Raw genomic sequence first — 72,089 nt, forward strand, 5'->3', positions numbered from 1 at the left:
TAATATCTTACGAGGCTAAAGTAAGGTGATTTCGTATCCGTGTTGAAGGATTATCACTCTCTATAGCCTCTATCTTTGCTGACTTGGTTCTCTCAGATCTCATTCCAGCTTATGAGCTCCGTTATCATTTCTCTCTGGAGATTTTAGTGTTTATGTTTCAAGGTTGTTTGTGCGTTTTACTAAGTTTTTGTTTTGGTTTTTATTTCCCCAACCCTAAGTATTCTTCAGTTCTAGAAAAACCTAGACTCTCTGTGGCTTCTATGATTACTCCAACCTGCATCTTGACAGATTATCCCATTGATTCAGTTTATCTCTGAGCTAATCTAAAATGTTTGTGTTGAAATTCTAAAGTTTGCTTTCGGATTTTTAGAAAACATGGTGCATTGTAGAACTTGAAATGCCAAAACCTGTACCAAACCTAAATTTTAGAAATTTTTGATGTATACTTCTGACAACAATATAGGTTTTCTACCTTACCTTATCAAAAAGAAGAAAAAACACAAAGCAAGTTTTCTCTTTGTATAAATTAATAACAAATTGTTTTCAAGTGTCACACTCTTATCGCCTGTCCAGAAACTAGCAGCTTAAGAAGCAAACACCTACTGGTTAGTGGTTCAACATATTTATACTATAAGATAACCAAAATTCGAAGAAGCTCTTGTGAACTCTTGATACAGAAATATGTTGTTGCTTTCTAGTTCATTTATTTGCTACGATGGGATGTTTGTTGCTGATTGTCTTGTTTTTTCTGTAAATTATTCAAAAGCCGCTCTATATACATAAGAACACTCTGGTAACAACTGTGATTAGCAACCTTTATCCAAACCCGTTGCTTTTAACGAGTAGTGCTAGTTTTCATATTTATTCTCTGAAGCAGCTATCATGTTACAACATATAGTCTGCAAGCAACGGCGGATCTGCATACTAATTTTGGGTGCTTCAGCACCCATTGACCTGGACACAAGTATGTATGTTGTTGATAGAATATTTAAGAAAATGTATATAACGTGTGAGTTGTTGGTAAAGTGAAGGGTGCTGAACGTTTTACGAAAGAGAGAGTTCAATTCTCGAAACAATGCGCATTTTGTAACCAGTCAAACTAATCCTTTTTTCTTATATTATTGTCAAGCTTAGTATTTTCTTTCTTTTGCCCAATTAGGTCTTTTTAAAAATTCTTTTTGTTACAACTTTTTGTTCCAAGAGCACTTCCATTTTTTTTCAGATTATTTTTTCATTGGCTTTCGTTTTGCCTTCTTTAAATTTTTACTTCCTTTTTTACTTTAACTAATTCTCTATAGCAAAGAAAGAAAGAAAGAAAAATCTACTTAAAAGAAGAAGATTTCGATGTTTGACCACTTCTGAAGACGGACACTTGTAGTGATCACCTTCGTGAATAAATAGTTGTACACTTGTAGCATGTGACTGGTAATAATTTCACGTCAAAGAAAAGTTAAGCACCCACGAACTCAAAATCCTGGATCGTAGCATATGCATCTGTCTGTTTCTTGTAATGCCACATAATACCATTTGACACTTGTTTTATGCCTTGCGCAGGGATATATCTGCTTCTGTGGAATAGATTGTTAGAGAAATTGGATTGAGTCACAGAGGCCTGGATCTCAATATATTTTAGTTCCAAGAGTGTTACTCTACTAACTCAGATCACTGTGATAGAAGGAGAGTTGTTGAAATAGACTTCCATTTGTGATTTGTATATGCAGCTTGGTTCCTTCTCACCAAACCTTCATTCACATCTCAGTTGAGTTTAGAAGATCCGAGTAACTATTTAATAGGATATTTTACATCTAAATGTTCCAATTGTTTACCCAGATTTCGGTAACAATTAAATTTGTAAGTGAGGTATAGGATATGTGGATGAATTTTAATCTATTTTGGTTGGTATGAAATGTATATGGATTTGTTTGTTGTAATATTATATATATATATTATGAGTAAGTGTGTTGAGATTGATGATTTAAGCTAAATATATATACTAGGCAACGTATTATGTTGAATGGATAAGTAAAACTAAAGAACACCACAAATCCGGACCAATATCAGAGAGAGTGAGAGAGAGCTTTTAGATATTTGGCTATTACAATGTTCTAGATCTGAAGAAGCTAACCCCAAAAATTGGGAAAATGTCCTCTATTTATAGGTATGCCTCATGGGCTTTGAATACAAAACAAAAGCCCTTATGAATAAAGAAACCCTAAAAGGATAAGGTAGGACCATACGGTCTGACACCCGTACGTTCGTCAGTACAAAATGGCAGAACGGTTTCTGACGCGTGGCAACACTGCAACCAGCTATTCGGACCAACGGACATGATGATCTTGGACCGGCTAACCGGGCCAACGGGCACGATGATCTTGGATCGGCGTATCGTACGCGGACAAACGGACACGCTGTCCTTGTCTCAGGTCAATTGCATCCGACGCGACCCCCTGGTGTGAAGAAAAAACCGAACATACTTGTGCTCATTTGGTCATACCCTCGGCTCCGGGTTAACGAGTCGAACATAGACTCGATTTTTACCATATACAGATAGTCCCCACACTTTCCGGATCGTAGTTTAACTGGAGTAAGGGGAAGTGGATAAGTCCCAAAACTGGTGGTTCTAAGCTCCGTTCTTATCTTCAAATTTGGCGGGAACTGTTATGTCACGTCCTTCTGACATCGGCCACGTGTCTCGTCCCGAGTGGTCGACCTCGGGAACCGCCTTAAACCACGTCTCTTCATATCACGTCGCATTAAATATGGGACAGGTGTCGCTTCTCGATTGGCCGTTGTTTGTAACTGTTACAGTTTAACGCCTATATAAGGCTCATAGCAGATTCATTTTTTCATTTCCACTCTCATTTCCACTTCACATTCTCTTCACATTCTCTTCTTGATCGTGAAAGCCTCTTTGCTATCTTCTTGTTTGCTAACTGAATCTTCAAAAGTTTCTTGCATCAAAGATCGAATTGGGTCTCCACTCCTAATATTTCTTCTTTCCTTGTTTTGCTCTTGTCCTGAAATTTTCATCTGCCACTTCAAATTCCCAAATCTTCATATCCATCTTCAAAATGTCTGCCAACACCGAATCTACTTCCCAGGTCGTTCCCTCGGTTTCTTCTCCGGAGCGAGCACATTTCCACGCCCAAAGGTAAAACTTTCGTGGAACCGACTGCCCTGGACATAATACCGTCCAAGCCCAATTACAACCATGAATTTGACGTCGAGAAGCCATCTCCAATCGCGGATAGGGGTTACGACGTAAGGCGATACCCTTCGTCTATTACAGATGATCTTCTACCTCGGGTCCGAACCGAATATGGATGGGATAAGCATCTGGTGCAAGTGTTCGCCCCCGGGCCCGACGAGTCCATTACCGATCACAGAGAAGGTTTCATATATGTTTACACGTATCCGTTCACGCTCAAATTCGATCCTCCAATTGATCCGGTTATTTTTGAGATGTGCCGGATGTACAACGTGACCTTGCCTAAATTGGGCCGATTATCTGGAGGATCGTGGCCTGCCTCCGCTTATTGGCCAATAACGCCAACAGGGAATTCACGTTGGCGCACTTCATCCGGTTGTATTCTCCGAGAATCTTCCAAGGGGGCGTGATAAAGATCGCCAAACGAGGTCGGAACCCGATCTTTTCCAAACTTGACGAGGATAGAGATCGAGGATGGTTGGAACGTTATGTCCGGGTAAGGACCGCGGACATTATTCCGGCTGATCACATGCCCTTTCCGGAGAAGTGGAACGATAGACGTAAGTTTCTCAGTTCTCCCTTCTATAATTATCCTTCCTCCACGCTTTGTCAAAATTTGCTCCCTTACATACATCTTTTTTTTTTAGCCGAGGCATGGATACCTTCAGCTGTCCGGAACCTTACCGAGTAGGTTGGAGCAATCATTATCCAACACCCTCATGAAAAACGGATATGGGGGGACCTGTCGCGTGGCCGATGGGTTGCCCAAAATCACGGTAATTTTCTCCTTGATTCGGTATTTACTGCATTCTCCCCTTTTTTTTCTTTCTATAACTCCTTTGGTATTCGGGCTTGCCCAAGGGTTCGGTGGAGCCAAGACTCGAGTCAACGGCCGAGCCTGCTGCGCCAGCTCCTGAATTTGATACGGCAAGGTCATCCCGGTTCATTGCTGCAGCCGGTAAGAGATAGAGAAAACCCTCGGCCACAGGGCAGAAATAAAAGAAAAGGGCGAGGAGTGTTGTTCGGACCCTGAGGGACGAACTAGAGTCCGACATTCTTATTCGAAAGGTTGGTGAGGGCCCCTTCGTCGCTTCTGTTCCGGAAGAGGAAACTACCATTCCTCCCTTACCTACAACTGGGGAAGGACCTTCCATTTCTACCCCGCACACAGGTGGGGAAGAAGATGTTCTTTTCCCAATTCCTCTAAGTTCAATTGAATTTATCGACATTTTAGGTGATGCTTCGCCCAAAGAGGCTCCCTTGAAGAGGCCTAGAAGATCCGGACCATCTTCGGATATTGAGGCCGAACAAAGAGCAGAGTCGGCCCCCGATACCGAGGCTACAATGGCTACCAGCCCACTGCCCGATGGTGACCAAGCTACTACATCCGAGGCACCTGCTTATACCGAGGCTGCTGGAGCTGTTCCGGCTTCTCCTAATCCTGCACCGAAGTCCGATAACCTGGACGAGATATCCGTCCTGCAACCGGGGAAGCAGCTGGGTTCGGACATCTTCCTATTCCTCGAGCCACGAGGGTAGCTAGCCAGGCCACCGAAATGGGTGCAAGAGATTCCCTTGTAGGTATCTTCCCGGCCCCCAGTGTGGAACCGAGAAGGACGAGGTCGGCCGTGATCACCGTTCCCGAGGATTGCAGCTTTTTATCCCGTCCTGTGGAAGTAGCAAGTTATCTGAAGCCTTTTATTTGGGACTCGAATAAGAGAAAGATGGTCGGAGTCCCTTGGCAGTGCCTTATTAACGAAGGCATGCATGCAGGCAACCGAGTAAGCTTTACACCCAATCTTTTCGTAATTCAATGTGATTTTCGACTCTCACTTATCCAACTTATCTTGATTTGTTTCTTCTGCAGAGTGTTGTGCTCGTTAATAAGGGCTTTGTCCGTGCCCAACACGAGGTTGACGACTTAAAGGGCCAACTGGATGCCCAGGGTCGAGAAACGGAGAAGTTCCAACACCTCCTGCAAGAAAAAAAAGACCAATTGAGCCGGGCCGCTGCTCTTTCTAACCTTCAACCCGAGCTCGAGGCGGCAAAGGCCGAAAATCTTCGCTTGAAGGCCGAGCTGGCCGATATGGTTGAAAAGAACCGGCTCCTTGAAGCGGATAATGCCGGCCTCAACCAAGACAATGCCCGTTTCATTTTGAGGCTTGGTGAACTCGAGGCCAGGCCACTATTTCCCAACTTCGAAGTGAACTTGATTCGGTCAAGGCTGATGCCGTGAGGGTGGCAGAAAGGCATCGGCAGCTTGAATCCGAGAGTGCTAATGACAAGGAGAAGTTGAGGGTAGTCGAACAAAAGGCCGAGGCTCGAGCCCGGATTAGTGACGAGCTCAAGAGCAAGTTCGAGGAGGCAGCCGAGGCCAATAACGTGCTTCAGGCTGAGCTTGAGTCGGCTAACCAAATTTAAACAGTTCTTCTCGAAGAGAGATTCGAACTAGCAGCTAAATTGGAAAAAGTCGAGGCCGACTTAGAAGAGTCTGTTAAGGCTGCCGAGGCTCGTTCTACGATTTTGATCGAGTATGAGCGGTGGAAATCCCGGAGGGTTACCCTCGAACAGGCCCAAAATGGATTAGGGGACCTCCAGGCTCGGATACTCGAAGCCGAAGAAATCGAGGAGAAGGCCAAGAAATCTCTTGACGCTGAGTCTGATGATTCCGAGCAAACGGTTTTCGAGAACTTCGGTTCTAACCATACCGGGTAGATCAGGGCCTGTACGAGCCTTTATTTTGTTTTTGCTTTTTGACTTGTGGAAAGTCCAAATGTAAAGACTTTGCTTTATATATGAAATGCGTATTTCCCTTTTAGTTGTTGTTTTCTTCATTCTTTTATCCGAATGCATGTTATGACATTTGCCTTAATCACTTATCTCGTTAGGAATAATCAAAGGTTCGGAGTCACCTCTTTTTATCGAATTGTGCGTATCTTAAGTGTTGGCTTTTCTCTTCGTTCGGTACGTTTTTTATCGAGGATTTGATCGAGTGATTTGCCTACGGGGCTTATTTATGCTTCTTGAATTCAGACGTCTCCGAATCACATTGGGCATTTTAGGCCGAGGTTTTTAAATTGCTTGAACCTTTTTCGACCGCTTACTTATAATAAATTAGGTTCGGATACCTGAATCCCTGCCTTGTCAAATTTTGAGATGGTAATCTGTCACACCCCAATTTCCGATAGGGTGTGATGGGCACCCGACCCTTATCCAGGGCCGAGCGAACCCTCGGACTATCGTAACACACGTACTCACATTGGGCCCATGGCCAAATCGTAAATACATAATTTCAAATCAAATACAAACTTGCGAACGTACAAAACGTAATATCACATATCGCAAAATGACGGCTTATAGAGCCGCTCGCCACAAATGCACATCCGATGCATATGACTCTGTCCGCAAAGTCTCTAACATGACTCGGATATCATGATACGCACGAACTCGACTTGGCGCTTCCGAACAAGTGGAGCTCGCCAACGCCGCCGGAACGTTCCCCTCGCTAGTGTCTTTAGCTCACTCGGGAGTACCGCGCGGCATGAAAGTCCCCCGAAGAAAGGGGGTCGCACGGGAATATGTACCGAGTATGTAAAGCGAGAAATACGAACCATAGGAACAAAATACGTAAGGTAGACATAATATGCAAAGTATCAAAATATGCAATTAAAATGCAAATCATGCACAAAGCCTTAGAACGGTGGTCGCCCGCCCCGTCGTTGGCGCCACGCCACGCATCACACCGAAGATTTCGATCTCCGTAACCCGACAAATCCCCGTAACACATCATAGCCGACCGTACACACCATATCACAAAGATCACACCAAACGGAACCCGCCCTCCGGAGAGGAGCTCGGCGAACCGTAACACAAGATCACACCGAGTTTATCATATAACGCACGAGCATAACCGGCCCGGGACTCGGTGAACGAGGTGCAATCATGAGCACGAGCGGAATCGTGAGCATACATATGCATAAAATCGTATTCATAAACCATTAAGTAAGTAAGAAAATTCATATGCAAAAGTCCAAATGAAACGAAACTTACATTTTTCCGAAGGTCGTCCCGGTAATAGCATAAAGAGGTCGCGGGCCCCACGGACGGGTGTCGACCCCCGTCCGAGCCCGACTAGGGTAAGAAGGGGAAAGTTATGTCTTATAAACATACATACTATGTTTGGGGGCGATCCGAGCTCGTATGCAAAAGTTACGACGTTTGAAGTTCGGGACCACTTTTAACCAAAATTCTTTTTAAAACCTTTGAAAATTCAATCTTTTAAAAACATAAAAATCTTATTTTGGTCCCATTAAAGAAGAGATCTTAAGGAACGAACAAAGTACATACCTAAGCTCGGATTCTAAGAGTGGAGTAACCCCAAGGCTCGGGTCATTGTCATAGCCTAATAGAACTAAGACATGCCAAAGAAAGAAAGGTGAGCTTTACATACCTTGGCCGCCCTTTAAGCTAATCCAAACTTGCGTCTCAGCTTCTCGCGATCTACAAAATGTCATTGAACATCCAACATTAGCCGTAAGCATCGAAGAATCTCATTCCAAGCCATTACTCTTCTACGGAAATTTCGACAGCACCTCCCCTATACATTCACCAACCCCGAGAATTCAACTCGGTTAATGTCAACAACAACCAACCCAATAATCATAATAACAACATTCATAACCAATTCATAACACATTCTAAACAAGTCACACCATATTTCAAAACAACCTATGCAATACACAATGCACCCGAAACCTTCCAACTTCATTTGGAACGTTCATAACATATTTTCTACTTTCCAAACCCATAACCACACCAACAATTCCATATGCTACAACATTATTTTAGTAAATTCAAGAACTACATTAGGATCACATTACCTTCTCAAATCAGCCCGCACAATTACGACTTCAACATAAGTCATTAAACCTTCATTTTTATTACATAATCCGCAACAAACAACTACCAAAATACAACATAAAGTTTATTCATCCAACTCCCCTCCAAATCAGCCCCTCACGGCCGCACCTTCAACATACAACATTCCATGCATTTCATTCATTTCTTCATTATATAACTTATAACAACAACAACCAACATACAAAATAACATTTGTGCATCATTCCTACATCAACACACACATACACGGCTATACTTCAACTTCCATGTTTTCATGATTTTAATCCATTTCCACACTTTACAACATACACAAATCACCATAACATAAGAAGAATAAGATTGAATCATACCTTCTCCTCCCAATTCTTTCTCTCGGCTAGGAATAGCTATAACATCAACGAATGATTTTCTTGTCCTAACAACCACTCCACGTCGACGAGAGCCTTTCAATTAGTAAGAGAACATGAAGGAGATATTTTTCCCATGAACAAAACAAGGCGTGTTCGGCCACCATGGCAAACCGAACTCTCTCTCTCTCTTCCTTTTCTTTTTCTTGATTTTTCTAGACTCCAAATGATGAATTGTCTTGTTTCTTCTTCACATATATATATATATATATATATATATTTATGGGCACATGCCTAGTCATGTGCCCTTGGACGTTTTTCTCCTCCTTATTTGTCTCCAATTTTCTTCCATTTTCTAGAAATTTCTTTTAATAAAAAGACAACTAATTCCTTGACAATAAATGATGAAAATCTTACCTTGACTTGTCATCCTTATACATATATACACATATAGCCTCTACAAATATAAGTTGAGCACATAGGTCCCCTTTATGGCTTCTCCAATAAGTCATGCAAAAGAATAATTTCCTTTCCTCCAAATTTATTCAAACTTCTAGAATTTTCTTCCAATAATAAAAGATGACTAATATGATTAACATGTCATCTAATTCCATATGTATATATTTCAAGCATCCATGTGGCCATGGCCCACCTCATTCTTATTTCATGAAACCTTTAGATTTTTCCATAATGCATTCTTCGTCCCAAATTCTTCCTTAATGCTTCCTTCCAAACAAATCATAAACCATTTGTCGTAAAACTACGTCGAGAGATAACCTCGTCCATAATTCTTCGCAACCGACTTAAAAATATTCCGACGTGCGAAATGCGAGGTATAACATTCTTCCCCCCTTTAGAACATTCGTCCTCGAATGTTCGACTAGTCATACGGGGTCTCATAAACGTCTCGGGGAGCTCCCTTTTATAGCTATGCTATCCTTCACACTATCCTTTAGGCTATCCAATACCATTCTCATGTCATACTCTTTTCTTCATGCCCGTCCGTTTTCTAGTGTCCCATCATTCGAGGTTTTTGTAAGACTTCTCACACAAATTTCAAACGCCATTCTAACTCTTATACACTTATTGTTGGTTTTCCGATCTCACTAGCTTACTTGGGGGGGGGCCTCGTTGGTAGTCCGTACGTCCATACCAAATACACTATCGTATCAACCGTCCTCATTCTCTCTCGCATTTCTCTTACCCGCTTCCCCTTTTTTGGGGTATACTTATACCATTATCCATTCATGCTTGTTTCTTTTTCTCGCACACGGGGAATCTTATACCGCCTCCCGATCGTACGTAAACATACCTCCTTTACATAGTCCTTTTCTCATTTCCAAAATGTGTTCTATGCGTTCGCATTTTATCCGTGTCACCTCCGTCATTTTCTAACGTCCATTCTCGCTTTTGCTTCTTGCTTTTTTTTTTTTTTACAACTTAGTCTCTCACAATCCTCCGCCGATGGTACTCGTATCCTCGTCTCATACATCATAGCCTATTACTACACTATTGTCTCGCTTCCTTTTTATTCCTTTCTTTCCGCTGACTCCTTCTCTTTGCCGACCTAATTCACACCGTCCTACGTGTCCTTTCAAGGTTTCGGTCGCTCCACATACTCTAATCTCTCTTAGACTACCTTGACTTCTTATTCGCTCCTTACCTCTGAATTCGTAAGATTTTCAGAAAACTTCCCAGGGGGTCACCCATCCCGGAATTGTTCTCACGCTCAAAGACGCTTAACTTCGGAACTCTAATGAAATCGGGTGCGTTAACGCCGATATACTCGCGTCCACCTCACCGCACAACCTTCATCGCATATCCTAGAGTACGCGGAGCCTTACCGATTTCAAAACGTCCCCACCGCATATTTTACCAACTATCGATCGATACATTCCTATTCATCACAGTTCTTTTTCCTCATACACTTATCTTAATCAAATCACCTTGTCCAAACCTGCCGGTCCTTTCCAAATCATCTCCTAGTAGCAGAAGTCCTTCCAAACTTCCTTACTACCATATTTCCACCGACGCCTTATTTACTACTTCACCACTCATTCCAGCTAACTTATTCCTGCAGGGCAGCCGTACTTTACACTCGGCCGACTTTATCGCTACTATTAACCCAACTTTTTCAAAATATTCTTCCCACTCGTTTCTCCTTTTTGTATTATCTCTAGAAAAATTTCTACAGTTCCTCTCGTATTTCTTACCATTCCAAAACTCGCACGCAGAAATACCAACAAGGTTTCTGTGGCCATCATCATATATACATACCACATCATATTGTATCGCATCATAGCCACACAGGCTCTCAATATTCACAAAGGTCCGAAGATATTAGATTTACCTCATAGGCTCCACACGACCTCACCTATCATATTTTTTGCTTACCTTCCTTTTCGCCCAACTTCACCTTTAATCGCATGCCCTTACTTAACATATATACCTTTCGTATCTTTACTTACCCGCGTGCTTTGCAACCTTCCATACCACTAGTTGCTTCCGCCTCGTCAACGCTGGCCCTTCCGTCGGATCAAAGGCCAAGGTCGGGAATTTCCTATAACTTGGCTCTACAAAGACGATCTAAGATGCCAAAGAAGAGTAACCATCCTAGATGCCCCGTAGCCTCCTCGTTTATAAACGTGGCGCGCTTCACACCATAAATGTGACTCTACCGGACACGACTTTGCGTACAACCCCTAGGACGGACCGCTCGATACCACTTTGTCACACCCCATTTCCGATAGGGTGTGATGGGCACCCGACCCTTATCCGGGCCGAGCGAACCTCTGACTATCGTAACACACGTACTCACATTGGGCCCATGGCCAAATCATAAATACATAATTTCAAATCAAATACAAACTTGCGAACGTACAAAAATCGTAATATCACATATCACAAAATGACGGCTTATAGAGCCGCTCACAAATGTACATCCGATGCATATGACTCGTCGTCGCAAAGTCTCTAACATGACTCGGATATCATGATATGCACGAACTCGACTGGCAAAGACTCCGAACAAGTGGAGCTCGCCAACGCCGCCGGAACGTTCCCGCTAAGTGTCTTTAGCTCACTCCGGGAGCACCGCGCGGCATGAAACGCAAGCCCCCGAAGAGTGGGGTCGTGACGGAATATGTACCGAGTATGTAAAGTAAATGCGAAACCATAGGAACAAAATACGTAAAGGTAGACATAATATGCAAAGTATCAAAATATGCAATTAAAATGCAAATCATGCATGCTCTTAGAACGGTGGTCGCCCGCTCGTCGTTGGCGCCACGCCACAGCATCACACCGAAGATTTCGGATCTCCGTAACCCGACAAATCCCCGTAACACATCATAGCCGACCGTACACACCATATCACAAAGATCACACCAAACGGAACCCCCTCCTCCGGAGAGGAGCTCGGCGAACCGTAACACAAGATCACACCGAGTTTATCATATTGCGCACGAGCATAACCGGCCCGGACTCGGTGAACGAGGTACAACCATGAGCACGAGCGGAGTCGTGAGCATACATATGCATAAAATCATAATCATAAACCATTAAGTAAGTAAGAAAATTCATATGCAAAAGTCCAAATGAAACGAAACTTACATTTTTCCGAAGGTCGTCCGAATAAGCATAAAGAGGTCGCGGGCCCCACGGACGGGTGTCGACCCCGCCCGAGCCCGACTAGGGTAAGAAGGGGAAAGTTATGTCTTATGGACATACATATTATGTTTGGGGGCGATCCGAGCTCGTATGCAAAAGTTACTGACGTTTGAAGTTCGGGACCCTTTTAGCCGTAAAATTCTTTTTAAAACCTTTGAAAATTCAATCTTTTAAAAACATAAAAATCTTATTTTGGTCCCATTAAAGAAGAGATCTTACGGAACGAACAAAGTACATACCTAAGCTCGGATTCTAAGAGTGGAATAACCCAAGGCTCGGGTCATTGTCATAGCCTAATAGAACTAAGACATGCCAAAGAAAGAAAGGTGAGCTTTACATACCTTGGCCGCCCTTAAGCTAATCCAAACTTGCGTCTCGCTTCTCGCGATCTACAAAATGTCATTGAACATCCAACATTAGCCGTAAGCATCGAAGAATCTCATTCCAAGCCATTACTCTTCTACGGAAATTTCGACAAAGACCTCCCCTATATATTCACCAACCCCGAGAATTCAACCTCGGTTAATGTCAACAACAACCAACCCAATAATCATAATAACAACATTCATAACCAATTCATAACACATTCTAAACAAGTCACACCATATTTCAAAACAACCTATGCAATACACAATGCACCCGAAACCTTCCAACTTCATTTGGAACGTTCATAACATATTTTCTACTTTCCAAACCCATAACCACACCAACAATTCCATATGCTACAACATTATTTTAGTAAATTCAAGAACTACATTAGGATCACATTACCTTCTCAAATCAGCCCGCACAATTACGACTTCAACATAAGTCATTAAACCTTCATTTTTATTACATAATCCGCAACAAACAACTACCAAAATACAACATAAAGTTTATTCATCCAACTCCCCTCCAAATCAGCCCCTCACGGCTGCACCTTCAACATACAACATTCCATGCATTTCATTCATTTCTTCATTATATAACTTATAACAACAACAACCAACATACAAAATAACATTTGTACATCATTCCTACATCAACACACACATACACGGCTATACTTCAACTTCCATGTTTTCATGATTTTAATCCATTTCCACACTTTACAACATACACAAATCACTCATAACATAAGAAGAATAAGATTGAATCATACCTTCTCCTCCCAATTCTTTCTCTCGGCTAGGAATAGCTATAACATCAACGAATGATTTTCTTGTCCTAACAACCACTCCACGTCGACGAGAGCCTTTCAATTAGTAAGAGAACATGAAGGAGATATTTTTCCCATGAACAAAACAAAGTGTGTCGGCCACCATGGCAAACAACTCTCTCTCTCTTTCCTTTTCTTTTTCTTGATTTTTCTAGACTCCAAATGATGAATTGTCTTGTTTCTTCTTCACACACCCATATATATATATATATATATATATATATTTATGGGCACATGCCTAGTCATGTGCCCCTTGGACGTTTTTCTCCTCCTTATTTGTCTCCAATTTTCTTCCATTTTCTAGAAATTTCTTTTAATAAAAAGACAACTAATTCCTTGACAATAAATGATGAAAATCTTACCTTGACTTGTCATCCTTATACATATGTACACATATAGCCTCTACAAATATAAGTTGAGCACATAGGTCCCCTTTATGGCTTCTCCAATAAGTCATGCAAAAGAATAATTTCCTTTCCCTCCAAATTTATTCAAACTTCTAAAATTTTCTTCCAATAATAAAAGATGACTAATATGATTAACATGTCATCTAATTCCATATGTATATATTTCAAGCATCCATGTGGCCATGGCCCACCTCATTCTTATTTCATGAAACCTTTAGATTTTTCCATAATGCATTCTTCGTCCCAAATTCTTCCTTAATGCTTCCTTCCAAACAAATCATAAACCATTTGTCGTAAAACTACGTCGAGAGATAACCTCGTCCATAATTCTTCGCAACCGACTTAAAAATATTCCGACGTGCGAAATGCGAGGTATAACATAATCCCCATTCGAGGGTGTTAAAAGATTTTGGCTCGGTTCAACGTGACCTTGTTGCCTTTTGCCGAATTTCGATGGTAGTCCCCGTATAGGGTATTTAATAAAAAGATATGTCCGAGACGATTTTTTCATAACTTTCTTTATATTGCAAGTATTTGCACGTACATAATAGAGACTTCATCCGTTTCCTTCTGTTTTTGCCGGAGCAAATACTAAGTGGACACGATTCGTTTGTTATCGTTTGGTCCTTACATCGAAGCCTAACACAGAAGGTTCGGGATTAGACAAAGATGAGAAACATAAAATTTCGAGGACCTTTCCGGGGTAGCACTTAACAGTGTTTCTTCATCTGCTTTGGTGAGTTGAACTCATTCTACCTTTCCGGCGTAGACCTCGATGTGGGTATGATAGTCTCCTAGTGTTTATCCGAGCTGCATGGTCGGGTAAGCACTATCAAGTCCCCACTCGAGGGGAAGACCCTTCGTTCCCGGGTACTTTGCCTCGTTTTCATAAAGTAACACGTTGTACTTGTTGCCTCATTAAAAACCTTGTCGGAAAACCCGCCTCGGGACAAAATCGTACTAAGGAAAAGAGTGCAACACGTGTTTTAAGACCTAACTTCATTCGACACTCTACTTCTGCAAACAAGAAGACAAGTTAATAAAAGGTGATCACAAGGGTAGGCATCCATACCTTAGCAGTAGTATTTCTTCAAATGAGCCACGTTCCAGTTATTGCGCAATCGTTGTCCGTCCATGGATTCCAGTTGGTACGATCCTTTGCCCATTATTCGGGTTATCTTGTACGGCCCTTCCCAGTTCGGACCCAACTTCCCGTCATTGGGATTCTTGGTATTCAAAGTAACTTTTCGAAGCACCAAGTCCCCAACTTGGAAATGCTGAAAATTGGCCCTCCGGTTGTAGTACCTCTCCATTCTCTGTTTCTGAGCTGCTAAACGGACCAACGCATTTTCGCGTAGTTCGTCCGCCAGGTCGAGTTTTATGGCCATGGCCTCCTCGTTTGACCCGCTGGTGGCGTATTTGAATCGGAGGCTCGGTTCGCCAACTTTTACTGGAATCAGAGCTTCGACCCCGTAGACCAACGAGAAAGGTTTTTCTCTAGTGCTTGATTTTGACGTAGTTCTGTAAGCCCATAATACCTCCGGCAGCACTTCCCTTTAATGATGTTTCGATGCCTCGAGTCTTTTCCTCAGATTTTGAATTATTGTTTTGTTCGTGGATTCCGCCTGTCCGTTTGCACTTGGGTGATACGGAGTTGATACAATCTTCTTGATCTTCAACCCTTCGAGGAAATTATTGACCTTGCTGCCAACGAACTGAGGGCCGTTATCACAAGTTATTTCGGTCGGGATGCCGAAACGACAGATAATATGGTCCCATATGAAGTCAATAACCTCCTTTTCTCTAATCTTTTCGAAAGCCTGCGCTTCAACCCATTTTGAGAAATAATCAGTCATAAACAGAATGAAACGAGCCTTACCTGGAGCTCATGGCAAAGGATTGACGATGTCCATTCCCCACTTCATGAATGGCCAAGGCGATATCACCGGGTGTAGCAACTCCCCGGGTTGATGGATCATCGGGGCATGCCTTTGACACCCGTCACATTTTCGGATAAAATTCTTCGCATCATCCTCCATCCGATTCCAGTAATAACCAGCTCTGATGATTTTTCGAACTAAGGCTTCTGCACCGGAGTGGTTACCGCAGGTACCATCGTGGACTTCTCTCATCACATAATCCGTTTCTCCGGAACCTGAACACTTGGCTAGGGGTCTGAAGAAGGACCGTCGATACAATTGACTGTCTATTAAGTAGAACTGTGCTGCTTTGGTCCTGAGTGACCGTGATTCTTTTGGGTCGCTCAGGAGCTTCCCATCTTGCAAGTAGTCGATGTATTTGTTGCGCCAATCCCAAGTTAGACCCATTGTGTTTATCTCGGCCTGCCCGTTTTCTACCACCGAATTCATCAACTGCATTATGGTACCGGGGTTGATTTCCTCCGCTTCGACTGAAGAGCCCAAATTGGCCAATGCATCGGCTTCGTTATTCTTCTCCCTGGGTACATGCTGCATGGTCCACTCTTTAAACCGGTGTAATATCACCTGAGTTTTCGCCAAATATCTTTGCATACGCTCATCCTTGACCTTGAAGATGCCATTTACTTGGTTAACGACCAAGAGAGAGTCGCATTTTGCTTCGATTATTTCGGCATCTAGACTCCGAGCCAATTCCAAACCTGCAATCATAGCCTCATACTCGGCTTCATTGTCAGTTAATTTAATAGTTCTAATCGACTGTCTAATGGTATCACCGGCGGGGGTTTTAAGGACAATGCCCAACCCGGAACCTTTTAGGTTCGAAGCCCCATCTGTGTGTAGAGACCAGATACCCGAAGCCTTTCTCGAGGTTAGCAAAAGTTCTTTCTCGACCTTGGGGATCATGGCGGGGGTAAAATCTGCCAAGATTTGAGACTTAATAGCTGTCCTAGGTTTATATTCGATATCATATCCGCTAATCTCTACGGCCCATTTGGTCAGTCTACCCGATAATTTCGGTTTATGCATGACATTTTTTAGCGGGTAAGTAGTTACTACACATATCGGATGGCATTGAAAGTAGGGTTTCAACTTTCTTGATGCACTTACCAATGCCAAGGCCAACTTTTCGAGGTGTGGATTTATGCATGACATTTTTAGCGGGTAAGTAGTTACTACACATATCAGATGGCATTGGAAGTAGGGTTTCAACTTTCTTGATGCACTTACCAATGCCAAGGCCAACTTTTCGAGGTGTGGATAATGAGTCTCCGCATCCCCTTAAGTTCTACTCACATAATATATTGGAAATTGCGTACCTGCTTCTTCTCGGACTAAAACACCACTTACCGCTACCTCAGACACAGTAAGGTATAGAAACAACTATTCGTCTGCCTTCGGTGTGTGCAGCAGAGGAGAACTTGATAAGTATCTTTTTAATTCTTGCAAAGCTTTTTGGCATTCTGGTGTCCAGACGAAGTCATTCTTCTTTCTCAGTAATGAGAAGAAATGATGACTTTTATCCGAAGACCTCGAAATGAAACGGCTCGGTGCTGCTATCCTTCCGGTGAGCCTCTGCACTCCCTTGACGTTGTTCACCACCTCAATATCCTCGATGTCTTTGATCTTGTCCGGGTTAATTTCAATTCCCCGATTTGACACCATGAAACCCAAAAATTTGCTTGATCGGACACCGAAGGCACATTTCTTCGGGTTAAGCTTCATGTTGTATTTGCGAAGTACATCAAAGGTTTCCTGCAAATGTTTTAAATGGTCCTCTGTTTCTAGGGACTTGATTACCATGTCATCAATATAAACTTCCATTGTTTTCCCTATCTGTTCTTCGAACATTCCATTAACTAGGCATTGGTAAGTTGCTCCGGCATTTTTTAACCCGAAAGGCATGACATTATAACAGTAAGTCCCGTATCGGGTAATAAAGGATGTTTTCTCTTGATCCTCCGAGTGCATCCGGATTTGGTTGTACCCAGAGTAAGCATCGAGAAAACTTAACATCTCATGCCCGGCCGTTGAATCGATCATTCGATCGATGTGAGGCATCGAAAACGAATCCTTCGGGCATGCTTTGTTCAAATCCTTATAGTTAACACACATTCTAAATTTATTACCTTTCTTTTGCACCACTACTACATTAGCTAGCCAATCTGGGTATTTTACCTCTCGGATAGAGCCTATTTTTAAAAGCTTTGTTACCTCATCTTTTACGAAGGCATGTTTCGGCTCAACCATTAGCCTCCTTTTCTGCTTCACCGGGGGAAATCTCCTATCGAGGCTAAGCCTATGAGTCGTGACTTCCGGTGGCACACCTGTCATGTCTATATGGGACCATGCAAAACAATCGGCATTAGCTTGAAGAAATTTAATTAACTTGTTCCTGAGCTCCGAGGTTAACCTCGTGCCCAGGTGTACCTTTCTATCTGGTAGATGTTCGAACAAGATGACTTGTTCTAGCTCCTCCACGGTAGACTTGGTTGCATTCGAGTCATCCGGTAATACGAACGACCTGGGTACTCCAAATTCGTCCTCTTCACCAACCGGGTCCGATCCCTTATGCTCCGCTTTCGAACCCGTATTCTTTAATTGCTACTTGGTGTCCTTGCCTCCGATTAATTCACCATCTCTTTGATCTGGCATTTTTGGTAAAAGGGGCGCTTCCTCGACCGCGAACATTTCCCTTGCTGCGGGCTGTTCGCCTCGGATAGTTTTTATCCTTTCCGGAGTCGAGAACTTCAGCAACTGGTGTAGTGTTGATAAGATTGCTCTCATGCTATGAATCCATGGTCTTCCGAGCAAAGCATTATACTTCATATCTCCTTCGATGATATAGAATACCGTCTGCTATATGGTGCCGTCAACGTTGACCGGCAATGAAATTTCTCCCTTTATGGTTTCGCTTGCCATATTGAACCCACTGAGTACTTGGGCTACCGGTACAATCTGGTCGAGTAGCCTTAGCTGTTCCACCACTCTCCACCGGATGATGTTGGCCGAGCTATCTGGGTCAATCAAAATACATTTAACTTGTGATCTGAAAATAAGGATAGAAATTACCAATGCATCATTGTGCGGTTGAATGATGCCTTCTGCATCTTCATTCTTTGAAGGAGATGGAACCCTCGGGTACATAATCCCGGTTGCGCTTCTCACGTACAACGGAAACCTTTGTTCGTTTCATCACTGGCCCTCGAGGAGCATCCGTTCCCCCAATTATCATATTGATTACATGTTGAGGTTCCACCGGCTCGGCCCGTTTGTGAGACTTCCTTTCTTTGTAGTGGCTTTTAGCTCGTTCACTCAGGAATTCTCGAAGGTGGCCATTCTTCAATAAGCGAGCCACCTCCTCCCTTAATTGGCGACAGTCCTCAATTCTGTACCCATGGGTTTCATGATATTCACACACCATGCTCGGGTCCCGTTGGCTCGGGTCTGACCTCAATGGCCTAGGCCATCTAGATTCCGTGGTACGGTCGATAGTTGAGACGAGGTCCGAGGTGTTAATGTTGAGTTGTACTCTGATATCCTCGATAAGTCTTTGTTGCTAGCCGAACTCCCGGCATCACGTCTAAATGATAGGCCTCGATTTTTCTGAATGAGAGTATGGCCGGTACCTTTCCCTCGATGGTTGCATCTCCGGCTCGTAATTTTTCCTCGACCTCTCAGAGCTTTTACTCATATTAATAGGTCCCGAGGGAAGTTCGAGTTGGTCATCCTCTACCCGAATCTTTGATTCGTATCTGTTATGAACATCTGCCGTGTTACAACCTCATATTCCAACAAATTTTCTTTCAGTTTGAATGAGACAGTCGAGCTCCGAGGATTAAGCCCTTTGGTGAAAGCTTATGCAGCCCATTCTTCCGGAATCGGAGGGAGCTCCATCCGTTCCCTTTGGAAGCAGTTCACAAATTCTCGTAACAACTCATCATCCCTTTGGGCTATACGGAAGATGTCCGCCTTCCGTGCTTGCACCTTTTTAGCTCCGGCATGGGCTTTTATGAACGCATCTGCGAGCATTTCAAAGGAAGTGATTGAATGCTCGGGCAGATGGTCATACCAGGTCAACGCTCCTTTCGATAGTGTTTCCCCGAATTTTTTCAACAACATGGACTCAGTTTCATCCTCTTCGACATCATTGCCTTTTATGGCACAAGTGTACGAAGTCACGTGCTCCTGCAGGTCCGTTGTACCGTCGTATCTCTGGATATCCGGTATCTTGAACCTCTTCGGGATCAATTTCGGAGCCGCACTTGGAGGGAAAGGTCTTTGAATGTACCTCTTTGAATCCGGCCCTTTCAGAATCGGCGGAGCTCCCGGGATCTGATCCACCCGAGAGTTATACATTTTCACCCTCTTTTTCGTTGAATCTACCCGCTTTGCCAAGGTCTCGAGCATCTTTAGAACTTCGGTGGATGATCCAGCTCCCGATCCATTACTCTCGACTATCCGTGTTTCATCTCTCGTTGGTTCGGTGACCCCTTTTGACCTTTTCGGAGCTGCCTTATCATTTTTGCTTTGCAGTTGAGCTATTGCAATCCCTTGTTCGGCTATGGCAGTCCCCTGTTCCTGTAACATTTCAAAAATTAAACATAAGTTAATCTCATCAGGAGTATCCGGTGTTTTCCGGCCCTGAGCCCGAGATAAAGTAATTGAGTTATGAGTATTCAAGGGATCAGTGGCCGGTAAGGCGGCATTCGCCTGATTCACGGTGTTCTGCCGGTTGAGGCCTTCTCTCGAGTCAACAGAGTTTGGGTCGATTGGATCTGCAGGTAGGTTTCGTAACTCACTGTTCTCGTTTTCAGCCACAATTTCGTTGTTGTTGACATGACCGAACTGTCCGCTACTTGCCATTTCGTCCGCTTTTGTAGAAATTAGCAGAATCCTTAATCAACGGGTGAAGCAAGGTAGAAGCAAAGATTAAAAAACCACTATTATCCTAGCCCCACGGTGGGCGCCAAACTGTTTACCCGGATTTCGGTAACAATTAAATTTGTAAGTGAGGTATAGGATATGTGGATGAATTTTAATCTATTTTGGTTGGTATGAAATGTATATGGTAATATATATATATATATATATATATATATATATATATATATATATATATATATATTATGAGTAAGTGTGTTGAGATTGATGATTTAAGCTAAATATATATACTAGGCAACGTATTATGTTGAATGGATAAGTAAAACTAAAGAACACCACAAATCCAGGACCAATATCGTAGAGAGCGAGAGAGAGCTTTTAGATATTTGGCTATTACAATGTTCTAGATCCGAAGAAGCTAACCCCAAAAATTGGGAAAATGTCCTCTATTTATAGGTATGCCTCATGGGCTTTGAATACAAAACAAAAGCCCTTATGAATAAAGAAACCCTAAAAGGATAAGGTAGGACCGTACGGTCTGACATTCATACGTTCGTCAGTACAAAATGGCAGAACGATTTCTGATGCGTGGCAACACCGCAACCGGCTATCCGGACCAACGGACACGATGATCTTGGACCGGCTAACCGGGCCAACGGGCACAATGATCTTGGACCGGCGTACCGTACCCGAACAAACGGACACGCTTTCCCTGTCTCAGGTCAATTGCATTCGACGCGACCCCCTGGTGTGAAGAAAAAACCAAACATACTTGTGCTCATTTGGTCATACCCTCGGCTCCGGGTTAACCAGTCAAACATTGACCCGGTTTTTACCGTATACACCAATATTGGAAACAATATTTTTAGCTTTGCAATGTTTTAGAACAATTGTGCTTACTTCTCTTATTTGTGTTTCCGGCTGGAAATTATGGTATTATGGACGGCGGGTTGAAATAATGTTTTAAAAACCTGATGTGGTGCGGGTTCTGGGTCTATGTAGGTTTAGACGTAATTTTAACTTTTTTTTATTTGTTCTTTAAATTATGGCAAAAACGATATGTGGTACAATTTATATTATGATACAAAGTATTGTAGAGATTAGTGTAAAGTTAAATCAATATATTTTGATAAACTATGAAGGGTTCATTCCACAACGTTGATATTAACAGTTTTGTATTAATTGGAAAAAAGTGTATTCTGAATACCCCCATCATCAAATAGTTTTACTCAAATTAAGCATTTAGAAGTATCATTTTCTGCAGAAATTAACTATTAAGTGGATTATAAGCTTAATTACTCCACTAAAGTTATTGAAAAATAAAGAACATCCAATTCACCTCTCCTCTGATGTGTTTTATCAATTGATTGCTCTATTTTTATAGAATAAATTAATTTTTTCATAAAAATGTACAAACCACTGTAATAAAATTGAAATATAGAGAATAAATGGGCTAACATACCAGAAGAGATCTATGTGCTGCTATTGAGGGGCCATTGTTTCCATGACGAGTTTAACGACGTAGAATTTCAACACAAGCAAAATTCATCCATATTTATGCGGGTCTATGTGGAACGGGTTAAAAACATCAAATTATGCTATGCGAGGCGGGTCGAAGGCTTTATAACATCAAATTTGCCCCACAACCGCATGGCTTGCCATCCCTACTGGCCGATGGACAACATTTAAATTACGTGACTGATGGCAGAATTCATCTATATTTATGCGGGTCTATGTGGAGCGGGTTAAAAACATCAAATTATGCTATGCGAGGCGGGTTGAAGGCTTTATAACATCAAATTTTCCCCGCAACCGCACCGCTTGCCATCGCTACTGGCCGATGGACAGCATTTAAATTACGTGACTGATGGCAAAATTCATCCATATTTATGCGGGTCTATGTGGAGTCGGTTAAAAACATCAAATTGTGCTATGCGGGGTGGGTCGAAGGCTTTATAACATCAAATTTGCCCCGCAACCGCTCCGCTTGCCATCGCTACTGGCCGATGGACGGCATTTAAATTACGTGACTGATGGAAAGTGAACATGTAAAAGATGAAGTTAACTCAGGTTGAGAAGATACACTTCATCAAGACAGCCATCTTGCAATGGCTTCGGTTTTGGTGGTGAATGACCAATAATTTACCGTAGAATTTCAAGAAAATTCCTTCCATGATTACAACATTTTTATGCTTTTCTACTACTAGTATATTATATAACACAGACAACGAACATGAAGCAGTGAAGGAAACTATTTTATTAATAAATTCTATGGATCTCTACCATTTCTCTTGTTCTCTCTTATTTTCTCTTGTTATGAAACACTAGTAGCACCCCTACTTATAATAGTAAGAAACCTACTTTAACTCAAAACAGGAAAACCTATTCCTATACTAATTTGACTATAAATCTTAACTAGACATGAATTAAAATTTCAAATCCTAACCAATTTTCGTCTCCTACAATTTTGAATTATTATTTCCAACAAGCAGGTATTCCAGCCAAGACAATTTCATTGATTTAACTCTTCAAAAATGGATTAAAATTTTTGGCTTGGTTTAAGGGTTCTCCATGTGATCATGTTGGTAGCTGAAGTTCGAAGCAATATCAAGAGCTTCAGTGGCAGCTCGGGGATGAAATAGCATATTGTGTCAATAAATATACTTCTGTAAAGAGTATACTTTCTTATTCATACAAATGAACTCACATAACTGCTGCTATTCTAAGCTGCCAGATTGCGCAATAACTGCATTTGCTAATTTTCTCACATGCCCCCCGGTCGACAAGTCCGCCAAATTTGTGCTACATACTCCTGTAACTTGCATCGAAGATATTAAGCGATATCTAGTTTATTATGCTACACCTAGTTACAAGTGCTTAATAAGTACTGAAACTAACTATACCCGTTGTATGTAAAAGGTCTCAAGAGAGTTAAATCGTCTTGACTAAGGACGATGCGAAAGCCAAAAGATAACTATGATAGCTGTTTTCAGTGTTCAGTTGTTCTCCCATCAGCATGGACTGTAATTGAGGTGAACCGACTATGATACAGTAGGCAAAAGATCCTTAAACTCACTTACATTGCATAATGAACAGAATGCATGCTTTAGAAGATGCATGTTATGTGCATCTAACAAAGTGGAACAGAGCCCTACAGAAAAGCTACTATGACTTCACCAAACAAAAGCAGCAGGGCGTGATTCAGAACCTAGCGGCCAAAACTAGATAGCATGCTATTTATATGCAACGAAGTGGAACAAAGCTAATCAGAGATGCTTCAATGACCTCACCAAACAAAAGCAGCAGGGCCTGATTCCATAAGCTTAATGAAACCACCAATCAATCAACTAACCTTAATCCCTACTAGATGGGGTGCTATATGAACCCTCTGTATCCAGTCCAGTCCACTCATGTTTGCATGGTTGCACCAATTTCATTCAAGCTCAATAAAACTATAAAAGAACAAAAAGTAAGGCTGAAACTATATACGATTTCCTGGCAAACATGGGCACTAATACTATTCAAATCTAGGTGAATACTCCATAGCAAGATTTCACATAACATCCCGTACGTGTTAGAGATTTCTAAGCTTCACATATGGATCTTCACGATAGATACTTTCCAACTGTGAAACCTCTAATAAATTTCTTACCGAAAGAAAAGAGGAACCGTGCATGAAGTTCCTAGTAAGTTGGCTAAGTCAACTTTGACTATCTGGCTTTGCCTTTGTTTGACAGGATGTGTAGTTTGCATAATCGTTACTTCTCCAAGAAAAAAAGAATTAGCAGCATATGAGGCACTCATTAACAGCGCACTGAATGGTATTCCAACATACTGTCTCTATTTCCTGTTCCTATGAAGATCACTAAACAGATCAACTTTTTGTAGGAAGAAAATGCTGATAGAAAGAAGCCAATTTGGTTAGATGCTCGACAGTGATGAAACCACAAATATAGGGAGGTCTTGGAGTTAAGGATACATAACAAAAGCCTTTTTGTTCAAATGGTTTACGTTCATTGGTGAAGTCATGCTCTTCAGAGAAGTGTGCGCTTCAACCAATGCAACACAAGCGATCCAAAAGGAAAGTGGTGGTTCTTTCAATCTCAATCTTTTAAGAGTTGGAATATTGTTGACATTGTTGCATATTGGATGTTGAAATTAGTTTTTAATTTCCATTTAATTGATATAGTAACTAATTCATATATGTTTGACATTTTTAATTTTTTCATAAATTGCAGTTTGGAAGAAAATAAGGTGTCCCTGGGCAGAATTTGAAAGGATTGTGCGAGTCCATGTGGGGAATGGGACAAAAGCAAAGACTCCAGCAATATAGGTGGCTAGAAAACCAACCTCTTAAGACTACATATGCAGATCTATATAGAATAGTAACTTGCAACAATTGCAGCACTGACCGCTTTAATGCAACTAACTGGAAAAGTGGAATCTCTATTTCAGAAGAAACCTTCAGGATTGTGGACAGTGTGGTGTTAACAAGGGACGGATCTGATTCTTAGGTATGGATGGCTAAGAAAATAAAACTTCACAGTTGACTCTAGCTACGATTGGCTATCTAAGGCAGTGGGGTTAGGAAGGCAACAATGTTCCTGGAAGCTGTTATGGAAAACTTATGCCCCAAAAAAAGTGACTCTGTTTGGACTGATAGCAATTCATGACGCTTTCCTTATATATGAATATCTTCAAAGAAGGGGAATAAAGTTATGAGGTGTGTTATTTTTGCAAAGAAAATAGGGAGAATATCAATTACGTTCTTCCACAGTGCAGATTTATATGGAAAATCTGGTGCATGTTCCTCAATATATTTGTAGTATTTTTGCCAACAGCTTCTTACTTTTTTTAAGGGGAAAAAACTAAGGAAAACATACCTGTAGCTGTTGGCAGCTGGAATAGTCAGAAGATGGGGAGAAGCAGAAAAAGCTACGAAAACATACCGCTATGTGTATTATGGATAGCTTAGACGGAAATCATAGGTGTTTCGAGGATAGGTTCCTGTCATTATCTTTTGGAAGTCTATTTGTCTACAGAAATTATTTTCTTGGTGTAAAAGGAAACCTGTAGAGAGATTAGAGGATATATTGGAATTCATGATTCCCTTATATATTCCAGTGGCTGAAATCCATAACTCTTTTGGTAACGTGATTGGTACCTACTTGGTCCTATTGACATCAATAACAGTTACTTTTACCAATCAAAAAGAATAGTACTACAATTTCCCATTTTCCTATTTCACCAGGACCTCACTGTAACATCCCTAGACTGATGTTCAAGGTTTTAAGCATACTTTGCTCCTTCACTCTTCTCATAAGCACATTCTCAATTTAAAGTTCCACAGCGAGAGAAACTTAATGCAGAATGTGGCAGTATTATTTAACTGAGAAGGCTAATTGAAATGAACTATGTGCAGCAATAAGAACACATTCTTCAGTGGAATTCAATACAAAAAGAGAACAAGGCAAGATTATAACCTCAACGAAGGAAGAGTGCGCCAAAGCCATTGCCTCAAAGATCACAACTATAACCAAAACTGAGCGACGAGAACATGTAATATGAATTCAATTATGCTTCCCATTGAAATTTATATAAATTAAAAAGATTATGTCACAAAACACTATGACAAATGAAGGAATACAATAACCAGTGCTCTAAGACAGGCATAAATATAACAAGTACATCGTGGCACATATCGTGATCAAATGGCACAAAAATTTAAGGTAAAAAGGGTATCCCAATCTTGACCTTAATGCATGATCCCTTTCATATGTATTCAAGAAGATGATACCTTGACAGCTTTAAATGGAGGGTGAAGTAATCCAAGCTCATCATTCACTTCAAGTGGATTGCTTGTTTCATTCCGTGTTCTCTTTACTCTCCTACTACCAAGTGATTTATGAGTGAATCCATATATCTGCAGGATCTGGTTGTCACCAAAGTTGAATGCACGATCCATTTGCTTCAAGCACCTCTCTACCGAATAATCTCCAAACTTTGCACAAGGCTTGCAACCCACAAAGTGAGTAACAAGTGGCCACCTGTGGTCACCAAGACCAGGGTGGTAATTCTCAATCATCTCTTCATATTTATCTACCAGAATTCCCCAATAACCGTGCAAGTAATAAGCATTCTCAAGATACACCTTATCACCCCATATCTTCCTTTGAGTTGCCAATATATACACCATTGCAGACTGATCATCAGCTTCAAAAACGGGTCTATCTTTAAGCTCCCGAGTAAGAAGCGCCCCGGCTTCATCCCTAATCTTTCCCTTTGGTCCCATAGGTGCCAAAACATCAAGCAAATCCAAAGCCCATTGAGTATTCCTCAATAAGAAGCTACCAGTATTCAAACCAATCCAATTCTTCTGATCATAAACCATCTCATTCCATCCATGCATCACAAGATTAGCATCTTTATACCTCTCCCATGGAAGCTCAAAAGCCATATCAGTAAACATAGCATCACTATCCATCCACCACAAAAACTCAACCTCAGGATGTGAAAGCAAAAGCTTCCTAAGCAATGGCAATTTAGCCCAAAAACCAGCCATTTCAGCATCAAGTAAAGCCATATTGTAAAAAATCTCAATCCCATGAAGCCTACAATAATCAATCTTGTTCTTTATTGACTTCAACAAGTAATGATCACCAACTGGATTTTCACATGGCTTAGGAGATGAACCAGTAACCAACAACACCCTTGGCTTATTAGCCCCTACATAACTAGGGAAATTAGGATTCTTTTTCAACCACTCTCCTCTTTGGTCATCCCAATCTGTTATTTTAGGACCAAGAGTATAAGGTTGATTTGGATCTCTCTTAAACTCAGGCACACCATCATCCTCATCAACTAAAATCTTCTTCAAATCAAAATTAGCATAATTGTTACTATCTGCACCATCAGTTGTTGCAGTGGTTGTAGATACCTGTTGTGCTTCTTCAAGAACGCGTCTGGGCTCGACGCGCTTGCGGTAATAGCTAAAAGTGTCACGAATTTCCTTCAAATCTTGACCAGGAGTACCAAATCTACCAGCACCCAAATTCCCTCTAAGGACAATAACCGTAAGGAACAAACACAAGAATGTTAGCTTCCCATTCCTCACAATTCTCCTCACTTGCCATGCTCTCCTAGCACTCAAAAATCGATCTAACATCTTTCCCCCTCAACCTCAAAATGGAATAAAATTCAAATCTTGTTGATGGATAAAAATCAAATCGTGGAAAGTTTTACCAAACCAAAATGGAAAGTTTTGATATTGATTTCATTTGAAAGGGGAAACTCGTTGTTAGAATAAATGGAGATTTAGAGAAGGATCTGATGGTGGGTTTATGAGGGAAAGTGGAAAGAAACGTGTCGGTGGAGAGAGATGCGTAAGAAATGGAGATGGAGATAGAAAGTAGTACAAGAAGGAAACAATATGTGTAATCATTTCTTGAATCCGACAAGGTTTAAACATAAAATTAATATTTTATTTTTAAGTATAGATTATTTTAATCATTTAATAAAATGATTTATTAATCATTTACAGTCTGGAATCTGGATGATACTACGCGTAGTGGGAGAGTAGTGCAGAGTAGTGCTGTGTTGTTTCCATTTTTCATCTTTTGTTTTATTTTATTCTTTGGCTAACTTGGTAGAAAGCAAGTTGCAGTGAAAATTCAAGATATTACGTACATAAAACATTTGTCTTTCCGAGATTATGACATATTGGCGGGCCTGCTTACTTCGCGTGAAATCTTTTGTGGAAGATGTACTGATTGGTTTCTAATCATACAAGACTTCTAGTGTAGGCATTAGCTTTAAGTATGCCAATTGAGTAATAATATTGAGATTATTGTTAGGATTTTGTCCTGATTTTCTACCATAATTAGATTATTATTTTTTTTGTGAAAAAGATTTTCTAGGTGGAAAAGATCTCTTTCATATTTGACTAATATTTCTTCGAGGAAAAGTTTTGTATTTCTATAAATTGGGGATTCTTCCTTTACACAAACAACACAATAGCATCCATAATGTAGTCGTTTAAAGAGTTTTATTTATGGGGAGATTATTCTCTCCACCGTTTTTATGTTTTTCTTTATACTAGTCTGTATGTTCGTGCGTTGCACGAATATATCTGCGCAAATACTATGAAATGCGACTTAAAAAATAAACTTTCAACTTATATATATTCTAAAAATAATTATCAAGTATTCCGATTTTATCCAAAATGAACTGATTTTCTTCAAATATAATATAATTTTGAAGGGCATAAAAAAATATGACCGAATCAACATTTCACACATTTTTACCTATGTGCAATGCCATTAAATGTGAAATTGTAAGGGTAAAAAATGTCCCTAACATATTGAAAATGGTTTAAATTTGCCCTCATCCATCTGTTGGACTCCTACTGCTCTTAATGTTAGTTTGCAGGTTAAAAATGCCCCTCCTTCACCTATTGGACTCAAATTGCCTGTTACGATTATAAATATCTCTCATTTTAATGGAATTGCAAGATTTTCATACGTATGACTCTAATTAAATAGGTGGTACTGATTTATTTGTCTACGCAGCTATTAGACCCAAGCCATAAGTAACCCGACCCATTCGAATTTATTATGTAGCTTCATTTAGTAATATTATATAGTTAGTTAATTAGGAATTCAAAGCCCTAGATATTGGATAAAATTTTCAAAATTATAATTTTATTCGACATTGTTATATTCATTTTACTCGTTGTCTTGAAATAAATACTTTAGTTTAATGACTCTTATAATTTTGTTTGGCCAAGCTTATCAAAAGTACTTATTTTTCAATAAGTACTTATTTAAAAAAAGTATTTTAGCTTTTTTAACTTCAAAAATAAAAATAGCTTTTGCTAAAAGACTTTTTGGAAAAGTACTTTTGAGAAAAATTATTGTCTTTTAATTAATTATTACCTGGAAATTCTTTTTAAATAAGTGCAAAAATAAGAGGTAAATTATTGTTTAATAATTATTACCTATTCATGTGCAAAGGAGTATATATTTTAATTAATAGATGTGATTTTCTAACTCAAATAAATAAGTTCCTATTTAATGAAGTAGTAATAGGATTGTCCCTAGAATATTACTACTAACGTGCTTTAAGGTTTATAGTTTTTTTTTTTTTTTTGGTTTAAGAAGTATGTTCAAAAGAAATAGGATTAGAGTTCATTAAGAGTATAAAAGTCGTTCAATACTTAAAGGATATTTTGGTCCACCAACATTTATATTCATGCTTTTAAAATAATATTGATTAGTTTTCTGATTTGATATGTCCAGTTGGCTAAACCTTATTAATATATTATGCTTATTTTTTAGTATAGTTTTCTTTGTCATATGATTTATCGTCATTCAAGGTTTGCAATTATTAGCTTCCGCATGACGCCCTATTATTTCGATCCCAACAAGTGGTATCGGAGCCAATAGTTTAGCCAATGGTTCAACCGGTTGAAGACATGTTCAATGCGACCAGTTCAAATCAAGCTGCAACCAATTTCACGATAATGAAGATTTTGTCCAGAATACTACATGTGGAGATGAATTTTCAACCATATTTTCAACATTTTGCTGCTGCATCTTTAAGAATAAATATAAAATATTTTTTAAAACTATTTTTAACCCATAATATTTTTAACCATGGCAAGCAAGGTGATGAAGATTATGTGAAGATGGAGACTCAAGATTATTTTGCCAGAAAATTCAGGCCAAGGGGAGATTTGTTCTGGTTTTTCCTGAATTTCCTACCTTATTTGAATTTTACCATAATGTTTTACTTCAAAAAGGATTTATTGGTAGAAAAAAGGTTTCCTTTGTGGAAAATGACTCTACTATATCTATCCTATTTCTTGGAGGAGAAGTTTCAGACTTCTATAAAGAGGATATTTGTTCTTCTCTGTCACGACCCAAACCGACGTAGTCACGACGAGTGTCGACCTCTAGTGACCAAACACCCCTATACTCATATCGAACCATACTAAACATCAGGGCCCATAAGTGACTTACCGATCTCATACTACCTCGTGAAGGGGTGACATCATGAACTCGTACATTTACATACATACAAGTTGAAAGAACGAACGGCCGACGACTGGCCGCTACATATCGTACACGACGAATAGGGGTCGACAAGGCTACATCACACGACATACACACATACACCGTCTCGTCGACCCTCTCCGGAATAAAAAGCGCAGAAAGGACGGGACGAGAGGCCCCGTCATACCCATATGCATATACATCTCCAAAAGGATGGCATACCAAAATAGACTGCAGCTCCGGATCGAATGGAGAGCACCAACTACTGCTGAGTAAAGGTCCTAATGAGCGGGACCACTCCGTCTACTCCGTACCTACGGGCGTGAATGCGGTCCACAGCAATGGGGAGTCGGTACGGACAATGTGCGAGTATGTGAACGTAGGTAACATGAGTATAAGCATAGGAATCATGAACGGAATGCGGAGCTCAAAGCTAAGCGCATCGCATAGATTTGTATGAATAAGTATCGCGCGCGACAATGCCTGCGCGGGCGCATAATCGAATGCTCTCAATGATAATCATGCTCATGTATATAAATATAGGTCATAATGCTGAGGAACGTTCAGCCCGATCCATATCCCATATAATAGTGCCGAGGAACGTACGACCCGATCCATATATCATATACTAATGCCGAGGAACGTACGCCCCGATCCATATATCATCATCAAGGTGCACCAGGTTATCAGGTGGTAATGCGTATATAACGCCTATCCATTTTTCCATACCCCATGTACATATAATATACGCGTATATAACGCTTTCTCGGTCTTGGGTCAATATGCATATGTATATATGAACGCAATGCATAAATCGAAATGTATACATAGAACTCTCGGAGTGACATAAGGTCATACTACCTCCGATGGACAACTTTTGAGCTAACATCATCGACATAAGTAATCTCAAGACCCATGAACAGAAGGAACAATCATACTGGGTATAGGGACATCAAAGACCGAATACTCCTAGCTTCTAAGAGTAGCGTAATATGGAAGCTCATTTAATCGCTTGTTGGCTCATAACATAGTATCATGCCAAAATGAAGAAGGAATAGCCTTAACATACCTTTTGTCTTACCTTTTGTCTTCTTAACAACTAAACGTTCTCCTTCCAATCTTGCGACTCTACTTTCAAGAGGATTCGTACTAAGGTTAGGTCATTGAAAGCATGATTAAGTTTAAACTAACGCAACTAAGGGCTAACGAATTTAAAAGATTTCCTTTGTTTCATTGACTTTCTCCATATAATAAACAACTCCCAAACATTAATAAGAACATCCATAATATCATAATCAAGAGGCTTCATTCAAGTTAAGCATTGTCCAAATCCTCAAGACTCTTTTTTTTAAGGTCATTCATAACAATAGCTACAACACAACACCATATTCACTTACATACAATACTTCCTCAACATCATTAGTAACCCTCTAAACAAGATTATACTCATAGCATGCTAAGAATCATGACTCGAATTAATTTACTGCTAAAAAATATCATTAAATCCACATTTGAACTTCCTCTTTTGCTTTCTTCCCCTCAATCAAGTTATTCAACAACTAGACATTCTTAATAACATGGAAACAAGTATAAAAACTCACCTTAATCACACAAGAGCAAGATTTGAATCAAATCATTCACTCGAGTGAAACCCCAACTTCAACACCAAAGAAAATCTTGAGTTCTACAAACCCTAGTGAGCCATCCAACACTTGAATCCTTTGATTCTTGCTATTTGATCTATGATCTCTCTTGGGTTTGTGTGGAATATACTTGAGAGAAGGTTCTAGAGCATTTAGGAGTTGGGAAGATGTTGGAAATTAAATAAATAATCAAGGGCCGTCCATATATAAAAATATAAAAACTGGCCCGACCAATTATACGGCCATTTATACGGTCCGTATAACTTATACGGTCCGTATAAATGGAACGTATAATCCCACCATGGTTGCACCCTTCTCTGGAAATGGTTATACGAACCATTATACGGGTCGTATAACTTATACGGTCCGTATAAGTGGCCGTGAAACCCAAATTTTTCCGAAACTTTTTCTCGTCGATTTGTTCAACCTCCAATACTTATGGAACCTTATTGACACTTATATAATACCTCATTAACCATCTAAGGGACCTTATATCTCTTCCTCAAGGTGATGCTAGGCAATGCATAGCTCAAATGATACGAAATTTCCCAAAACATGGCTCAACCTTAACTTTCTCAGATGAACTTACTTCTTTAGCCTCAAATGCCCTTGGAATCTTAATTGGAATCATCAAACATCCTTCTTCACCTTACAAGGGCTTCATGCCCACTTTAGGTTTACATTGGCATGTTCATAATGCGAGCGACACGAAATTCCAATGTGTAACATTCTCATACACAACGTAATAGCATCCACAATGTAGTCATTAAAGAGTTTTGTTTAGGAGAGATTATTCTCTCAGTAGGTTTTGTGCTTTTTATATTAGTTTCTCAATATGTAGGTCACTTGACCAAACATATTATAATATTATGTTTTTGTAGTATATTTTCTTTGTTGTCTGATTTATTGTCGTTCAAGATTTGCAATTATTAGCTTCCGCATGACGCCTTGATTATTTCGATCCCAACAAGTGGTAGCTGAGCCAAGTTCAACGAGGCTGAAGATAGGTTCAAGGTGGATCAATTCAAGTTGCAATCAATTCGACGATAATGAAGATTTTAGTCCAATGAAAAGAAAGATATATGAAGTACTACGTGTGGAGACAATCTTCGATCATATTTTCAACAATCTTGCTGCTGCATATTTTTAAAACCAAAATAATTTTTAACTCATGCTTACTTTAACGCATGAGCTCCAATTTTCAACTCATACTTACTTTTAATGTATGAGCTCAAATTTCAACCCTTGGGCCAATTTCAACCCATGTTCACTTTTAACGCATGGGCTCCACTTTCAACCTGTGCTCACTTTTAACGCACAAGGCACAAATTTTAACCCATGCCTTCTTTTAACCATAGCAAGTAGCAGTGATGAAAATTATATATACGAAGAAGGCAGATCAAGTTTTGTCAAGAAAATCCAGGCCAAAAAGGGAGATTTGTTAGGATTTTGCCCTGATTTTCTACCATAATTAGAATTCCTTTCTTAGTGGAAAAGGTTTCCTAGGTGGAAAAGATCTCTTCCATATTTGACTAATACTTTCTTGGAGGAAAAGTTTTGTATTTTTATAAATTGAGGATTCTTCCTTCACACAAATAACACAATAGCCGAGTTGAATATTTGACCTCGATTGAAGAACCTAATGAATTTAGGATGGTCACCTTCCAAGTCCTGGCCGAGTTGTGTCACCTATTGTCCAAACCCGTAGGTGTGGCAAACTAAATAAAGTATGTGGCCTAAAAAAAAGACCGGAGGAAGACGCGCGAGGTCTCTTCCGAATGCATTATCAACGCTGTATGCATGCTGTGGCCCGGGTAATTTCTTTTTTATTCAAGACTTTTCCTCTTACTTCCACCGCATAACTTTAACTTTTTTTTTTGTTCAGTCCAACTTCCTGTGTAATGAAGGTCTCCATAGGATGATCGAGGAAAAGGTCGCACTTGCGATTGAAAGAGAAGCTGCTATGGAGAGGATGTTAGCGGTGAAAGTAAAGCTTGCCAGGGTTGAGGAGTTGGAAATCAAACTTGGGCGGTCTGAGGCTGATAAAGAGGCCTACAACCAACAAGCTACCATTCTCCAGAACCGTGTTGAGGATTGGACAAAAAAATAGAGACAGGCTTATGATTTATGGCTGACGTGATGGTGCACATATCCGATCTTGAAGCTGACGTGCAATCCTTGGAGGAGCTTCTCCAAGCCAAGTATGATAAGGTCGTTGCCATTTGGAAGGACAATTAATCCCTGAAATCCAGAATGGCCGTCGTCACGGCTCAGAACCAGCAACACCGAGATGCCAACCTAGAACTGTCCAAGACCAGTGTGATTCTCTGGAGGACCAATGCTGATCTTACACATGCTGCCAAGATGGCCGAACCCAAGCTCCAATCTACTATTAACTGCCATAACTTGGCTTTTATTAGGAGTGGATACAACAAGCGTTGGAAAACCCTTAAAATGGTTAAGGTTGGGAGTATTGGGAACATCGATGCGGAGATTGAGTTAGCCCATCACCTGGAACATAAGTCGATGGAGACTCTGGAGAAAGAACTTCAGCTAGGAGATGAGAAAGAAGATTCCTCTGAGGAAGAAGAGGCTGAAGATGATAATGAGACTCCCGCCGAAGGCCAAGTCATTTGTTCGGTTGACCAGCTCGAACATCCTGCTCCTGATGCTGGCAACGCTTTCGAGACTCCGACATAGCCTCATCTCCCTACTTCAGCCCCATCTTCATAAAAGCCTTATTTTTTTTTATTTTCCCTTGTAAAAGACCTGACGGAATGTGGAACCGAGTGTGTCGATTCCTTTCATGGGCTAGTAAGTTTTGCCTCTGGGTCTGTGTTGTGCCTGGAGTTTTATAATGAAATATGGACCATTTTGCTGCTTCTATTTCTTTTTCATTGCATAAGTTTGCTTTTACATACTTTGCTTTCATATTAATGACACGTCATATCTTTCCCTAAAGAAAATAAAGATAACTCGACGCACTATTAGTTTTTGTAGTTTTAGACCAGAGGAGCTTTAACTTTGAGTCTGAGGTCCTTCCCTAAGGACTTTAGAATTCCTTATTCATAGAAATCGTCTTTCTCGTGTCGAAAAGTGAGTTTTGTCTAGCAACACTTTGTGCTCGTACCTATTAAATGAAACCGTCATGGTCTCTTCTTTGTAAAACCCGGTGCATAACTTTTTAACCGGTTAAATTTTCTATTGGATGCTTAAGCAATCGTATTCAACCTTTTCCTAATTAAGGATTTATTTTTAGCTTTGAATAAGAGAGGGGCCCTTATTTTTACAGTGCTGTAGAAGAGGACGTCTCCTGTTCATTATGGCATAAGTTTTTTGGTATGTTTTGAGTAACACCCATTGAATTTAACAAACTTTGCTTTCTGTGGCAAGAGTCTATCTTGAATAGGAAGTTTTCTTAATTCCTTTGAATTATAAATGTGAAAACAAATGCAAGACTGACCTGACTCCATCTAGTGCGGTCAGTCCGGTTACATGTATAAAATACTTAAGTAATCGGGCAGTCCCCGATGTCAGTGTGCTTTTGTCTTGAAGCTTGACCAGAGGATGAATACTAAGCCTTCTCATAGACCCATCCATTTTTGTGAAAGGATGAATACTAAACCTTCTCATAGACCCATCCATTTTCGTGAAAAAAATGTAAAATTCCTTTTTTAAAACACAATGCCTCATGCCTCCTTCCGAAGCTTTATCGAACCACTCTTGTGTTAGTAGTCGACCTGGTATGGTACCAGTGATCCAAAGTACCTTAGACTCCTTCGCAAGAGGATGACTACTAAGCCTTCTCATGGACCGTCCATTTTCGTGAAAGGATGAATGCTAAACCTTCTCTTGGACCCATCCATTTTCGTGAAGGATGAATACTAAACATTTTCATGGACCTATCCATTTTTGTGAAAAAATGTAAAATTCCTTTCTTAAAACACAATGCCTCATGCCACCTTCTGGTTTTGGTGGTAGGGATGTAGCCTCCCCTAGTGTTTGGGTGTACAGAATGAAGACCTAAGCACTGGATACAATGACACTGAAGCGAATCATCGTAATACACTGTATACTGCTGCCTTATTAAAAACCCAATTTGGACAAAAATAGATCGAAGGGAAAAAAAGTGCAACACATATTTTCAGAATAAATTGCTATATGACCCCTGGTTAGGCATAACACTTCTTCAAATGACTGATATTCCAGTTACTGGGAAGATTCTTTCCGTCTTGATCTTCCAACTGATATGATCCTTTGCCAGCGATCCCAATAACTTTATATGGTTCTTCTCAATTGGAATCTAACTTGCCTGCATTTATGTCTCGAGTATTATGGTCACCTTCTGAAGCACCCAGTCCCTGACTTTCAAATGTGGGAGATTGGTCTTTCGGTTATAGTACCGTTCCATCTATTGCTTCTGTGCCACCATCCGAACGTACACAAGTTTTTGATGCTCGCTCGCGCATCCAACCGAACGTTACCATTCGAATTGGCACGTTCATCACTCGGGAGATGTAAATGGCCGCAGTGCCCACCTCAACTGGGATTAATGCATCTGCTCCATATATAAGGGAAAATGGTATTTCCCCGGTGCTTGACTTTCTTTGTGGTTCAGTACACCCAAAGTACATCAGGTAATTTAGCAAGCCATGAGCCTTTGGCATCTTCTAGCTTCTTCTTCAAATTTTGGATTATAGTCTTATTAGTTGACTTTGCCTGTCTGTTTGCCTTTGGGGTGATAAGGAGAGAAGGTGATCCTTTTGATGTTCAAATCCTCCAGAAACTTAGTGATCTCGGAGCCGATAAATTGGGCCTATTGTCACAGGATATTTCTTTTGAGATCCCAAACTAGCAAATGATATGCTTCCAGATAAAGTCTATCACCCCTTTCTTTCGTACCTTCTGGTAGGCACGCGCTTTAACCCACTTAGAGAAATAATCAGTCATAACTAATACAAATTTTACCTGTCCCGGGCTAAAAGGCAGAGGCCCGACTATGTCCATTCCCTATTTCATAATGGCCACGGAGACACAACTAGATGCAACTCTTCCCCCGATTGATGCAACATTTAGGCATGGCGTTGACACTGGTCACACCTCCAGATGAATGTTTTTGTATCCTCCTCAATCCGAGGCCAATAGTATCCAGTTCTTTTCAGCTTTCTCATCAACGAATTTGCCCCGAAATGATTATCGCAAAGTCCTTCATGAACCTCCCTCATAACGTAGTCTACTTCCTCCGGACCTACATGGCGTGCCAACGGGGCATAGTAACACCTCTGATGCAATATCCCATCTATGATGCAATACCAGGCGGGTTTTGCCCTTAACGCTCTAGAAGTCTTTGAGTCCTCGGGTAGTTTTTTGTGTTTGAGGTAATCTATGAACTCATTCCTCCCATCCCAGACCAAGCTCGTTGAATTCACTTCATCATAACTCGCTAATACGACATGCGGGTGAAATCGCGTTCTGATTCGATACTTGATCCTTTTGCTTTTGTGAAGGAACCCACATTGGCAAGGGTATGCGCCTCTATGTTTTCTTTCCTAGGCACCTGCACCATCGTCCATTCCTGGAATTTGGATAGCAGTTTCAGAACCTTTTCGAGGTACCGTAACATGCGTTCCTCTTTTGCCTTAAATACTCCGTGAACCTGATTTACTACCAATAGGGAGTTGTATTTTGCCTCAATTATTTCAGAGCCCAGTCCCCGGGCTAATTCAAGACCTAAAGTTATAGCCTCATCTGGCTTCATTGTTAGTTAAAGATACACTATGTATTGCTTGTCTCAAAATTTCACCGCTGGGACTATGCAAGAATATTCTTAGACATGTTCCCTTAACATTAGATGCCCCTTCAATGTAGAGCATCCAAACCCCGGGGATAGTCCCAAAGACCAGGGCGGCTTTCTTTTCGGCTTGCGGAGCCACCACCGGACTGAAATCAGCAACGAAGTCAACCAGGGTCTGTGACTTAATCACAGTCTAAGGTTTTTATTCTATGTTGTATTCACTTATTACCACCACCCACTTAGCTAAACATCCCAAAAGTTTGGGCTTGTGAAGTACGTTTCGCAAAGGAAACGTAGTCACTACGGCAATAGGATGACACTGGAAGTAAGGCCTGAGCTTTCGCAATGCCATCACTAGGCCAAAGGCCAGTCTTTCCAGAAACGGCTACCGAGTTTTAGCCTCAGAAATGATTTTGTTTACATAGTAAATCAAAAATTGCGTACTGATGTCTTGAGTGGAATTACGACACATTTGATGCTTTTTAACTGCGAGTTTCTTGGTTTTTAAGTAAGTTTGTGTCGTTTTGATGTGTTTTTGTCATGTTTCAGGTGTTTAGTGTCAAAATGTCAAAAGACAGGAAAATTACATGAAAAGAGCCCAAACGTGTGAAAAAAGAGAAGTTCAACTGAAGGAACAGATTCATGGCACAAAGAACGGGCCGTAGATCATTCTATGGCCTGTCAATCATAGCGTGAAACCATTACAGTGTGTATCTCCACATGTGCTGAATTCACGATAGAACTTTACGGACCATAGATCATTCTACGACCCGTCTAATCCTAGCGTCAAACCATTACAGCATGCTTCCCAACATGAGCTAAATATACGACAAACATTTACGGACCATAAATCAATTCACGGCCCATCAAAGGAAGCGTAGAAGTTTAGAAGGATTCTAGTTTTATGGTGCGGAGCAACAAATTGACGGACCGCATATCATTTTATGGTCCGTAGATTGGTTCTTCGGGGGAAGTTTTGTCAAGTTATTTTTCACGAATTGGACCATTATAAATAGTTAATGTAGGGTTTTTTGTGGACCATTCTTGGTCAGATGTTTGTCTCTTTGTTCTAGGGCATTTTGAAGCTTTTGAGGAGAATATTCCATCTTTTCATCTTCTTTATTTCCATGTAAGCTTTAATGACTCTTTTAATGCTTTGTTTTGTATTAAAAACTATGAGTAGCTAAGTTTTAAAACTAAAGTTGTGGAGCCAATGATGGGTGTTATGTGAATGGATGTCTAACAGTGAATATATGCATATGGGTTGTTGGTTTTTACTTATTTCCTATCCTTTAAAGTTGGTTGATGGTTGTAAACATTAACTTAAGCCATAACCCTTTCTTTACTTGGGAAGGTGAGTTAGGGTCTGGTAGGAATGTGTAACAAGAACTTGGGGCGTTAACCCTCGTTATAAGAAGAGTTTACTTGGCACAAATTAATCGTTCTTAATTTCAACTCTTTTACATTTGGCAAAAATTATAAATAGTAAATAATTTCTAACTATTGGGAAATATTAGGAAGTCATCTAGAGATTAAGTGCATACCATACAACAATCCATTAGAAATATATCACATTAATACCTATAGCATTACATCTCATCTAACGGGAACACAACCTTGATTTCTTTACCCAAGTAATTATCTCCAAATCAAAATAGCTAGTAGAAATATAAAATCTATTTACAAACTTACCAGAATACGAATTAAGACGAAAGTTAAGTAACACCCTACGGTAGTAACCTTTTCACTCTCTATTCCCTGTGCGATTCGACCCCAACCTAGTTGGGTTACTATATTTGACAACGTCCACTTTACGCTGTTTGTTAGGTGTAATTTGAGCGTATCAAATTTGGTGTTGTTGCCAGGGAATATAGTTTGAAATTAGTAAATAGTGTGTGCTTTACTTCAAGTATTTTTCTATTCCATCTCACTTTGTTTGCTTTTTGTTTTGAACCAGGTGTTTATGGCAGGAAGAGGAGGAGGTCGTGTAGCGAATGGTGGTAGGGGAGCAAATGTAATTCCTCTGCCACTGAAAGTTGATGAAAATGAAAATGTATTTGTTGATCTTATGCAAGAGGTTGAATATGCATCTGCTATTGTTCCCCCAAGGGTTGGTGCGGTAAGTTTCAAGATTGATAGTTCTATCTATCAGTTGCTAAAGCTTGAAGGTTATTTTCAAAGTTCTATGATAATGACTCACATCAACATTTGAAGAATTTCATAGGTGTGTGCCATACACATACCCAGAATGCTATCACTCCATATGCAATCCGATTGAGAGATTTCAAATACTCTTTAGTCGGCGAAGTAAGGGATTGGTTCGAGAAGTTGCCCCACAATTTCATTTCTACTTGGATCGAGCTAGTGAATGTCTTTCTTAAGAAATGGTTTCCTCTAAGCAAGAAAGATGAACTTAGAAACAAGATTTTTGAGTTTAAGCAACTTTCGGGGTAACAACTTTATGAAGCTTGGGAGAGGTTCAAGCAATATTTGATGTGGTCTCCGAATCAGGGCTTTCCAGAAAACATATTGATGGAGGAGTTCTACATAGGTTTAGACCTTATGACGCAATTTGTGGCCAATAATACAGTCGGTAGGTGTTTCATAGACTAGTTTTATGCCCGAATCACTCAATTGCTTGAAAGACTGACTACTCATAATCAAGCATGGCACTCAGGTGGCACAAATGGTGTACCATATGGGGCTTTGTTATTGAATAATATTGTAAAGGAGAACCAAGAGAGGGACCAAACTCTTGCTCAACTTGCTACCAACATTACTTTGCTAACCAAGAGGTTTGATGAGGATGGTACAAGGAAAGTAAATGCAGTAGAGGATATGCAAACCTTGTCAAAAGGAATGTATCAAACCCAAAAGGCTCCATATCAAGAGAGAGCGCCGATACAATACGAGGATGCCAATGATTCTTAGGGAAGTTATCAAAGGTAGAATTATCAAGGGTCCGGGTATCAGAATCAAAATCAATAAAAACCCTCAACAATAAGGGCACGGTAATCAATATGGGCGAAATGATTTTGGTGGTTCAAACCAAGGGCACTACAACAACAATAATAGCTTCGGGAAGGAGTTCTAATCCTTATGTTTCGCCAAAGGGCCAATCAAATGATCAAAGGAGTTCTAAATTTGAGAACATGTTTGAGAGGGTGTTAGCCAATCAAGAAAAGTCCGATTAGACCATGAAGGGCTTGACCAAAGTTGTGGGTTCGTTCTCATACCACTTCCATTCAAAAGCTTGAGTCTCAACTGAGAGATATTTCTAGAGAATAACATCCTTCACAAAGGGGACAACTCCCGAGTGATACAATACCAAACCCAAAGGGTGGTGGTGGTGATCCAATAGCCAAGTGTAATGCTATCACTACTCTAAGTGGGAAACTACTTCAAGGTATGGGTGCTAAAGTGGTTGAAAGAGAGCCGATAGAAAAAGAAGATGAAGAGGCAAAACTTGAGGTGCTAAGTGTTGTTGAAAAAGTGCAAGTTGAAGCTCCTAGTGTGGTCTAATTTGATCGTGTTTCGGAGAATCCAAAAGCTCAAGAGGTGAGCAATGACAAGGGAAAAGGTAAGGTAATGTGGGAACTTAGGCCCGTCACTTAACTTTTCAAATGTTCACCTCTCTTCCCTCAAAGGTTGGTGAAGAAAATTGAGGATGCCAAGTGGCAACAATTTTATGATCAATTGAAGTAGTTATCTATGAATATTCCATTCCTTGATATTTTCCAAGAGATGCCGGTTTTTTGCTAAATATTTGGAAGATTTATTGACAAAGAAACGGCTAATCAAACATGATACGATAAGATTCACTCACCGTATTAGCTCTATCATCTCCATAACCAAAGTTCAAAAGAAAGAAGATCCAGGGGCCTTCACTATTCCATGTACTATTGGTCATCATGATTTTGCACGAGCTCTTTGTGACAATGGGGCTAGCATTAACCTAATGCCACTTGCTATCTACAAGTAATCGGGGTTAGGGATGCCTATACCAACTAGCATACAGTTACAAATGTCTGATAGATCGATAAAGAAGCCAGTTGGAGTTGATGATGTTCTTGTTTGAGTAGGTGATTTTCTTCTCTCGGCGATGGATTTTGTGATTCTTGATTGTGCGGTCGATAAAGATATTCCGATCATATTAGGAAGACCTTTCCTTGCTACCGGAAGGGATCTCATGGATTCAGAGAAAAATGAAATCAAGTTTCGAGTGAATGATGAAGAGGTAACTTTTTAATCTGGCAAAGGGATGAAATTACCAAGTGCTTGTGAAAGCATTTCGTTGATTGACATAATAGATATGTTAATGAGGCCGTTGAATTCAAAATGGAGGAAAAGTGTCTTGGTGAAGCCTTAGCGGCTATCTTGGTTAATTTCGATGGTGATGAGATGGAGGGATATGTGGAGACGGTGAATTCGTATGAAGGATTGGGGTATTATTCTTACCAATCGAAAACGTTGTCTCTTGATCTAGAGATACCTCCAGCCCAGCCATCTATTATTGAGCCGTCGAAACTTGAGCTCAAGCAACTCCTATCACATTTGAGATATACATTTCTCGGCCTAGATAATACTTTGCCAGTTATTGTGTTTACCTTGTTGAATGATAAGCATGTTAAGAGGTTACTTGAAGTCTTGAATGAATATAGGCGAGCTATTGGGTGGACTATTACGGATATTTCGAGAATTTCCTCGAAATTTGTGAACATAAAATTTAACTTGAAGAAGATAGTTCGCCAAGTGTAGAGCATCAAAGAAGATTGAACCCACCTACGCAAGGTGTGGTCAAAAAGGAAATTACCAAGTGATTGGATGCCGGGGTTGTTTACCCTATTGTGGATAGCCGATGGGTTAGCCTGGTACAATGTGTTCCAAAAAAGGGTGGCATAACAGTTGTGTCAAATGCAAAGAACGAGCTTATTCCAACAAGAACTAATACCAGGTGGAGAGTATGCATAGACTATCGAAAACTCAACACCGTGACATGCAAAGACCATTTCGCTATGTCTTTTATTGATCAAATTCTTGATCAGCTAGTGAGAAGGTAAAATTATTGTTTCTTAGATGGATATTCCGGCTACAACAAAATTAATATTGCCTTAGAGGATCAAGAGAATACAACATTCACTTGTTCCTATGGGACTTTTGCCCTTAGTAGAATGCTATTTGGGTTATGCAATGCTCCAGTTACTTTCCATCGGTGCATGATGTCCATTTTTCTAATATGGTTGAAGATTTCTTGGAGGTCTTCATGGATGATTTTTCAGTGGTTGGTGACTCATTTGATGATTTTCTTGACCATCTTGGTTGAGTGGTAAAACGGTGTGACAACACCAACCTTGTTCTTAATTGGCAAAAATGCCACTTCATGGTGAAGAACGGGATTGTGCTTGGTCACAAAAATTTTAAAAAGGGAATTGAGGTCGATCAAGCCAAGATTGATGTTATTTCCAAGCTTTCTCCACCTATTTCTGTCAAAGGAGTTCGTAGCTTTTTGGGACATGCCAAATTCTATCGGTGTTTCATTAAGGATTTATTGAATATCGCCAATCCTATGTGCAAGCTTCTTCAAAAAGAGGCTAAGTTCACGTTTGATGTGAAGTGCCTCAAGGCATTTAAATAATTAAAGGAGCGGCTCACTTCGGCTCTCGTCATTATATGTTCCGATTGGTCACTCCCCGTTAAACTCATGGGTGATGCTAGTGGGTTTGCTATTGGAGCGGTGCTTGGTCAACGACACAACAAGATCACGCATCCAATCTATTATGCAAGCAAAACACTTAATGGGGCTCAAATGGACTACACGGTGACTGAGCAAGAATTGCTTGCCATTGTTTATGCTTTTGAGAAGTTCCACGCGTATTTGTTAGGGTCCAAAGTGGTGGTGCACCCCGATCATGTTGCACTACGGTATTTGATGGCTAAGAAATATGCCAAGTGAAGATTGATTCCATGGATTATCTTGTTGCAGGAATTTGATTTCGAAGTCAAAGATCAAAAAGGTTTATAGAATCAAGTTGCGGATTATCTATCCAGGCTTGAGGAAGCCGAGAGACCAATGGGAGATCTTGAAATTGATGATGCTTTCCCGGATGAGAGGCTCTTAGCTATGTGTTGTGAAGTAGCGTCGTGGTATGCTGATATCGAAAATTTCTTAGTCACCGATCTTATTCCTGAGGAATTCAAAGCATATCAAAAGAAGAAGTTCTTGCGGGAGTGTCGATAATACTATTAGGATGATCCTTATTTGTTCTGAATATGCGCCGACAATATTATTCTGCTTTGTGTTCCAAAAACTAAAGTTATGGCTATCTTGAAGGCGTGCCACGAGTCTCTGGTTGGGGGCCATCATGGTGGTAACTGAACCTCTTCTAAGATGCTTGAGCGTGGGTATTATTTACCAATCATGATGAAAACATGATGGACAGATCTTGTTACCAATTCCAGCGAGAAGGGATAATTGCAAAAAGGCATGAGATGCCTTTGAACTTTATCTTTGGAGGTGGAACTTTTTGATGTATGAGGGATTGATTTCATGGGTCCTTTTGTGAGATCTTGTGAAATGAAGTATATCTTGGTGGCCATTTGGTTATGTCTCCAAATGGGTAGCAGTAGTGGCTTTGCCAAACAATGAAGCCAAGAGTGTCACGGATTTCTTGAAGAAGAATATTTTCACTTGCTTTGGCACCCCGAGGGAAATTATCAGTGATGGTGGTTCACATTTTTTCAACAAAGTCTTCGCGGGACTGCTAGAGAAATATGGTGTCAATCATAGAGTAGCTACTTCATATCTGTTATATCTCGTATTTTGTACCTTGGGATAATCCGAGTTAATCATGATAAGTTAAGGACAAGGTTGTAATTTCTTCCGATTTTGTTAAAAGTGCATAAGTTGCATATTCATCTTTTCATTGGCATGAAGTGTTAAGGGTAAATTTGGAATAAGGAAAATTTGGGGTTAAAAGTTAATTATGAAAAGTTAGGCATTTCATGAAAATTAAGGGCTAGAAGTGAAATTTTGGAAACTAATTATTTCATGAAAATGGCCATATGTGGCATTGTTTGTGGTGTGGGCCATGGTACACTTGTGTTAATTATATAAGTGGACATGAGATGACTAATTAAGTCATGTTCATCATTTTCACCTTAGAGAAAAATCAAGAAGCTTGGAGAAGCTAAAAAGGGGCCATTCGGCCATCGGAGGAAAAAATGGAAGACCAAAATTCTTCTTCAAAAAAATTATTTTCTTCTAGCTTTTCCACTAATTGGAAGGTCCTCTATAATTTGGAGTAGTTGTTGGAGCAAGAAAATCGTTCGTTGTTGTCATGAACAAGTTTAACCGAGGGAGGAACTAGGTGAAAGAGGTGAGGTTTAATCTTCTCTTTTATATGTTATGGATGGTTTGTGTATGTTGTAGTATGTAGAGATGAATGAAATTCATGAAAACATAGATGTTGACGCTTGGCCGCGTACATGTTGTATGGTGTAGGGGTGAAGAATTAATTTTACTTAGTATTTTGGTTGTTGTTGTCATGGATTATGTGATGAGAATGAAGGTATTGAATGATTCAAGTGAAGTTGTAATTGTTGTGTTGTGGCCGTGTATGTGTAGTGTAGTGTAGAAGTGAAGACTTAATAATTTATTTAGTGTTTTGGATTGTTGTGTTGTGGATTCAATTATGCAAAGGAAAGTTTAATGGTTCAAATTGAGGTTACAATCGTGTGTGAACATTTGTTTTGAAAGCTAATGTGAATTAAATGTAATTTCTTGTATTTATGAAGATGATGTTGTAAAGTGTGGATTGTTGGTGTAGTTGATGAATTTGGAAGGAAGAAATGTATTGTTGATTGTTTTCTTGAACTTGGAGGGTTTCGGATTGTTTGGTGTATTGGATGGGCTGATTTGAATATTTTGTGGTTTGTCCGAAGTGTTCTTGAATCTTATTTAAATGGTCTGGATTAGTACTTGAACGTTTGAATATTGATGTTGGTTTGATCGTATGCGGTTGATCTGAATGAAAATGGAATATCGTCGAATTGTATAGAAAAGAGTTACTAATGTTAGAATGCGTTTTGAATTCATTATTGATGTTGTTGGAATGGTTGTTGGTATTGTTGTTGATAATATTGGCGAGTTGAATTCTCGGGGTTGTTGAACTTATATGGGAAATCCGCCCAAATTTCTGTAAATAAAGTGATGGCTTGGGATTGGATTCTTAAGTGCTTATGGCTAATGTTTGGTACTTAATGACCTTATTGTAGATTTTGAGTACCCGAGACTTGAGTTTGGATTAGCCTAGGAAGCAAATGAGGTATGTAAAGCTTATCCTTCTTTTCTTTTGGCATGTCCTAGACACAAGTAAGTTGTGATATGTTATGAGCTTCGGGGGTAATTCCATTCGTAAAATCCGAGCATGGTCACGATTCCTATTCATTTCATGGTATTGGCATCCTTAATATAGTAGAAATATGGTCTATATGTCTTTGTATGATTGGTTTTCAAATGTTGCATAAAAAGTTTTGTTTTCAAAAGAGTTTTGTAACTACAAACGTCCGTAACTTTCACAGACAGAACCGGATGGCTTTGATATGTTCGTAAATGATTCTATAACGTATAATGACTATGACTTTCGTAGGCGGGCCGGATTGGGTTGACGCTCGTCCGTGGGTCCCGCGACTTTCTTCGCATAGTTACGATGGCTTTTGAAAGAATTCAATATGACTATCTTTCCAACCCCGAGTATGATTACTTATTTATCGTCGTTGAGTACGAAATAAGGATTTTTATGTATGTGATTTTGATACGTGACTATGGTTTTCGAAGTTCGGTTTGATATGTTCTCGAGTGATATTCGAAGAAAATCGATTTGACTATTCGTTTTGGCTTATAAATGATGGTTCGTTTTGATTAACCTATTAAGTCTTTGAAAATGTTTTAAGCGTGTTTGGTTACTCACGATTCTCGCTCGTGCATTTACATTGATACATTTTTTCGTCAAGTCCGAGCTTCTGTTATGTTATCGTGCGCGCTATCTCGTATTCGAAGTATGATGTGTATTTCGAAATATGATGTGATACGAACCGATATGATATAAGATAACAAGATGATATGATGATCGATTTATCGAGTCCCTTTCTGGAGGCGGGACACGTTATATGTTATATGTATGGATTAGGAATATGATCGGTTGGAATCGAGGCGGTGGTGGGGCAAACCCAATGGTAGGGCAAACCCGATGGTGGGGCAAACCCGATTGGTGAGGCAAATTCACCGGTTTAGGCCAATCCCACATTGGTTTAGGCCAATCCCACATTGGTTTAGAGCCCGATCCGCGTCGGTTAATGGCATCTCATATGATCGGTCATGATGTTATGATGTGTTACGGTATGCATATGATGATAATTTATTTATGTCACTCAGTCCCATTATGGGCCGGATATGATATACGACACGGATATGCATGATTTATATTTCAGGAGTAAGCAATTTGGCATTCTGATTATTATATTTGTCTTCTGTACCGCTTATGTATGATTTGTACTTCATATGCAAGCACTTTGGTTTTCGGGTTGTTATGCTCACTTTCTGTACCCCATATTTCGACTATGATCTCATTTTCCGTATTTCACGCTTTGCATACTCAGTACATATTTTGTCTCGACCCCTCTTCCTTGGGGTGCGTTTCATGCCGCGCAGTACCCATTTGTATGAGTAGGTGATATTAGCGTAAGATGTTCCAAATTCGGATTGGCGAGCTTCATTTCCTCAGTCCGCCGAGTCGAGTGCTTTTGTATGGTATCCGAAGTTATGGTAGAGACTTTGCAGCACGTTGTGTATGTATAAGATATATATGTACGGTTTATGTAAGCCGATATTTCGTTGTGCATTATGTCACGAACTTCATATGTTGACAGATTTCATGCGGTACTAGTTTTACTTGGTTTGATAAAGATGAAAGGCATGTTTGTTTTCTGAAAAAAAAAATTTCATTATGTACTTGTGATGTGATTTGAGGGCCCAGCATGTTTATGAGTATTGTGAGAGTCAGCGGGTTCGCTCGGCCCTAGGTAAGGGTCGGGTGCCCATCACGCCCTATCGGAAATTAGGGTGTGATAAATTTGTATCAGAGTAGTTCGTCCTAGGGGTTGTACGAAAGTCGTGTCCGAAGAGAGTCACGTTTATGGTGTGAAGCGCGCCACATTTATAAACGTGGAGGCTACGGGACATCTAGGGTGGTTACCCTTCTTTCACATACGAGATCGTGCCGTAGAGCCAAGCCATAGGGAATGAGACTTGATACTAATCTTTGGTTTCGTACGAATAATGACACCGATAGAAGGAAGGTGACTAGCGATATTGGAAGTTACGAAGCACGCGGTAAGTAAAGGTATGAAAGATATATGTCGGGTAAGATATTGAAGTACGATTGAAATACAAGTTGAAGATTAAGGGGAAAGTAAACAAGAAAGTGTAACGTGTCTTAGTTTGAGTTGGGCATACGAGGTATGTTTATTATTTTTGTCTTGTTGATGATATTGGGAGCCCCGTGTACCGTGATATGATATGATACACATATATATATGTTATTTTTGTGAGGCATTGTTGGTATTTCCGTACGGGTTTTGAGCTAGTAAGAAATATAGAGGAAACTCGCCGAAATTTTCCCGAGAAGTAAAGAGAGTGAGATATGGGTACGTGATATGCTTTGAAAGGTTGTGTCAATAGTAAGGGTAAGATTTGGCCAAGTTGCAAGTATGGCCGATTTTGAAAATAAGTTAATAGCTGAATTGATGGTAATGGTAATCGGAGGTCGATACCGATATGGTAAAAAGAATTTGGAAAGGGTTTGTGATATTGAGAGATGATTTAGAAGAGGTTGGCCGGAAAAGAAAAAAAAGAAGGGTTAAGTTTGAAAAGTGTCAACATAATGATATTTGGGAAAGAAAGAAAGTGAGTAGATGAAAGGCAAGGGGATCAAAATGTCGGAATAAAAGTGCCACCTAAGTGAGACTGGAAATACGGGAATAGGGCAAAATATAATCGGGTGATAGTATAAGTACGCCTCTAAAGGGGGGAAGCGGGTGCGAGAGATGCAAGTGTAAAATAAAGAAATGACTCGAGATGACGTGCCTAGAATGTTACGAGTTGAGTAAAGGGGATTATAAGACGATTTAGGCAAGGTGTAATGAGATTCGACAAGAAGAAGAAGTTTAAACCGAGATATATTGGACCTTATCACATTATCCGTAAGGTAAGAGGAGATGGAAAAGAAATATGATTGGCAGAAGAGATTGCGTGTTATAGTAATAAAAGGAAACCCCCGAGATCTTTATAAGACCTTATGAGACTAATTGAACATTCGAGGACGAATGTTCTAAAGGGGGGAAGGAGGTTATATCCTGTATTTTGTACCTTGGGATAATCCGAGTTAATCATGATAAGTTAAGGACAAGATTGTAATTTCTTCCGATTTTGTTAAAAGTGCATAAGTTGCATATTCATCTTTTCATTGGCATGGAGTGTTAAGGGTAAATTTGGAATAAGAAAAATTTGGGGTTAAAAGTGAATTATGGAAAGTTAGGCATTTCATGAAAATTAAGGGCTAGAAGTGAAATTTTGGAAACTAATTATTTCATGAAAATGGCCATATGTGGCCATGTGTGTGTGTGGGCCATGGTACACTTGTGTTAATTATATAAGTGGACATAAGATGACTAATTAAGTCATGTTCATCATTTTCACCTTAGAGAAAAATCAAGAAGCTTGGAGAAGCTAAAAATGGGCCATTCGGCCATGGGAGGAAAAATGGAAGACCAAAATTCTTCTTCAAAAAAATTATTTTCTTCTAGATTTTCTACTAATTGGAAGGTCCTCTACAACGTGGAGTAGTTGTTGGAGCAAGAAAATCGTTCGTTGTTGTCATGAACAAGTTTAGCCGAGGGAGGAACTAGGTGAAAGAGGTGAGGTTTAATCTTCTCTTTTATATGTTATGGATGGTTTGTGTATGTTGTAGTATGTAGAGATGAATGAAATTCATGAAAACATAGATGTTGATGCTTGGCCGTGTACATGTTGTATGGTGTAGGGGTGAAGAATTAATTTTACTTAATATTTTGGTTGTTGTTGTCATGGATTATGTGATGAGAATGAAGGTATTGAATGATTCAAGTGAAGTTGTAATTGTTGTGTTGTGGCCGTGTATGTGTAGTGTAGTTTAGAAGTGAAGACTTAATTTTATTTAGTGTTTTGGATTGTTGTGTTGTGGATTCAATGATGAAAAGGAAAGTTTAATGGTTCAAATTGAGGTTACAATCGTGTTGTGGGCTTTTGAAAGCTAATGTGAATTAAATGTATTTCTTGTATTTATGAAGATGATGTTATAAAGTGTGGATTGTTGGTGTAGTTGATGAATTTGGAAGGAAGAAATGTATTGTTGATTGTTTTCTTGAACTTGGAGGGTTTCATTGTTTTTGGTGTATGGATGGGCGATTTGAATATTTTGTGGTTTGTCCGAAGTGTTCTTGAATCTTGTTTAAATGGTCTGGATTAGTGCTTGAACGTTTGAATATTGATGTTGGTTTGATCGTATGCGGTTGATTTGAATGAAAATGGAATATCGTCGAATTGTATAGAAAAGAGTTACTAATGTTAGAATGCGTTTTGAATTCATTATTGATGTTGTTGGAATGGTTGTTGGTATTGTTGTTGATAATATTGGCCGAGTTGAATTCTCGGGGTTGTTGAACTTATAGGGGAAATGCCGCCCAAATTTCGTAAATAAAGTGATGGCTTGGGATTGGATTCTTAAGTGCTTATGGCTAATGTTTGGTACTTAATGACCTTATTGTAGATTTTGAGTAAGCCGAGACTTGAGTTTGGATTAGCCTAGGAAGCAATGAGGTATGTAAAGCTTATCCTTCTTTTCTTTTGGCATGTCCTAGACACAAGTAAGTTGTGATATGTTATGAGCTTCGGGGGGTAATTCCATTCGGAAAATCCAAGCATGGTCACGATTCCTATTCATTTCATGGTATTGGCATCCTTAATATAGTAGAAATATGGTCTATATGTCTTGTATGATTGGTTTTCAAATGTTGCATAAAAAGTTTTGTTTTCAAAAGAGTTTTTAACTACGAACGTCCGTAACTTTCACGTATTTAACCGATGGCTTTGATATGTTCGTAAATGATTCTATAACGTATAATGACTATGACTTTCGTAGGCGGGCCCGGATTGGCTGACGCTCGTCCGTGGGTCCCGCGACTTTCTTCGTATAGTTCTCGATGGATTTTGAAAGAATTCAATATGACTATCTTTCCAACCCCGAGTATGATTACTTATTTATCTCGTTGAGTACGAAATAAGAATTTTTATGTGTGTGATTTTGATACGTGACTATGGTTTCGAAGTCGCTTGATATGTTCCCGAGTGATATTCAGAAGAAAATCTGATTTGACTACTGTTTTGGCTTATAAATGATGGCTCGTTTTGATTAACCTATTAAGTCTTTGAAAATGTTTTAAACTGTGTTTGGTTACTCACGATTCTGCTCGTGCATTTCTGTTGATACATTTTTCGTCAAGTCCCGAGCCGGTTATGTTATCGTGCGCACTATGCTGTATTCTGAAGTATGATGTGTATTTCGAAATATGATGTGATACGAAGTCTGATATGATATAAGATAACAAGATGATATGATGATCTGATTTATCGAGTCCCTCACTGGAGGGCTGGGACACATTATATGTTATATGTATGGATTCTGGAATATGATCAGTTGGAATCAGAGCCGATGGTAGGGCAAACCCAATGGTGGGGCAAACCCAATGGTGGGGCAAACCCAGTGGTGAGGCAAATTCCACACTGGTTTAGGCCAATCCCACATTGGTTTAGGCCAATCCCGCATCGGTTAATGGCATCTCATATGATCGGTCATGATGTTATGATGTGTTACGGTATGCATATGATGATAATTTATTTATGTCACTCATCTCCATTAGGCCTATATGATATACGACACGGATATGCATGATTTATATTTCAGAGTAAGCAATTTGGCATTTCGATTATTATATTTGTCTTCCGTACCGCTTATGTATGATTTGTACTTCGTATGCAAGCACTTTGGTTTTCGGGTTGTTATGCTCACTTTTCGTACCCCATATTTCGACTATGATCTCATTTTCCGTATTTCACGCTTTTTGCATACTCGGACATATTTCGTCGACCCTCGTTTTCGGGGCTGCGTTTCATGCCGCGCAGTACCACGTATTTACGAGTAGGTGATGTTAGCGAAGATGTTTGGTACCGGATTGGCGAGCTCCATTTCCTCACAGTGCCGCCGAGTCCAGTGCTTTTGTACGGTATCTCGAAGTTAGCGGTAGAGACTTTGGCGTACGTTGTCGTATGTCTAAGATGTCGTTTTGTACGCTATTATGTGTCGATATTTCGTTGTGCATTATGTCACGAACTTCATATGTTGACAGATTTCATGTGGTACTAGTTTTACTTGGTTTGATAAAGATGAAAGGCGTGTTTGTTTTCTGAAAAAAAAAAAATTCATTATGTACTTGTGATGTGATTTGAGGGCCCAGCATGTTTATGAGTATTGTGAGAGTCAGCGGGTTCGCTCGGCCCTAGGTAAGGGTCGGGTGCCCATCACGCCCTATCGGAAATTAGGATGTGACAATATCATCCTCAAACAAGTGGCTAAGTGGAAATCTCTTGTCACGACCCGACTAGGGCCATGACGGGTACCCGGAGCTAACTGCCGAGCACCACTCGTTAAGCTAATCATCATACTCAACCTGAACATATATAATCTCCAAAGCAACATAAGTCTATATACATAAGCCCTCACGGCTGCAAAAATGATATATAAGAGTACAATGTGATCATCATGGGACATCAACTACCTACACGTACGTATCTACGAGCCTCTACTAGGGTACTAGACATAAGGACGGGATAGGACCCCATCGTGCCCAAATATATACGCAAAATAATGAATCAAAACGGCAGCTCCGGAATAATGGAGTGCTCCTGAAAATCTGCTGGTGAACTTCTATGAATCTGGGCCACCTCCCTGTCCACCAGTGGGCATGAACACAGCGTCCAAAAAGAAAGTACGACAGTATGAACATTGTACTGAGTATGTAAGGCATGAATAATACTAACATAATAGAGAAATAATAGAGCATGGGGTGAAGATAAAACCTGCTTAGCCTTTAAAAGAAATCACGTGTTATACATATCACATATACCATCATCGTTAACCCGCGTCCGGGTAACCATCGCACGCCGCCCACTAGTGGTGTCATGTCCGGCCTTCTAGGCACGATGTAATCATAAGCAGCCCGCATTAGCGGTGACATGTACGGCCATCTAGGCACGGTGGAATCGTATGTAGCCCGCCTTCGTGGTGACATGTCCGGCCCTCTAGGCGCGGTGTAAACGTATGCCGCCCGCCTTCGCGGTGACATGTCCGGCCATCTAGGCACGGTGTAATCTCATTATTATATACTTAACATGAAGCATGCATAAGAAATCAATTAAATACTACAACTCTATCGGGGTGACGTAAGGTCGAGAACCCCCGATTCTATTATGGAGTAATCATAGTCATTATACCTCACCTTGAAGGAACTAACATCATAAGGTGGGTCTAGCAATAATGAATAACATCAAAGAATCGTATAAGGATCATTAGCTTCATGGAAATATCATATCATAAGCCTTAGGATCTTTAGGCTTAGACTCATCATCATCATTATCATACTTATGACATATGTCCTTTCTTTATCTCATAAGAAGTCCTTTATAAACATAGACTCATGATTTCCAGAATGTAAGAAGGTCATGGTAGAGAAAGGAAGTCATATCATAGGAATCATGCCTTATAAAAGAAGGGACTAGCCTTACATACCTTCATGCCTTTCTAACTTGCCAACTATACGCTTCCTTCCAAGTTCGTAATTCTACATTCAAAGGAATTCGTGCTCAAATTAGATAGTCGAAACATACTTAAGTTTAGGCTAAAGCTAACGAAAATTGGGCAGCATCTCCTTTGTTTCTACAACTTTCTCCATATGATATAACAACTCCCAAACATCAATAACAATGTTCATAATATCATAATCAATAACTTCGACAAACTATACCTTATTCAATCCTCCCAATTCCATTTCAAATCATCCATAACCAAAATTATCACACAACATCGTATTCGTTATCATATTATACTTCGTTAACGTCATTTGTATCGTTTACAACAAGATTTTACTCATAATACATCAAGAGTCAAGATTCATGTCAACTACTATTCAAGAATATCATTATTTTCACATTGGAGCTCCATATTCTATTTTCTTCCATAATTCAAGTCTTTCAACCCCTCAATATTCTAAATAACATGAAATGATCATAAAACTTACCTTTGATTATGTAGAAATGAGCTATAAATGGAAATGGTTCACTTGAAGAAAACCCTAGCTTCAATTCCAAAGAGATTCCTTGCTTCCATCAACCCTAGCTAGCATTCTTGCACTTGATTCTACTACTTCTTGGTGTTTGATCTTTGATTTCACCTTAGATTTTTCTTGGTATACTTGGAAGAAGGTTCTAGGACTTTTGAGAGTGTGGAAGAAGTAGGAAATGAGAAATAAGAAAAAGGGTCGTGCATATATGGAAAAAAGAAAATCTGACCCGACCCGAAATCTATGGCCTATTATACGGGACCGTACAAATTATACGGTCCGTATAAAGGATCGTACATTTCCTCCATAATCTCATCCTTCTCTGGGAGAGTTCTACCGACTGATATACGGGCCGTATATATTATACGGTCTATATAAAGGACCGTACAATTCATAATTTCCCGAAACTTATCCTCGTCGTTCCGTTTGATCTCCAATCTTTATGGGACCTTCTTAACACTTGTTTAACACTTCATTAACAATCTAAGAGGCGTTATAACTCTTCTTTAAGACATCCTTAAGGGTCTGTTTGGAAAGCCACCTAGTGATTGGAATTGGTGTAATTACTACCCTAGTAATTACACGGCCTAGTAATTACACAGTATTGTAATTACAACGACCTATTTATTTTTCATAATGTAATTACAGTGTAATTACAAGCGTGTTGTTTGGTTGCACAAGTGTAATTACACAGTTAGTTTAATTTAAAAATAAAACTTAATTATAAAAAATTTAAAATTAATATCTAAAAATGTTCCTTTACAAATGATATTAAATTAGCTATTTAACAACACATTGTTTCTTGAAAATATGTTAATAATCAAATATTTGTAACTAATATTATAAAAAATAGTTGATATATCATTTAAAATTAATAATTTTTTTATTTTAATTGATTATAAAACTTAAAAGCATACTTTTTTTGAGAATACATCATGGGATTGGATGTTTGAAAAAAAAGGAATATTTATAAATATAATGCCACAACATTAGTCAAATGTTTAACAAAAATTCTATCAATTGTAAGTGAAAAATAAACAACAAGGAATGTGAAATAACAATTCAATAATACTAAAGCAAATAAATTAAAGTAAAAAATATAACCTAAATTCAAAATCCAATTTTTTTTTTTTTAAACGTAATACTCTTATGTCAAATTCCAACATTACATAAGTAAGTTCCAACGTAACATAAGTAAATACTCCTATAATTCTAAAGAAAGGGAAAATATAAGTCTATAACCACATTCACAAGGAAATTCTACTTTAATAACGTCACTCATTATATGCAAAGTTTGTTAATGACTCATTCTTTCTAATATTAAGAGATGTAGTTTCAAAAATTAGAATAATAATACGGTTATGCTAAATGAATAAAATAAAAAAATAAAAAATACGAGCAATTACATGGAACCACAATAAGTAAAGGTTGGGAATGAGAAGAAAGGAAATGAAATATAAATAATATAAAAAGAAAAATATATTTTAAAAAAATAAAAATAATTAAAAAGTAACAATAAAAAATAAATTAATTAATAGAAAAAATAAATTAGAAAATCAAAGAAACTAAAATAAAATAAAAAATAAATTAAATTATATAAATTAAAAATAAATTAAAAAAGAAAAGAAATTAAAATAAAATAAAAAAGAAATAAACTAAAAAGTAACTCTGTAATTACACCCAATTCTCAGCTCCCCCTTGAGAATTAGAGAGTGTAATTACACCCTCTCAATTACACCTAATTCCCACATAACTGTGTAATTATCTGGTCAAACAAACAGGCCAAACTGTGTAATTACACCCAATTACATCCAATTCCAATTACCTGGGTGGCTTTCCAGACAGGCCCTAAGTCAACATTAACTCGGTGCTTTACAAATCCTTTCCGAAACACAATGTACACTTCGCCTTTCTTAATGAACCCTCTTCTCTTGCCACGTCTTTGGAATCTTAATTAGAACCACTAAAGACTACTTCTTACTAATAGGAACATCGTATACGCCTCACCTTGCGTTAGTCTATTTACTGTGCAACGACATGAAATTTTTCGAGGTGTAACATCTCTAATCAGGAAATAAAGAATATTCTGCTAAAACAGTTAACGCAAATCGGACAGATTGGTCGTAGAAGCTAGATGATGCTCTTTAGGCTTATAGAATGACATTCAAAACTTCCATTAGAACTTCGCCTACCGGTTGGTTTTTTGGTAAGGGTTTTCATTTTCCAGTCAAGCTATAACACAAAGCCATGTAGGCATTGAAGAAGCTGAACCTAGATCGGAATGAAGCAACCAAGCTTCGATTGTTTCAACTTAATGAGATGGATGAGTTTTGGTACCAAGCATATAAGAGTGCAGCCTTGTACAAGGAGAGGATGAAACATTATCATGATAAAAAAGATCTTGAAGTGGGATTTCCAACCCGATGATTTGGTCTTGTTGTCCAATTCAAGGTTAAATCTCTTCCCAGGCAAACTGAAATCCAAATGGTCTGGGCCTTTCAAAGTAGTAAGTGTTTCACCCTATTGCGCAATTGAATTGGAGTTCGGAGATGGGACTCGAACCTTTAAAGTAAATGGACAAAGGGTGAAACACTATCATGGCTGTGTTGATTATGACAAAATGTTGATAGGTTCCGTTTGAAGCACTGACCCTTGGCTGAATCCATGTGAAGTGGTAAAATCGTTGTGCGGTAACATTAAATCAAGCGCTGCTTGGGATGCAACCCAAGTTTAATTTCAGTTAGTGTGATTTTACTCTGTTTAGATTGTTTTAATGTTTGTTTGTGTGCTAGGACTCAAAATAATTGGAGAATTGATGAAGTCAGAGAAGCCGAGAAAAAAAATATGGGTTGCAGAAGTTCAATTCATAGACCATAAAATCCACCGTAAAATGAATAATGGTCCGTGAAATGAACCGTTAACTGAAGTATGGAAGCAGGTCTTACTGGAACGGACCTATGCTGGAAACTATGGTCTGTGAAAATTTTTACGGACCGTAGATTGAAGCTTAAAACTTTAGCACACAAGGGGCCTCACTGTAACTGATTTGCACTACAAATGATTGTTCATGAACCATTTCACGGGGGGTTTCTATGAACCATCAATTCAAGTAGTCACGTCACACTGCAAACCAGGTAAGTGACCGTGAAATGCGTCCGTAAGCCAATTCACGGTCCATAGATTCCAAGCATGAATCAAGGGTAGGGTTTAAATACCCAATGCGATTCTTTCTCTTCCCACACTCCATGATTTGAACATTCCCACTTCTCTCTCCCTTTTCCCTCTCCCATAACTGTTACATCCATATCCCATATATCTCATTCCAGTATTTCCATCCATTCACAAATCTTTACTCTCTCTGACATCATCTTCGCATCAAAGTCACATACAAAGTGGCGCGTCTCAGCTTTCGAACAAATTAAATTGAGCAAATCATTATCTATCAGGTATGTTGATGTTTTACCCTCTTTCTCATATGGTATGATGCATAACTATAATGGTGAGAAAGAATACCTAACTGCTGTAGATAAGCTTGATTGTTCAAATGTTGTTGTGACTGTATGGGTTCATATTCGATTTGTTATGGTGTAGGATATGGGTATTGGTATGTTTGTGCATATATGGACTCATGGGGGATGAGTTTATCTCAACCTCCATTGAGTCGGAGGGTATTTCAATCTACGACTTCAACCTTGAAGCCCAAGATCGTTATGATCACCAAATGTTTGATATAATGCTTCTAAGAGCTATATTTGATAACCGGGGTGAGGTCTGAGTAACCCCCGATCTTATGAGAATTTGAATGATGTATGGGTGTTACGCGTAATAGAAATAAATGATTTTTATGATGAAAAGGCTGTGTAAGAAAACAATCAACGATCTGGATACTTCAAAGAATGGCTAAATGTAACGACCTATTTGGTCGTTATTGCATTTTAGACCATTTTGACCCTTTCCTGAGCTTGGTTAGCTCACTTTTGACCTGAGGGGACCATTGACATGCTTCTCGAGATGTTTAGATTTGATTCGGGCGACCTTTTATGAAATTTGGGCTTAAAGAGAAAAAGAGTTGACTCAAAATTGACTTTTGGGTAAACGAACCTTTTTAAAAAATCCATCAATTTCGAGAGATCCGAATGGTCATTTAGAACTTGTGTGTATAACTGGTTTGGTTCCCAATGCACTCGGATGCATTTTGGGACTTGGGTTGGGAAGTTGAAAATGAGGTATCGGGGGTTGACTCAGTCAACGAGACCTCCGTTGGGAATTCTGAGGCCATGAGTGCGTTCGTAGCTTATTTTTATGTGGGTATGTGTATGTGGTTTGTGAGCAGATGGCCTCTGGAGTTGGTCGGGATTTCTGTTGAGACTTGGAAAGATATTTGGGATTCTGGTACCTGGTGTCCGCCAGAGCAGCACCAGTGCCATCCCAACGGCACCGCCGTGGTAGTGGAGTGTTTGTGTAGACCGTCCAGACGGTCTGAGATGATGCCCGGGCGGTGGCACCATGGCCGTTCCGAAGTTACGGTATCGGGCCTGTTAGTTTTCTTTAAGTGTGTATTAAAAGCCCTTAGTCTATCATTTATCACCATTACGAAAATTGAGCTCTTGGGAACTGTTCTATAAGATTCTTGGGGGAAATCCTTAGTGACTATCTTGATCTTGAGGCTCCGCGGAAGGGCAAGGCTAAGGAGTGATTGTTGGTGTATTGTTGTTCGACCATCCAGGTAGGTTACAACTTACCTTCTGGTTAGACTTCTGTTAGCAAAGCATATGTATAGTTAGTTGTGTTGGAGAAAGCATATGAACCTTCGGGTATGAAGTTGGGATGGATGTTGTCTTAGGTTGGGCCTTGTTGGGTGATTTGGGGGCTAGCCGCCCCGTTGTATTATTGACTTGTCTATTTTACTTATTTTCTTGTCACCAAGTTGAGACTTGGGATACTTGTGATTAGTGGTATATCATGGCTATGATGTTACGGTACTTTACCTGATTGATTTTGAGATGAGAATTATGGTTCCACTGTGACGTCTTGTGTAGCCTTATTGTTGATATTACATTGTATCGTATTCATACGCATTTCCATGATACGTTGATATGTCATGGTTATGGTGTTGATGGTGATAAGTGAGAGAGTGTGGCATCCGAGGTCATTTACCGGAGCGTATTGAGTGTACGTTGCCCGAGGTCTCTCGCCGGGAACGAATGAGATAAGATTGATATTGTGAGGTGTCCATGTGCGGAACGTTGATAGTTGATATGAGATCTTGTTGTTGTCATCTTCATGCTTACATATGAGTATCTTTTCATATTTGCGTTTCCATACATTGAAATTATATTTGCACATTCATCTTGCACATATGTGTATATATATATAAGGCACATTCGACAGGGGGTGACGATGTGGCCTATCTTTGTGACAGTTCATGTGTAGATGGTTGACACCCAATTTTGACCCTCCACATTTTAAATTAACTAGTCAAGCTTCTTGAATTTCAAACAGGGTGAAATAACTATTTCAAATAGTCAAAAAATATTTTCTAGACTATTTTGGTGTTATTTTTGCCATTTCAGTAGGGAAAATATCACATTACATATTGTATATATATTTTACAAATAACTTTAACTATTAATTATGTTTAAAATAAGTGTCTAATCTAGTACTTATTTCAATTTTGTCAAATTAAAGACATTTACGACTTGATTACAATAATTAGTCCGTAATTTGTAAAATAAGTATTTTGCTTTGTTAAAGCCAAGAAGCTTAATTAGTTAGTTGGATGATTATTTATCTCAATCTTATTTCAATATGGTCAGATTTTATAAGATTGGTTCTAATTTACAGATGATTGATTTTTGGCTCAAAAGGACTACAATTTTAAATTTCTAAATCGTCAGCCTTTTTTACCCTTATTTCTCAAATCCTATTGGCCCAATCCAGTAAAATCCGGACCAGCCCACTTCGCTAACCCAGCCCACAAGCTCTTTAATCCCCAAGTCACTAAGCCAATTCATTTACCCCTACCCTGCACAAGCAAACCTTCAGCCTTAAAGCTTTTCCTACACACTGCTCCAAAAATCCCACACGAGCCAGCATTCAAACACCATTTTCGGATAAAATCCAAGCGACTTTCATCGTATGCATCCTTTGCCTCCCTATTTCGGGCAAAGGTGCTATTGATTTTGCTTTCTTCACAGAGAATCAACGGTAGTACGCTGACCCCTTATGGCTTTTTCTTCAATTTTATTTTTGATTTTACTCTAGACTAGATTCGGATTCGAAACCAAAAATTTAACCAATTTCAATTCACATTATCGTCCCACATCGTCTATCCCACATCGTCTAAATGTTCAAACCTTAGTATTTGGAGGTTCTATAAATAGAACCCCATTCCTTCTTCAATAGACCACGCTTTTACCACCATAATCCAGAGATTTTTTTTTTTTTTAATTTGACTAAAGTTAAGAATTTCATCTTGACAAGTTGATTTCTCGATTCGTCGGAAAGTTTAAAATCCTTATCTCATTTCAGTATTTTTTTTTTGTTGCGATTATTTGGTTCTACCGGCTCAAAGTAGAACCTTATCGTTGGTGGTGATATCAAGTCTCGCTCTCGTCGCCTCAGTCGCTGCTCCTCAACAGGTAAAACCTTATCCCTGTTTCTATTTTTTGTTGTTGGTTACTGTTGAGATAAGTTCCCATGTAGTATAAAATATATTGTTTGCATTTTTTGTTGCCTTACTTTGCTTAATATGATTCTGTGTATATGAATGCACATGTTAAGTACAATGCATATTTGTTGACGTTTATTTCCAAATCCTAATTTGATGTGTTTGGCTGAAACTTGATTTGTGAGTTTAGCTTTGTCTTTTCAATTTTGTCAAAAACGATAGTTGATAAACGTGAGTAGTACCTTGATTTAGATTAGTTTGTCTTATCTTCGTATGTGCAAATATAGGATGAATTGTTTGCCTCTAGTATTTCCTGTATCGATTTTCATTTCTTGTGTCTTTGGTTTATTTAAGTAGCACATAAGCATAGCCACTACTATAAATGTTTTTTCCTATTAACATCTCTCTGGTTTTTTTTCCCTCTACTATAAATGTTTTTTCCTATTAACATCTCTCTAGCTTTGTTAAAAAAAAGGGATCAGTTTAAGTTAATTGTGTGTATCAATGTCTCACCCCCTCCCTTGTTGAAATCTGCCTAAGCTCTAAATTAAATCTCAACTAGTCCCAAAATCCAAGTTCTTTTTTGTTTCTTAAATGCAAAATGTGCTGCTCACTGGTTTGTGAAAAACAAGTCTATAGCTAAAGGGATTTCAAAACCAAGTTGTGGCTCTCCTATTCATGCCAAGTGATAAATACGTGTGTTGTCTAGTTTTGATGCATAAAACTCGTCTATATCTTGTAAGCCATGTATAAATTAATGATTAGTAAGTGTTTATGCCTTGAGCTTATGCATTGCTTGAAGAACTTATTAGGTGGTCTCTGTAGACACCCTCATTTGAGCGTGTAATTTACCATAACTTTGAGAATATGGGTTCTCTTTTTTTTTCTTTTAAAAAAAAATAAATTAAATTGTTATTTGGAACTTTCATGTAGTTAGAGATATGTCTTCAGGAATATTTAAACATAAGATCATGCTGCCTGTGTAATGTATAGAAAATGCACAGAGCTGAAGCATAAAATTGAAATGTGCAAGGATTAATAAATCTGTTGTAGTTAACGTCTGTTGTCTGTTCAAGGATGTATATGCCGAATTGTATGTACCATTTGTCCCTCGGGGTTGGGAATTGTTTTTAGTTTCCTTAGTTTGATGAAGGATGATTACCATCCGAAAGGTGTTCGGAAATGCCAAGAAGTTCAAAAAACGAAGGACCTCCCATGGCGGTTTAGTTTAGGATTATATCCCCTTCCCCTATTATGTGTCCCCATTTGATATGTTCATAAAGTTTGTATAAATTATGGAGGATATGGAACATTTATAAACGACATATACATCCTTCAAACGTTAGGCCTACCTTTGGTTTAAAAAGGTCACATGCATGTTAGGACGCGTTATATATTGTTTATGTGCTAAGTGCTATATAAATTGCTTTTCTCCATGTCTATTTGGTTTGTGTGTTTAAATACACATGTTTTGCTCTAAACATGAGTGGTCCATTATCCCATTCAAAAGGTCTTAGCACACCATTAGGCATATAAACTCAGAAATTCAAACCACCGTCAAGTCCACTCTTCAAAACTTTACATTTCTCTAAGTCCAATAGTTCAAATTTCACCAGAAAAAATCATTAGGTCATCGCCCAAATTACGTTGACCATGTCGTCCTTAAAAATCAGTTTTTCGCACCCATTTATTGCCAGAAATGCACTCGCCTTAACCATTTTTAATACTTAACCAGTTTAGAGTCAATCCAGTCTTAGGATATTGTTACTTACAAAGAACTTTCCAAATATACATTTTATTATTCCCTCTCCGAAGAACGACTTATGATGGGCCAAATCACATAGTTCACTTTGCCCAAAATCCTTTCATCAAAATCCCAAAGTGAGTCAAATGGTCAAAATCATATCTATCCAGTTCACACCTTCGGTCTTCCTTTATAGTCCTCCACTTGCTTGGATTCTAGACTACTTTGCTTGAGCAAAACAAGTGTTATTTGCTTTATCTATTATTTTGATTTACTATCATGACCATAGACTAATACTTTTACATTTTGAGTTTTTATTTTTATTTTTTAGAGAGGATGATTTGTGTTGGCAATCAAACTTGCTCACTTCAAGAGGTCGAAGAGAAGGAGTTTCAAACACATTGACTTGTACAAGAAAGGGTACTGGCAAAACATCCATATTTTACCCGATCCCAAGCAAAGAAAGTAACAACATACTCATCATTTCCCACTTGGGCTATCACAAAGACTCGCTCTATTATGGACCCCAGTTTAATCAACACAGTCGCTTCATCCGAACCAATTCTTTGAGTAGCGCAATTGAACTTGGCACCTTGACAGAACCAGAAACGCACTCGGAGGTCGTTACTCGTCTGGAGCAACGAATTGCTGAGCTAACCCGCATGGTGATGCAAAACAGAACTACTTCTCAGACCCTGCCAAACCTGACCCCACCTCCTGATGTTCGCCAGAAAAAGCCTATGCCACCTGCATTTCCAAACTTGGATGAGTTTGATCAGGGAGATCATTTCGCAACTTTTCAACAAGTCCAAAATGCTTCAAATGCTCCCCTCTTGTACATGCCTGCTCCTTCAAAGGCTCATAATGTATCGTTGACACACCATGATCCACCAGTGTATACTTATGCCACAGTTCCACCTGTGACACAAACCCAGGGGCTATGGCGCCCGAATGTTGATCCTTACATTGAAACAAAAAGGGAGGCAAGGGCACTCAGTGACGAAATGGTCAACAGAAAGCTCCAAAGTCTGGAAGATGCTATGAGAGCTCTACATGGGCTTGGTAGTAATCAAAGTCTGAGGTATGAAGACTTATGTGATTTCCTGAGGTGGAGTTGCCTCCAGGTTACAAAATTCCCAAGTTCAAAAATTTCGACGGGTTGGGAAATCCTTTCTTCCACTTGAAAGTATATTGTGAAAAACTAATGGTGTGGGAAAAGATCAAGGGATAAGAGTTAGACTAGGGATAAGAGTTAGACTCTTCAATCAAAGTTTGAGTAGGAAGGCTTTAGAGTGGTACTCTAAGCAAGACACGACTAAATGGAACAGTTGGGATGATTTGGCAAATACTTTTGTTGACCATTACAAGTTTCATGTTGAGATCGCTCCTGACAGAATCTCCATCTCAAAGCTAAAGTTGAAGTCAACTGAATCATTTCGAGAAAATGCTATCCGTTAGAGGGAGGAAGCATCGAGGGTGCACCCACCCATGGAGGGAACAGAAATGGTCACTTTCTTCATTCAAGCACAAAAACCTGAATATTATGAGCGAATGGTCACAATAGGTGGAAAACCTTTTGCCGAAGTGATCAAAGCTGGAGAAATGATTGAAGATTGCATCAAGGCTGGAAGAATAACAAGTCTAGCAGCATTACAAGCCACCAATAGGGCTTTCCAAACTGGCACCCTTGGATGTGGAAAGAAAAAAGAGAAGGACGTTATGGCTCTGGAGGTACCTCATACCACTGCCAAAAAACTTCGCCACATTATCCCAACACCAGTATGTCCAACATTCATCATACCCATCCTACTATACTGCCTCATCTAACCAGCCTCAGCCACCACAAATATCAATTCCTGTCTATAACGTACAATCAACATACCGTTCTATCCCACCACCACAAAATGCCTCATTTTCTCAGAACCGTCAGAACAACGCACCTCATCCTAACTTTGAAAGGAAACCTCCTCGAGTCTTTACACCATTGATGAAATCACAGCTCAACTTTTTGAAAAGTTGAAAAAGGCAAGAATACTTCATCCAGTAGAAGCAAAACCTGCCAATCCTTTGGCCAATTGGTACGATCCGAACAAACAATGTGCCTACCATTCTGGAGTAGTTGGGAATGATACCGAGAAGTGTATCACACTCAAACAAAAAATTCAAAACTTGATTGACAACAAGGTAGTAAAGATTTAAGAAGCTCCACCAAACGTGAATAGAAACCCGTTGCCCAAACACAAGGGTTAACTATTGGCATGACTAGTCACGAAGAAGATTGAAGTTTACGGTCAGTCGCACTTTTGGCCACTACACCTAGTTATTGCTTTCTTTCCTTTATAATCACACTTTTGTTTGTAAGTTGGACTACCCCTGACCTTATCCCTTTACGGCAGGGATAACGTAGAAAACTCATATCGGGTTCGATCTCCTTTTGCAATAGAAAGTCCAAAATATTATCCTATGTAATATGAACTACGTAATGACCTGATTTCTTATTGGACGAGATACGTGGGCAGTCCATATCGGACGCGGTCGTTTTATTAAAGAATTTCCAGCTTTTATTCCTGAACTACGTTCGACCTAATTTCCTATCTCAATGGAATACGTAGGTGCCTTATGGGCTCAGTCACATCACTCAAAATTACCATTATCTCTTAGGACAAAAATCGAGGCAAAACTTTTTAGAAAGTCTCAAAAATTCCACAGAGGATGACATTTGTACAAAAGCTTGCTGAAGCTGAAAATGGGGCAGAATTTTTGAGAAGGTCTCAAAAATTCCACAAAAGATGATATTTGTTTGTACAGGAGCTTGCTGAAGTTGAAACTCGGGCAGAATTTTTGAGAAGGGACTTCAAAAATTCCAATGAGCTACATCACGAATTACAAAAATTTTAAGAGTTCTTTGGGGCAGAATTTTTGAAGAGGGTCCTAAAAAATTCCACCAAGCCTGTATTTCAAGACCGGATGAGCTTGCAAATCAAACGCAACACCAGAAGGAGCATCAGGACAGCAAGGCCAGACTAACATGAATCAGTCTCTTAAACTAAGAATTTTTCTTTGAGTGCTGGAACAACGAAGTCACAAAGTTGACAAAGCTGAAACTGCCAAGCATGAAAAAAGGCATCATTAGCCCACCGTGGCTTCGGCAAAATAAACCAGACGGTTTCACCTCTCAGTTTATTTCCAGTTTATTCCTTTTTTGATATTATAGTTGTCAACATTTTTTCTAATTTTTTCACAGGCGCAACGACTAAAATCAAAAGATGTCTTTCGAGCTATTGTGCCTAGTCATCATAAGCCAGACGGCTTCATCTACAAATTTATCTCTTTTTATTTTTAATACGTTATTAACAATTGCACTTGAATACAACAGGTGATATCTTTAAGAATTCGGTTCCTAATAACTAGAACCGTGGCAAATGCTAAGGGATTCTCCCGAAAGTTCAAAGTTCAAGTTAGAAGATTGCCAGACACAAAACATGCACAAGACTCTGTTACGAATACAAAAGATTCCCGACACCAAGGATCCAGTATAACGAGCATCGAGTCTTTAACAACAGCCAAAGATATTACCAGCTTCACAGACTACAAGTCCATTCACTATGCGAGCCGGACGGCTATGCCACGACTCTGCTCTTTATCTTACTGAATAATTTTTTCTGTATCTGTACTTTAACAACTTTACCTTGATCTTACAGAAATCAACCTCAGGCTCTCGAAGATAACCAGATATATCAAACTGTTAACAAGCCTGCTGACATAAATCAGACGGCTATACTACAATCTTACTATCTGTCTTTTACATTTATCTATGCTAACTTATTCTCAATCTCGTAGAAAATATTATATTTGTGTAATCCACCCTTCATCCAAACATAACAGACCATCACTTCGTTCGAAGTGACATACGCATTATATTTGATTCTTCCAGACTCTCCGGACCGTCACATCGTTCGAGGTGACGTATCATATTTGGTACAATGTTGGGCCGTCACATCGTTCAACGTGACATATTTATTATAATATTCATCCAGACTCTCCGGACAGTCACCTCATTCGAGGTGATGTATCTTATTATATTTAGGTCATTCGTCGTTCATCGAGACACACCAGACCATCACTTCCTTTGAAGTGACATATCTATTATATTTGATTCTTCCAGACTCTCCGAAACGTCACCTCGTTCGAGGTGACATATCATATTATATTGGGGACAATGTTGGGCTGTCACCTCGTTCAAGTGACATATTATATTTCATCCAGACTCGCCGAACTGTCACCTCGTTCGAGGTGACTTATTATTACATTTAGGACAATGTCGGGCTGTCACCACGTTCAAGTGACTTATTATATTCATCTAGACTCACTGGACCGTCACCTCGTTCGAGGTGACATATTATTATATTTAGGACAATGTTGGGTTGTCACCTCGTTCAAGTTGACATATTACCTAGACTCGCCGGACCGTCACCTCGTTCGAGGTGACTTATTATTATATTTGGAACAATGTTGGGCCTTCACCTCGTGCAACGTGATATCTGTATTATGTTCATCCAGACACGTCAGTCCGTCACTTCATTTTGAGTGACACATTATTTTGGATCGTCACCTCCTTCATTATGGCATATTAAACCAAGTTAACATAGTTTATATTTACATTTATGTTACATTTGTTACTAACAATTTTATCTTAGGTTTTGCAATACATCAGCATTTAATTTAGGTCGTCCGCCTTTAAAGAGACACGTTGGGCCGTCACTTCGTTCAAAGTGGCATACTACGTCAGACTTAGGTCGTCCGCTTTTAAAGAGACACTTTGGGCCGTCACCTCGTTCAAAGTGGCATACTACATCAAACTTAGGTCGTCCGCTTTTAAAGAGACACGTTGGGCCGTCACCTCATTCAAAGTGGCATACTATATCAGGCTTGGGTCATCCGCCTTTAAAGAGACACGTTGGGCCGTCACCTCATTCAAAGTGACACATTATTTTGGATCGTCACCTCGTTTAGTGTGGCGTGTTAATCAAGGTTTACGCAGTTTATATTTACGCATAGTTTGCATTTATTACTAATAATTTTATCTCAGATTTGGGTCGTCCGCCTTTAAAAGAGACACGTTGGGCCGCCACCTCATTCAAAGTGGCATATCACATATAATTAGATCGTCACCTCATTTAGCGTGGCATATTAAACCAGGTTCACACAATTTATGTTCGCAATTATATTATGTTTGCTACTAACCATTTTATCTCAGATTTTGCGGTATACAAAACCGAATTACATCAGAAAACACAACGTGGAGCTCTTTCTTAGTCAGTGAACTGGGAAAAATTGCAGAAGAGGGGCTCAAACTCTTCGGGCGAGAGTGAAGGATCTACCTTTCACCACATTCAAACCACACCCCTATAAGAAGGCATGTAGGTTACTTGTGCAAAGGTCACTTGACCATTCTTCAAGTTTCACATCCAGTATAATTTTCGAGTCTATCTTTGGAGCACTTTCACTCTCTTTTTCAAATCCGAATGACGACGTACTCGAGTTATATAAAATTATGTCCATGTGAAAACTTAATTATGAGTGTGAAGCATGCCACAATCATAAGTAAGAAATTGCAAGCCCTTTTTAATACTATGATTTACTTGTCATCTATCTCAGACCAAAGGCTACTTCCGCATAAGGAAATACCCTTTTCTACCGATCGAGTCGAACTACATACAGCCTGATTCTCTATACCGGGGATATGTAGGCGAACTCAATACTAGAGTTCGGCCATAATCCAAACTCTCCCAATCCAATTATAGACTCCTCAGCCTCTCAATATTCTTCAAAAGCCGTGTCATTTTTAAAAGAGATGAATTGATGGCCGAACAAAATCGGGTTTGTCAAATTTCCTTGCACAGGATTGCCTTCGTCATCCCTGGACAACGAAGGGGCAGTTGTTGATACCCAATTTTGGCCCTCTATATTTTAAATTAACTAGTCAAGCTTCTAAATTTCAAACAAGGTGAAATAACTATTTCAAATAGTCAAAAAATATTTTCTAGACTATTTTGGTGTTATTTTTGCCATTTCAGTTGGGAAAATATCACAACACATATTGTATATATATTTTACATATAACTTTAAGTATTAATTATGCTTAAAATAAGTGTCTAATCTAGTACTTATTTCAATTTTGTCAAATTAAAGTCATTTACGACTTGATTACTATAATTAGTCTGTAAATTGTAAAATAAGTAGTTTGCTTTGTTAAAGTCAAGAAGCTTAATTAGTTAGTTGGATGATTATTTATCTCAATCTTATTTCAATATGGTCAGATTTTATAAGATTGGTTCTAATTTACAGATGATTGATTTTTGGCTCAAAAGGACTACAATTTTAAATTTCTAAATCGTCAGCCTTTTTTACCCTTATTTCTCAAATCCTATTGGCCCAATCCAGTAAAATCCGGACCAGCCCACTTCGCTAACCCAGCCCACAAGCTCTTTAATCCCCAAGTCACTAAGCCAATTCATTTACCCCTACCCAGCACAAGCAAACGTTCAGCCTTAAAGCTTTTCCTATACACTGCTCCAAAAATCCCACACGAGCCAGCATTCAAACACCATTTTCGGACAAAATCCAAGCGACTTTCATCGTATGCAGCCTTTGCCTCCCCATTTCGGGCAAAGGTGTTATTGATTTTGTTTTCTTCACAGAGAATCAACAGTAATACGCTGACCCCTTTTGGCTTTTTCTTCAATTTTATTTTCGATTTTACTCTAGACGAGATTCGGATTCGAAACCAAAAATTTAACCAATTTCAATTCAAATTATCGTCCACATCATCTAAATGTTCAAACCCTATTATTTGGGGTTCTATAAATAGAACCCCATTCCTTCTTCAACAGACCACGCTTTTACCCCCATAATCCAGAGATTTTTTTTTTCTTTTTTTTTATTTGACTCAAAGTTAAGGGTTTCATCTTGACAAGTTGATTTCTCGATTCGTCGAAAAGTTTAAAATTCTTATTTAATTTCAGTTTTTTTTTCCGATTATTTGGTTTTACCTGCTCAAAGTAGAACCTTATCGTTGGTGGTGAAATCAAGTCCGCTCTCGTCGCCTCAGTCGCTGCTCTTCAACAGGTAATACCTTATCCCTGTTTCTATTTTTTGTTGTTGGTTACTGTTGAGATAAGTTCCCATGTAGTATAAAATATATTGTTTGCATTTTTTGTTGCTTTCCTTTGCTTAATATGATTCTGTGTATATGAATGTACATGTTAAGTACAATGCATATTTGTTGACGTATATTTCCAAATCCTAATTTGATGTGTTTGGCTGAAACTTGATTGGTGAGTTTAGCTTTGTCTTTTCAATTTTGTCTGAAACGATAGTTGATAAGCGTGAGTAGTACCTTGGTTTAGATTAGTTTTTCTTATCTTCGTATGTGCAAATATAGGATGAATTGTTTGCTTTAGTATTTGCTGTATCGATTTTTATTTCTTGTGTCTGTGGTTTATTTAAGTAGTACATAAGCATAGCCACTACTATAAATGTTTTTTTTCCTTTTATCATATCTTTGTCTTTGTTAAAAAAAAAGGGATTAGTTTAAGTTAATTGTGTGTATCAATGTCTCACCCCCTCCCTTTTTGAAATCTGCCTAAGCTCTAAATTAAATCTCAACTAGTCCCAAAATCCAAGTTCTTTTTTGTGTCTTAAATGCAAAATGTGCTGCTCACTGGTTTGTGAAAAACAAGTCTATAGCTGAAGGGATTTCAAAACCAAGTTGTGGCTCTCCTATTCGTGCCAAGTGATAAATACGTGTGTTGTCTAGTGTTGATGCATAAAACTCGTCTATATCTTGTAACCTATGTATAAATTACTGATTAGTAAGTTATTATGCCTTGAGCTTATGCATTGCTAGAAGAACTTATCAGGTGGTCTCTTTAGACATCCTCATCTGAGCATGTAATTTACCATAACTTTGAGCATATGGGTTCTCTGTTTTTTTTTTTTTTAATTAAATTGTTATTTGGAACTTTTGTGTGGTTAGAGACATGTCTTTAGGAGCACTTAAATATAAGATTAAGTTGCCTGTGTAGTGTACAAAAAATGCACAGAGCTGAAGCATAAAATTGAAATGTACAAGGATTAATAAATCTGTTGTAGTTAACGTCTTTTTTTTTTTTCAATCATATTTTCCCCTTTCCTTCAAGACTGTTTAAGATTAGTTTATGGTTTTAATGCTTATTCGGACGGGATGGATGCAGTATCTAACTTTCTTTAGTTGTATGACATATAGTTATTATCATGGATGTTAAGTTGGATGACTATTTTGATGGCTTGCTAATCTTTATTATTTCTTTGATACATGTGACAACTTGAACGAGCCTGTCGGACTTTGTATTCATCCTCCACATTCTGTGTTGGGCATGTGGTCCAACATCACATAATATTCTATATCGATTCACCTCACTATCCAGCCGTGAAAGAAAGATCAGCTTGGACTAAGTGCAGCAGTTTCAAAGACGGAAAGGAGCCCCGAGCCCATAAGTTTGATTTTTTCTTCTTCATTTATATCATGCTAGTTATATGCTAGATTATTGACTTGTAAAAAATTACTAACTCTTTACTTGTTTTCTTTTTTTAATCTAGTTGAATCCCAACAAGAGTGTGAATTCGTAGTCGCCACAATTAGCTACTTTTTCTTTCAAAAATCAGGAGTTTGTTTCTTTCAAGCTTTAAAACTGGCTGAACTCGTAGTATTTTCTGGAAAAAAAAAGAGTCAAAACTGATTTGTCAAATGAAGCTTGGAAAATGGTTTTCCGAATTAGTCCAAGTTTCAACTCAAAATCCAGAGAAGCTTGAAGGGCTTTAAAATCAAATGGGTTTTATAATACTTTGTAAAGTTTCAGAAACCAAAGAGCGGAAAGTGATCTCTTGACAATGTTTAAAACAAATGATTTCAAAGTGTGTTCAAACATTCTTTTTTTCTCCTTTATATGCTTACTGGTCTTAAGGACCAAGATTTATAAAATTAACTATCTTTCCTTTTAGCATGAAATTTTTTAAACCAAGTAAAACCAGTCTGTTTTAAAGTTTACAATGAACGAGGGTGTATGCAGGCCAACGCTATTTTAAGAACCTCTTATAAAATGAATTCC

At 39.2% G+C, this 72,089-nt stretch overlaps 2 protein-coding genes and 1 non-coding gene across 3 annotated transcripts in view; 1 reads left to right on the forward strand and 2 right to left on the reverse strand.

The window, feature by feature from the left end:
- Positions 1 to 4,747, forward strand: part of LOC132066538 (F-box/kelch-repeat protein At3g06240-like) — a 6,870-nt gene extending 2,123 nt beyond the window's left edge. Inside the window, exon 3 of the mRNA XM_059459839.1 lies at positions 4,443 to 4,747. Coding sequence (XP_059315822.1) covers positions 4,443 to 4,747 — 305 coding nt within the window. The remainder of the gene's footprint in view (positions 1 to 4,442) is intronic.
- Positions 4,748 to 26,109: 21,362 nt separating this feature from the next.
- LOC132068824 (xyloglucan 6-xylosyltransferase 2-like) lies at positions 26,110 to 27,993 on the reverse strand. The gene has a single exon (XM_059462557.1). The coding sequence runs from the start codon at positions 27,712 to 27,714 to the stop codon at positions 26,332 to 26,334; it is 1,383 nt and encodes a 460-aa protein (XP_059318540.1). The 5' UTR covers positions 27,715 to 27,993; the 3' UTR covers positions 26,110 to 26,331.
- Positions 27,994 to 40,447: 12,454 nt separating this feature from the next.
- On the reverse strand, positions 40,448 to 40,554 carry LOC132069067 (small nucleolar RNA R71). The gene has a single exon (XR_009417636.1). It is a non-coding gene; the product is annotated as a small nucleolar RNA R71 (small nucleolar RNA).
- Positions 40,555 to 72,089: the final 31,535 nt, after the last annotated feature.

The sequence above is a fragment of the Lycium ferocissimum genome, chromosome 8, assembly GCF_029784015.1.
Source record: "Lycium ferocissimum isolate CSIRO_LF1 chromosome 8, AGI_CSIRO_Lferr_CH_V1, whole genome shotgun sequence".
In the NCBI taxonomy this organism is placed as follows: domain Eukaryota; kingdom Viridiplantae; phylum Streptophyta; class Magnoliopsida; order Solanales; family Solanaceae; genus Lycium; species Lycium ferocissimum.

Excerpts from the sequence above, each read along its gene's own strand:
- LOC132068824 (XM_059462557.1), bottom strand. The coding sequence starts at position 27,714 with ATGTTAGATCGATTTTTGAGTGCTAGGAGAGCATGGCAAGTGAGGAGA.